Below are 60,948 nucleotides of genomic sequence, written 5' to 3'. Positions count from 1 at the left end.
GTCGGGCCGTGTGAAGGCTCCGGCTCCCCCGCGGACCTACTGGCGGCGGCGGCAGAGCGCCGCAAAGTGGCGGTATGTACCCCGCCATAGTCATTATTATAGTCCTTGGATCATACCACCCACTCTTGTCAGTATCCACCCAGTAGGCGTGTACATCCACTCTGATTGGTTCTCTTGTTTCTATCCAGATTTGATGATTTCATCATCTCAGCCTTGACCACTTAACAATTCTCAGGTGTGTTCAATTATCCACTTTGCATTTCTGTCCTTGGCATTCAGGACTTACTAATTGTATTCCCTTCTACACCTGTGTGGCTTCTGAATTTGCTTCTGCTGAGTCACTCTGACTCTCACATACAAGTTTTATTTCAATCACTGTAATAATAATAATAATAATATGTTTTATTTATAGACCGCTATTCCACGATGATCATAGCGGTGTACAGTAAAATCGTAATACATTACAAAATACAGTTGAGGAGGGAGGGGCCTCTTCCTTCAGGCAGTCCAAGATGTTGCTGGGTCTGCCTGATGGCTCCCTCTGAGGCCGAGATGACAGTTGAGGAGGGAGGGGCCTCTTCCTTCAGGCAGTCCCTGATGTTGCTGGGTCTGCCTGATGGCTCCCTCTGAGGCCAAGATGACAGTTGAGGAGGGAGGGGCCTCTTCCTTCAGGCAGTCCAAGATGTTGCTGGGTCTGCCTGATGGCTCCCTCTGAGGCCGAGATGACAGTTGAGGAGGGAGGGGCCTCTTCCTTCAGGCAGTCCCTGATGTTGCTGGGTCTGCCTGATGGCTCCCTCTGAGGCCAAGATGACAGTTGAGGAGGGAGGGGCCTCTTCCTTCAGGCAGTCCAAGATGTTGCTGGGTCTGCCTGATGGCTCCCTCTGAGGCCAAGATGTCAGTTGAGGAGGGAGGGGCCTCTTCCTTCAGGCAGTCCCTGATGTTGCTGGGTCTGCCTGATGGCTCCCTCTGAGGCCGAGATGACAGTTGAGGAGGGAGGGGCCTCTTCCTTCAGGCAGTCCAAGATGTTGCTGGGTCTGCCTGATGGCTCCCTCTGAGGCCGAGATGACAGTTGAGGAGGGAGGGGCCTCTTCCTTCAGACAGTCCCTGATGTTGCTGGGTCTGCCTGATGGCTCCCTCTGAGGCCGAGATGACAGTTGAGGAGGGAGGGGCCTCTTCCTTCAGGCAGTCCAAGATGTTGCTGGTCTGCCTGATGGCTCCCTCTGAGGCCAAGATGACAGTTGAGGAGGGAGGGGCCTCTTCCTTCAGGCAGTCCAAGATGTAGCTGGGTCTGCCTGATGGCTCCCTCTGAGGCCGAGATGACAGTTGAGGAGGGAGGGGCCTCTTCCTTCAGGCAGTCCAAGATGTAGCTGGGTCTGCCTGATGGCTCCCTCTGAGGCCGAGATGACAGTTGAGGAGGGAGGGGCCTCTTCCTTCAGGCAGTCCAAGATGTTGCTGGGTCTGCCTGATCTCTCCCTCTGAGGCCAAGATGACAGTTGAGGAGGGAGGGGCCTCTTCCTTCAGGCAGTCCAAGATGTTGCTGGTCTGCCTGATGGCTCCCTCTGAGGCCAAGATGACAGTTGAGGAGGGAGGGGCCTCTTCCTTCAGGCAGTCCCTGATGTTGCTGGGTCTGCCTGATCTCTCCCTCTGAGGCCAAGATGACAGTTGAGGAGGGAGGGGCCTCTTCCTTCAGGCAGTCCAAGATGTTGCTGGTCTGCCTGATGGCTCCCTCTGAGGCCGAGATGACAGTTGAGGAGGGAGGGGCCTCTTCCTTCAGGCAGTCCAAGATGTTGCTGGGTCTGCCTGATGGCTCCCTCTGAGGCCAAGATGACAGTTGAGGAGGGAGGGGCATCTTCCTTCAGGCAGTCCCTGATGTTGCTGGGTCTGCCTGATGGCTCCCTCTGAGGCCAAGATGACAGTTGAGGAGGGAGGGGCCTCTTCCTTCAGGCAGTCCAAGATGTTGCTGGGTCTGCCTGATGGCTCCCTCTGAGGCCAAGATGACAGTTGAGGAGGGAGGGGCATCTTCCTTCAGGCAGTCCAAGATGTTGCTGGGTCTGCCTGATGGCTCCCTCTGAGGCCAAGATGACAGTTGAGGAGGGAGGGGCCTCTTCCTTCAGACAGTCCCTGATGTTGCTGGGTCTGCCTGATGGCTCCCTCTCTGTATATCCCATGTTGCTTTTTCCTTAACAATATATACCTCTGCAGGCTTCCCACATGGAAGCATGGAACAAAATAATAACGTTTTGCACAAAAAAACTAACAGAAGAATACCTGATCAAGTCACCATTTGCGGAGCCCATAAATGACCGTCTGCCTGCCCCCCTTTACAGGAAACAATCAAGATGTATGAAGGCTGTCCAACCAAAACTTGTCCATAATGCTGGTATTTCTATGGTTTCTCTTTAACGTGAAATCTTTGTCTTTCTTTACACCGTGTGGCCTCTTCCAAGGCAGAAGTGCCGTATTTTGAGGAACACACTTCGCAGATACATTGTGTTTGTAGGGCTTCTCTCTGATGTAACATTCCTTTTCTGAATGTTGAGCTTCCTTCACAAGTTTCAGTTTTTGCCTAGAACAATTCCCATACTTAGTACATACATATGTTTTCCTCCAGTTTTCTGTTGTGAAGAAGAAAAGCAGAAAATAATGTGTGAAAAAGCATTTCAGAGTATGGGAAACAGATAAAAGCCAGAGTCTATGGAGAACCTCTGCCAAAAATATCAGGGATCATACTGTATATATCATTGGGGTTGTATAGACCGGCATAAAGTGCAGGCATAGGGGCAGAGTTGGGGTGTGGCAAAAAGCGTCTTTCAGAATCATGGAATCATAGAGTTGGAAGAGACCACAAGTGCCATCCAGTCTAACCCCCTTCTGCCATACAGGAACTTTCAATCAAAGCATCCCCAACCAATGGCCATCCAGCCTCTGTTTAAATAATAATAATAATAATTTTTATTTGTATACCACTTTTCCATAGATCAAAGCAGTTTACAGACCATATAAAAACCATTAAAAACATCTCATAAAAATAGATAAAATCCACTAATACAAATTATACAAAATCTAAACACAATCATTCAACAGGGTAAGGCAGAGAATCGATGGGAACAGGAATACACAGCTTCATTTTACAGGGGGGAAGGCTTGACAGAAGAGGAAGGTTTTGAGCCTCTTTTTAAATGTTACCAGGGAGGTCACAAGATAGAGCTCCTTGGGGAGACCATTCCAAATTTGTGGGGCCGCCACTGAATAGGCCATCTGGGATGTAGAAACATGTTTGGAAGATGGAATTTCCAACAAATTCTTCCCAGATGTCCTGAGTGTGCGGGGCGGATTATATGGGGAGATGCGGTCCCTCAAGTAACTCGGGCCCAAGCCATATAGGGCTTTATAGGTAATAACCAACACCTTGTATTGTGCTCGGAAGTGAATAGGCAGCCAGTGGAGATCTTTCAGAATAGGTGTTATATGGTCAAACCTGGATGCACCGGTGACCAATCTGGCTGCCATGTTTTGTACTAGCTGAAGCTTCTGGGCTTGGTACAAGGGTAGCCCCATGTAGAGCGCATTACAGAAATCTAGACGAGAAGTTACCAGAGCGTGTACCACAGTTTCAAGGTCCCTTTGGCCCAGGTAGGGTCACAGTTGGCGTATCAACCGAAGTTGATAGCAAGCACTTCTGACCGTCGCATCTACTTGAGATGTCAACTGCAGAGATGAGTCCAGAAGTACTCCTGAACTGCGAACTTCGTCCTTCAGGGGAAGTGTGACCCCATTCAGGACAGGTGGATAAACTTCCTTCCCCGGGCCTTGGGAACTTATCACAAGCACTTCCGTTTTCTCTGGATTCAGACTGAGTTTGTTTTCCCTCATCCAGCCCATTACCGACTCCAGGCAGACTTCTAAAGAAGGAGACGCCACTACAATTTCCGAAGAAGGAGTGTGTTCCACTGTCAAACAGCTCTTACTATCAAGAAGTTCCTCCTAATGGTGAGGTGGAATCTCTTTTCCTGGAGCTTGCATCCATTGCTCCAGGTCCTAGTCTCTGGAGCAGCAGAAAACAAGCTGGCTCCCTCCTCAATATGACATCCCTTCAAATATTTAAACAGGGCTATCATGTCACCTCTTAACCTTCTCTTCTCCAGGCTAAACATCCCCAGCTCCCCGAGTCTTTCCTCATAGGGAATAGTTTCCAGACCCTTCACCATTTTAGTCGCCCTCCTTTGGACATGCTCCAGTTTCTCAACATACTTTTTGAATTGTGGTGCCCAGAACTGGACACAATATTCCAGCTGGGGCCTGACCAAAGCGAATAGAGTGACACAGGCCCGGTACATACCGGCCTTTCAGGCATCGTCACCTGCGAGGGTTGCCTGGGGGGGTGGAGCGCCCACACACCCCGCAACCCTCGCACGTGAGGAGGATGTAACAATGGCGGCACCAGTACTTTCATTTTTTTCAATATATTTTGAGAAATTTAGGATTTTTACATGCTGACACCCCTATATCATACTACTGATTTTAATTTTGTTTCACCCTCTATAGCAGTTTTATTTGACCTGCAACAAAAATATAACAGTAGCTGTCATTATAAAACAGATGGAAACAAAGGTAGAAAGAATTGAAGAAAAAACTGAAAGAATAAATAAAAGAGTTACAGAAGTGGAAAAGAATCATGAAAAGGAACTAGATGAAAGAGCTCTACAATATTTAAAACAATGGGAAAACTGTATTAAGATTAGAGGACTAAAAGAAAAAGATGACGAAGACTTGTACGAATATTTAGTTCCAAGTCTGGCAGAATATATTGGGGCTGATCAAGAACAATTCCAATGGGAAATCAGTAAAATATTCAGAATAAACTCCAAAACAGCAAGACAGAAAAAACTCCCAAGAGACGTAGTCATATACTTTACACGGAAAAAAATTAGAGATGAGATTATACAATTGAATTATGAACAAAGATTAGAAGGAGAAGGAGAAGAATTAATTATCTACAAAGATATCCTATTAAGAATTTTGAAAAAACAGAATGAATACAGACCATTAGTAACTTTACTAAAAAATAACGATATTATTTACAGATGGGATAGACTCGAGGGAGTGATATTTAAGTTCAAAATTGAGACTTTCAGAATTAACTCAGTAATGAAAATGAAAGAGTTCATGAAGAAACATAGAAAGGACTTTGAAAAAAGAGGTGACTTAACGCAAGAAGAGAAAAAGGGGAAAGATCGTGAAGACAGCTCACCTGAAACAGAGGAAGAAGAAAGAAAAGAAGAAAAGGAAGAAAAGGAACAGGAAGAAGCGGATCACGGAAGTTAAAGAGGAAAGGTAAATTAAAAACTATTTAAAAATAAAAAATGGAAAAAATGAAAATAATGTCATGGAATATAAGAGGAATGAACTCTCCTCAAAAACGAAGGAAAGTATTTCATCATATTAAAAAACAAAATGCAAACGTGGTTTACTTGCAAAAGACACATATAAAAGAAAAAGATATACGATTTCTTAAGAATAGAAAATGTGGAAATGAATTTATCTCAGCTAACAATAAGAAAAAAATGGAGTGGTAATTTAAGTTGATTGTAGGTACCAAGCTAAAATGTTATTTAAAGACAAGGAAGGTAGATATCTAGGTCTGGAAATAATATCACAAGACGGAAAATGCATACAGTATATGCATTGGAATATATGCCCCATTAGATAGGAAAGATCAATTCTACAAAAAGCTAAATGAAGAACTAACTAGATTCAATTATGAAAAAACTCTGATTATGGGTGACTGGAACGGGGTGGTCAACCCCGAGATTGATAGAAAATCAGAAAAAAAGATTAAGAAATTACAAGGAAGGCTTCCAAAATCCTTTGAAAATTTAGTTGAAGAACAAGCTTTACTGGACATCTGGAGATTCAAATACAAGGACTCAAGAGACTTCACCTTTTTCTCAGGAAGACACAACTCTCTCTCCAGAATAGACATGTTCTATGCTACAAAACCAATGTGCAGGGATATCTTGAGAATGGATTGCGAGCCGAGAACGATATCAGATCATAGCCCGATATTATTAGTAGTGAAAACAAAGAAAACAGAACATACTTGGAGACTAAATGAGTTTCTATTGCAAAAAGAAGAAATTGTGGAAAAAGGAAAAGAAAAGTTGAAAATGTTCTTCGAAGAAAACCTGAAACCAGATATTGAAGTGACTACAGAGTGGGAAGCTTCTAAATCATATATGAGAGGTTTCTTCATACAGCAAAGTTATATATATAATCATGCAACATGAAGAAGTGCTTACAGTTCAGTACAATTATAATATTAATAGAAATAATGAACCTGCACTAATACTCAAAATTATAAAGAAGCCTCTTGTTCAACAACTTTGTTCTTGCTGTTGTTGAACCTCCACCTAATCATTGACAGGAATGGTGAGAATATTGGTTATGAGCACAGAACCCTGAACCCACAAAACCCACACATGTTGGTCCATAGTTGGCCCATTAGGCCAGGGGTCCACAACCCCCGGCCGCGGGCCACATCCGGCCCGCGGAGGCAGCAGGACTGGCCCCAGGCTGGTCCTGCCACTGCCACCGCCTCCTCTTCGGCCTCTGCGGGCTCCTCCCAGGGCCCACGCAGCCCCAGGCCTCTCCTTCTGAGGCCCCCTCCTCCTCCTTCCCGGCCTCTGAGGGCCTGGAGGTCCCTCAGAAGCTGGCAAGGAGCCAGCGAGGACGCCCGCACAGGTGTCCTCCCTCCTCCTTCCCGGCCTCTGAGGGCCTGGAGGCCCCTCAGAAGCTGGCAAGGAGCCAGCGAGGACGCCCGCACAGGTGTCCTCCCTCCTCCTTCCCGGCCTCTGAGGGTCTGGAGGCCCCTCAGAAGCCTGCAAGGAGCTGTCAAGGGTGCCTGCGCGGGTGTCCTCCCTCCTCCTTCCCAGCCTCTGAGGGCATGGAGGCACCTCAGAAGCCAGCGAGGGCGCCCATGCGGGCATCCTCCCTCCTTCCCGGCCTCTGAGGGCCTGGAGGCCCCTCAGAAGCCGGCAAGGAGCCGGTGAGGGGGCCCATGCGGGTGTCCTCCTTCCTCCTTCCCGGCCTCTGAGGAAGCCGGGAAGGGTGCCCGCGCGGGTGTCCTCCCGCCTCCTTCCCGGCCTCTAAGGGCCTCCTCAGTATTCCATGCTTTTTTGTAGTTTTTTTAGTAGTTTCCATGCATGTAACTATTATTATTATTATTTACTTGCCCTTGGTGTTCTCTGTGCAAAATCCCCTCTCAGCACCTTGTGCCTTTCTGGGTTGAGACAGTGCGCATGCTTTCTTCCTTTTTTTTCAATTGCTTTGTAGTAGTTTCCATGCTTGGAACTATTATTATTATCACTCCAGGGGCAGAGCATGAGGCCCCGTCCCCGGTGGGTGGAAGCTCCACCCCCAAGCTTCGGCCCCCCAGTTGTCTGAGGGACAGCAACCCAGCCCCCGGCTCAAAAAGGTTGCCTACCCCTGCATTAGGCAGTGAACCCAAGGGAGACCTGAAAGCCAAGGGGCAAAGTGGGTGGGTGGCAGGAGCCCAGGGTGACATTCTGGGTGAGGAACCTGCAAGGGAGAATTGTCACCGTTCATCTACACAGAGATGTGTGTGTGTGTGTTTTACTACACACTGCATGGCTCTCAAACTGAGAAAGGAACTGATACCAAGGCAGCTCTGGGTGAGCTGTTTCATTTTTAAGAAATTACTCTGGCAGCATTCATGACTTTCTTTTAGAGAAACTGGGGAGTTTATAACTTTCTTACTTGGTCTTTTTGAGATCGGTTTCAGACTCAAAGGCCAGGAATTTGGGGTGGGAGGTGGGGGGCGGTGTAGTAGTCTGGCAGCTCCTTCCCTCTGCCCCAAAGAAGAGAGGATCCGGATTAGCCCTCTGGTGCCAAGGCTGTGCCTGGGTTTGGGGAGAGAAAGGAGGAGAAATGATGCTGTTTGATGGACTCCTCCTGCCCCTCTCCTGCCCCAATGCAAAGGGAGGGGACCTGGGTACAGATGGTGCTGGAAAAGGGAGGCCTGACATATCCTTTGGGGGGAAGAGATGGAGGATAGGGAAAACCTTTGCCTTTCTCCTCATTTAGGTTTCCTGCCTTGGGGGGGGGGGGTCCCTTATGCTGCCAGGGAGAAAGAAACTACACAGAAATCAGATAATAAATAGAGAAATCCCTCCCTGAGGCCAGGAAAAAAAGGGTTCCCTTCCACTGCCATCTTTCTGGCCTCTTTGGGGGGAAGGAGAGGAGGGACAGTTCCTTCTCCTCCCCATAGAAACATTTCTCTCCCTTTATTTCCCCCTTTCCATCCTCTCTGGGGAGCAGGCCTTGGGTCCTTCTGAGCCCTTTCTTTTGGGGCTGGTCCTGCCTCCCTCTTTCCCTCCAGAGACCCTTCTTCCTCCATCCCTTGGAGAGTCCTCCCTCCTTCCTCCCCTTCTTCTTCCAACAGAGACAGACAGACAGATAGACAGGGAAAGGGAGGGAAGGAAGTGAGGGGTCTCTCTTAGTCCCAAAGGGGGATGCAGGGACAGGCTCCCCCCTCTCTCTCCATTTGGGAGACTGGAGGGACCCCTCCTCTCCTCCCTCCCCCCCCCCCACAAAGCCCCCTCCCTTTCCACCACCATCTCTTTCTCCTCCTTCTTCCTGCTCCACTTTCTGGGCCTTTCCCTCCCTCCTCCCTTTCCCACAAAGGACCTTCCCGAGTATTTCTGGCCTCTCTAGGAATCTGAGCGTTTGCTTTTTCCCTTGGACGCTCTAGGAATCTCAAGCAGCCATTCTCTCTTCCCCTTTGGAGGAGGACGCTCTAGGAATCTGAGCCTCCTCCTCTCTCTCTCTCTCTCTCTCTCTCTTCCCCTTGGAGGAGAACGCTCTAGGAATCTCAAGCAGCCACTCTCTCTTCCCCTTTGGAGGAGGACGCTCTAGGAATCTGAGCCTCCCCCCCTCTCTCCCCCTTGGAGGAGGACGCTCTAGGAATCTCAAGCAGCCACTCTCTCTTCCACTTTGGAGGAGGATGCTCTAGGAATCTGAGCCTCCTCTCTCTCTCTCTCTCTCTCTCTCCCCCTTGGAGGAGAACGCTCTAAGAATCTCAAGCAGCCACTCTCTCTTCCCCTTTGGAGGAGGACGCTCTAGGAATCTGAGCCTCCCCCCCCCTCTCCCCCTTGGAGGAGGACGCTCTAGGAATCTCAAGCAGCCACCCTCTCTTCCCCTTTGGAGGAGGACGCTCTAGGAATCTGAGCCTCCCCCCCTCTCTCCCCCTTGGAGGAGGACGCTCTAGGAATCTCAAGCAGCCACTCTCTCTTCCACTTTGGAGGAGGATGCTCTAGGAATCTGAGCCTCCTCTCTCTCTCTCTCTCTCTCTCCCCCTTGGAGGAGGACGCTCTAGGAATCTCAAGCAGCCACCCTCTCTTCCCCTTTGGAGGAGGACGCTCTAGGAATCTGAGCCTACCCCCCCTCTCCCCCTTGGAGAAGGACGCTCTAGGAATCTCAAGCAGCCACCCTCTCTTCCCCTTTGGAGGAGGACGCTCTAGGAATCTGAGCCTTTCTGCTCCCTTGGACCCTGGTTGCCATGGAGAATGAGGAAGATATGGGGGAGGGATAGGGGAAGTGTTGCCAATTTCTGGGGAATTCCCCAGAATCCAGGGAATTTAATCAGTTTCTTTCTGGGGAATTCCAGGGATTTTGGTAAAAGACTCTGGGGAATATCTTCGAGGCTTTTTGGCAACTCTGGGTGGGGTTGCCCTTGAGGGGGGCAGGGAAGGAGAGAGGAGGCCCCCCTGAACCAGGCTGCTCTGCATCTGACTCTCTGTGTCCCAGGTGCCCCCTTCCCTTGCTTTCCCTGGTATGAAAAAGGCTTCAGCTCCAGGGTCTTAGTGCTTTCCTGTTTGTGGTTGTAGCATGCTTCTGCATCCCAATCCACCCACTTCATCACAACTATCTACACATTGCTTACCTTTTCCACACAAGGCCTTACCATTAATTCTGTTGTTTTCTTCAGTGGCACTCACTACAATGATAGGGACACATTGGAAATAGTGGGGCCTTCATGTATACCTGTAACTTCACAATGTTCCAGTCAGATCTGATTCTCATCCATAGGATGTAATAGATGTCAAGTTCTGCTTTCATTCCTGTCCAGACATGGTTTTCTGCTAACTCATGAAAAGAACAACCTAGCTCCGTTTCAGAACCTATGACGCCTTGTTGTCGACATTGCTGAGTCTACCTGACCAAACAGAAGGTAAGATCCATAAAAACCACACTCAGGCAGGTAGGTTATTCCCAGTTATTGGGGCCCCTTCTGTGCCTTTCCCCCCATCAGCCCCAGGCCCTCCTCCTTCCGCCACCAAAAGGGGAGAGGGATGTTAAGGAAAAAGCAACATGGGACATACAGTGAATGAAATAAAACATGTATGTGAGAGTCAGGGTGACTCAGCAGAAGCAATTAAGAGCCACACAGGTGTAGAAGGTAATGGAATTAGCAAGTCCTAAATGCCAAGAACAGAAATGCAAAGTGGATAATTGAACACACCTGAGAATTGTTAAGTGGTCAAGGCTGAGATGATGAAATCATTAATTCTGGGTAGAAACAAGAGAACCAATGAGAGTGGATGTACACGCCCACTGGGTGGAAACTGACAAGAGTGGGTGGTATGATCCAAGGACTATAATAATGGCTATGGCGGGCTACAGACGGGCAGGGAAAGACGTCTTGGATGTGTATTCAGCTCAATACGGAGCCTCCAGACGGCCCGCCCCGGGGGCGTGCTTCAGGTGTTGGAGCTTCCACACGGGGGGCAGTGAAGACGCCCCACCTGGGTCCATTTCGGACCCGGAGCTTTCATACGGCCGCCTCGGAGGACGCTGCAAAAAGAGAAGCAGCTTCCGCACGGGCGGCGCAAACCGCGGCTTTTTTTTTTTCTTTTGCCGCATGAGAAGTGCGCAGCTGCGGCAGTCAGCCAGCAGCCGGCAAGTTCCCTTTTCCCAACTGCAAAGTGCGCATGTGCACCGTTAAAGGGCCCAGGTCCCTTTAAACTTTTTTCCCCGCCCTGCCCAAGAACAAAGGTGGCCTCCTGCCAGCTGGTGATCAGCTGGTGTTGGCATCCTTGCCCGCTTGCGCATTGCGAGTGCCACCACTGGCATCATGGATGCCTCCTCTCCTTTGTTCCCTGTGGTCTTAATGAAGCTGCAATGCACAGCCACAGCTGTCGCCGCTGCCACCGCCGTCTTCCCTGCCTCCTCTGCCCCCTCCGCCTCCATTGCCACTGCAATGGAGGTCCCATCATCCACCACCATGACAGCTGTAGACTTGGATGACAGCAGCAGTGATGATGATGATGGCACAGAACAGCGAACGGCAGCGGCTGCCATAGCGCTTCATATGGCTACTGTTGGCGGTGCCATGGCCCTGGCCAGAGTGGCACGTCTCCGCCGATGCTGGCAGGTCCCTGCATCGCACGACTTGTGGGACAACTTTGTCTCAACCATATGGTCTGACGAGCAATGGAGGCATTTCTTCCGAATGCCCCGTGCCCTCTTCCACAGGCTTGTGGGCATCCTGCGCCCAGAACTGGAGAAGGCAGACACAGTGATGAGGAAAGCCATCCCGGTGGAGAAGAGAGTGGCCATTGGTGTCTTTTCACTGGCACACAAATCCACCTATATTGTGACGGCAGCGCTGTTTGGGACTGGCGTTGCCACCGTGGGGGAGATCGTGGTGGAGTTTGCCCTGGCCATGGAGAAGCTGCTGCTGTCAAGGACCGTGTACCTGGGGAACGCACGTGAGGTAGGGACAGCCACACCACCTTCCCTTTAATCTTTGGCAGCTCTGTGATATTCTGTGTCAAGTGTCACCCCCTCACTGTACATTTGCTGCTCTTGCTATGGTGCAGTTGCGCACCTGTAACATACTTGTCATCTCAATTCCTCTGTTTCTCTCCCTTCCTTTCCCCCACAGATTATGGATGCCTTTGGTCGCCGCGGCTTTCCACAAGTGGTTGGCCTCATGGACGGGTGCCACTGCCTGATCATACCACCCTTGGGGCTGAGGAATGCCTATGTCAACAGAAAGGGCTCCTATTCTGTCATCCTGCAAGGGACATGTGACCACACAGGAAGATTCGTGGACGTGGAGCTCGGGTGGCATGGGTCAGCACACGATGCCAGGGTGGCACGGAATTCTCTCATCTACGAGGCCATGGAGGCTGGCATCTATGTGCAAGGGAACCCCAGCATCAACATCAGAGGCCAGCAGATCGGGCCCCTGATACTGGCTGACTCTGCCTACCCCATTCGGAAATGGCTCATGACACCCTTTAAGACCCCACGCACTCCCAGACAGAAGATCTTCAACAAGAAGTTGAATCGCGTCAGGGGGGCCGTGGAAAGATCGTTTGGCAGATTGAAGGCGAGATGGCGCTGTCTCACTGCCCCACTCCTGGTGGCAGAGGAGAACGTGGTGCCCATCCTGGTATCATGTGTCATTCTGCACAACATCTGTGAGACCAAGGGCAGGGTCCTGGATGAGGGCATGCGATATAGGCGCCGTTTTGTGCTGCCCGCCCCGGCACCAATCACAAGGGATGAAGAGAATGCCAAGAAGTCAGCAGGGGAGGCTGTGAGGGATGCCCTGGCAGATTTTTTCCTGACAAGGAGAATCTGAAGGATGGCTCCTGTGCCATCATCTGTGATGTCAGAGTGCATTGTTCTGTAATACCATAAGCACATGAATAAATGTATCCCATTATCCACAGTTTGAGTCTGCCTATCATTCCTGATCTGTGCTGTGGGCATGTTTTGCCACGTGCCTGAGGGGGACACACACAAACACACACATACAAAAGGTCTCCTGGCGCCTGTTTTCCTGGGTGAAAAAGATACATCAGCTCCAACTGCCAATTGCCCCTTTGACAATGTATCAATCTCCCTCAAATTCAAGCTTTCCTAATGGCCCATTTGAATGTATCAATGGGGTACTCAGAGGGCATCTATTGGGGGAAAGATTCAAACTGCTCCTCTGAAAGCTTTCATTGGCCTAGGACCACCTTGGCCTAACGGCCCAGAGCCACAGATGCCCATATATACCCGTGCGCAACTGTGAAAGACCCCAGGACGGCGATCAACATGGCAGAGCCACGCAGGAGGGTCCCGGTCCGAATCGCCTACTGGACCGATGAAGAGGTCGGGATCCTCCTGGACTCCCTGATGCCACAGGCAGCCGCGAGGAGGGTGATGGCCAGCACCAACAAGCCCAACCGGGGGCATTTCCTCGAGGCATCTCGTGCCCTCCGAAACCGAGGGTTTCAAAGAACGCTGCACCAATGTAGAGTTAAATTTAAAACTCTGAAGGCAGCGTTCTTCGAAACCCTTGAGGATTTCGGAGAGGCGCCCCCGGTTGACAGGCAGCCACCATTCTTCTCGCGGCTGAAGGACCTGTGGATCAGGGGAGATCGGCCCAGACCGGAAGATCGCCGTCCTCCAGGTAAGCCAGAGCTCTTGCCATGCCCTGTCCTCCCCTCCTTGACCCTTCCCTTGCCCTCTTCTCCTTCCTGCATGGTGCCAATGCCATCCCTCCTCTTCCCTTCTGCAGGCGTGCGGCCGAGGCGGAGGCGGAGGGAGGGAGGGCACCCTGCCAGGTCGCCCTCTCCACCATCCTCGGGGGACGAGGATGTCCCCGAGGGTGGGCCACAGCCAGGACCAGCTGCTGTGGCCCCTCCGCAGCCAGAGCAGGCTCCTCTGGCGGAAGGTAGGTCCCCAGGGTGAGGGGTGGGGGTTGCCTGCCTGCAGCCCCCACGACACTTGTGCCCTTATCTGCCATGCCAGCATGGTAACTTGGGCCTTTCCTTCCCCTTTTGCAGGGCTTCATGTCCTTGCTGCTGCCGCCGTCGCGCAGGAAGAGGAGCCTGGGCCGAGCCGCCGCCTGCCAGGACAGCCAGGGCACTTGGCCCTCGATGCCAGTGCCCTGGATCGTGTCCTCCAAGCCCGGCAGCAAGGTAAGTGTAGTGGTGAACCCAGGGAAGGGAGTGGGGGCACCCAGAAACCCTGCCTGTGGGAGTGGGTGATGGGCTCCACAGGCTGATCCTAACCATCCTCTTTCTTTTCCCCCCACAGAGAACCGGACGGAGAGGAGGTTCGCTGCTATCGAAGCAAAGGTGGACAAGCTGGCAGAGAAAGTCTCCTCCATGGAGGAGACTCTCCAGGAACTCCTCCGCCGGCTGCCCGCCCCACCGCCTCCTCCCCCTCCCTGAAGCAGCTTCCCTTCCCTGCCCCCTCTGCCATCCCCCCTTCACCACCCCCCTTCACCCTCCCCCTTCCTTTTGTATATATGTACATAGTGAAAACAATTTATTGTTATTGTTAATAAAAAAGTTTATTTTTTTAAAAAAAATTGTGTGGTTAATTATGCGCAACTGCGGCGGTGTGGCTGTGAGTGTGAATGAGATAGCTTAGGCGCAACTGTGCAGTCTAAAGCTAAGCAGGAGTGGTGTGAGGTAGCAATCTCCAAACTCTGTCCTCCCAGGCATTTGGACTTCATGTCCCAGAATCCCAGACCACAGGGCAAGGTGGCTGGGGATTCTGGGAGATGAAGTCCAAACGCCTGGGAGGACAGAGTTTGGAGATTGCTGGTTTGGGGACCAGTGAGCCAGGCATGGTGGGAGGAGAGAACAGGAAGGGTAGAATAGGGTAGATGGGCTGGGAGGGAACACATGCCCTGGGAGGCGAAATGATGTCTTTATGGGACATCATGGGACCTAGTGCCTTTTCAGTGCTCCCTGCCCCTTGATCCCAGGCCCAGGCCCCCTCTAGTTGCCCTTTGCCTTTGGGGGCGGGGTGTGGGCGGTGGGACTGCCACTGACTGACTGAAGAGGCTGGAGGATGGGCCAGCCAGAGGCTGCTGAGCCGGTTCCACCTCCATGGCAACTGCCTGCTCCTCAGCTGGAGGGACTGCTCTTGCTGGGGGCTCCTGTGGCCCTACTTCTTCCTCCACGACCCTGGGGACAGCAGCCCTGCCTCTTCCACCTCTTGCTGGGGGCTCCTGCTGCTCAACCCCTTCCTCCACGACCCTGGGGACAGCAGCCCTGCCTCTTCCACCCTGCTCCCTACGTACCCTTCTGCGTCTCGGGCCACCCTGCCCTCCCCTCATGACCTCCAGCATTTGCCCCATCAGAACAGTCTGCGCTTCCATGCTGGTGTTGAGTCGCCTCTGCTCCTGGACTGTGGTCTCATGATGTTGGTCTGACCTCTCTAGTGCTGTCTCCTGGTTCTGAACGCCCCTCAGTTGAACTTCCAGTGCCCTTTCCATGAGCTCCCTGCGGGACTGTCTGCTCCTCTCCCTTTCATCACAGGCTCGCTGCGCCTGCTGCATCAGTGCTGTCATTTTCTCTTCTGAGCAAACCTTGAGCACATCCACAGCTGCCACAGTTCTAGTAGCTGCTGACGGACGGACCCTTTTCTTCTTGGTGGCAAGGCGCTCCTCTGCTGACATGGCAGCTATGGGATTAGCTGCAGGAGGTTCTCCTTCTCCTTCTTCTTCTTGTTCTGCTTCAGTTCGTCCTCCTACTATGGGACATACAAGCAGAGAGTCATAGAAGCCTACAGTTAGCAGAGACCCTGAGGTTCATCTAGACCAACCCCATTCTGCCATGCAGGAACTCTCACTCAAAGCTGTGGCAAAGGGTGGAGCTTCAAACTAAGGGCGTTGGGAAAGGACAGATTTACATGCAAGGGAGGGGTGCCTTAGGAATGTGGGACACATGCAGGACATGACCATGCCAGGGACACTCACAATCCTACTTGCACAGCAACCTTGCAAACATACCAGCACAGTAAGCAGTGAATGAGACATGCCACAATTGCGCAGTTGAGCCATGCATTTATAAACAAAAATATAAGGTTTACCTTGCATACTCTCTTCGGTCTCACTGCCATCGCTGGCGGGTGCACTGGCCCGAGAGAGAGGTGAACGGTCACGGTAGCTGCTGGTCGTGGAAGAGGATCCAGCACGAGATGGTGGTCTCCTTCTGGAGCTCCCAGCCTCAGCAGACATTCGTCTGAGCACGGCACGGGGGTCCAGAAATCTCTGGCTGCTGGAGGAATCACCTGAGTCGGGGTGTTCCTCCTCCTCCTCCTCCTCCTGCTCCTCACCTATATGACAAGGGACAAGGGTCATCTCTGGCCTGTGCCTACCCTGGGGCCACATCTTCCCCTTGTCCCATTCCCCCCTGCCTTCCCCCCAGGGGCCCTGGCACATCTTACCCTGACGAGGCATCAAAAGGTCTTGGGCACATTCAAGCTCCGGGGTCTGCTCCTGCTCCTCCTCCACCACCACAGGCTCGGCTCTGGCTGGCTGGCCCGCCGGGACCCTCACGCGCTCCCCACTGGTGGCTAGTCTGTGGGGTCTGATGCTTCCATCACTTTTGATGAAAGCATGCAGCTCCTTGTAAAAGGGCGGGGGGGCGCCCTTTGTAGTACCTTTAGCCAGGGCATCTCTGTATTGTTTGTATTGAGATTTCAGCGACTTGCATTTTCGGCGACACTCCTCCAAGGTTCTGTTGTGGCCCTTGACTTTCATGGCTTCTTCCACTTCTCGATATGTGTCAGCATTCAGGTAGGACTGCTCCAGTTTCTGCAAAATATTTGGCTGGGACCATATAGCTATCAGGTCAGCCGTCTCAGTATGAGACCAAGACGTCCCCCTGCCTTTTTTCGGGGTGCTGGTGGATGGCTGAGCCATCCTGCCTGGTGGCAAAGGGGAGCCGCCGCACAGCTGTGCCAGGAGCAGCCGAACTGTGCCCGTTCCCAGGTGAAAATGGCGCAGGAATGTGTGTAGGGGGTCACTTTAAATTCCAAACTTTCCCTTATCACTTTCTACAACCAAAACATCCGCCGGCAAAACTTACAACTTCCCGCGATTCTAGCAACGCATGCGCACAAGTGGCTCTAGGGTTAGGGTTACGAGGCTTAAAATGCGCCGCAGCTGTGCCGCAGCTTCCACAGCTGCATGGCAGCGGACGTTGCAATTTAAGCTTGACTGCAAACCACGCATGTCCCGGACCCCGACCCATTATGCGACGCAGCTGACACGGAGCTTTTAAACCGGCAACTTATATTTGCGGCGTAGCAATTCTGACGTATCGGTGCAGGGGCTTACAGACGGAGATGCGCACGTACGTATCAAATCAAAAAGAAGCGGAAAAAAGCAGCACCTTTTTAATGCCGCTTCTTCCCGCTTGAGGCGTGCGGGGGGCGTGTTCATGACGGCATTCAGGGAAAGCCCGTCTGAAGGCTCTACCTTCATGACGTCATGAGTACATCCCTTTTTGCCCGTCTGTAACCCGCCTATGAGTCCTAATGTATTTTGTGGGTAGTAGTAGTGGGTAGTATTGGAGTAGTGAGGAGTTGTATTGGATAGTTTTGGAGCTGTATATAGTAGAATAAAGTAGATCTTTTATATAAGACTACTGAGTTGTCTGGTGTCTTGGGTGAAGATACAAGAGCCAGCTGGATCCTGAAGAAGTGGGAAGACTTCTGTGGAAGCAAGAGTGAGAAGGCTTGGAGAGTTTGTCAGGGTCTTCAGCCTATTCTCTGTAACTCTGCTGCTTTAGAGCAAAGCTTTAACCACTGGCCAAAACTGGTCAGCGCCGGTGTGTAACAAGGTGGTGAGTTCGAGCCAGAGGTGAAGAGCTACAACCCCCATCATCCCTGACAAGGGATACCCTGGCAGTGGCCGAGGGGGCATCTACACTGGGGAAATAAGGCGCTTTGACACCACTTTTCACTGCCTCCAGGGCTGCATTCGAGAGAAGCCTGGGATTTGTAGTTTTGGGAGGCAACAGCCCCCTTGGGCAGAGGAGGCTGAAGAGCTGGCGAAACTACAACTGCCAGGGATGGAGCTGCAGCACTTAAAAGTGGTGTCCAAAGGTATTAAAAGAACTGGCAAATGTAATATCAGAGCCATTGACAATCATCTTTGAAAACTCCTGGAGAACAGAAATCCCCACAGACTGGAGGAAGGCAAACATTGTCCCCATTTTCAAAAAGGGGAAAAAAGATAACATCTAGATGGCAATGCCATAATCACAAAAAGTCAACATGGGTTTCAGAGAAAGAAGTCATGCCAGACAAATCTGATCTCTTTCTTTGATAAAATTACCAGCTTGGTAGATGAAGGGAATGCTGTGAATATAGTATATCTTGATTTCAGTAAGGCCTTTGACAAGTTATCCCATGACATTCTTACAAATAAGCTTGTGAAATGAGGGTTAGACAAGGTAACTGTTAGATGGATTTGTAATTGAACTCAGCAGAACATTGAACATAAAATGCCAAAGCACAGCGAACATAGAGAGTGTGCATGGCCTTTTCCAGAGGCGTAGAGGGGTCTGGATAGAAGTTAGGCAGCACAATCTCTTGAGAAAGGTGGAAAGGAGAAACCACCTTAGGGAGAAATGAAATGTCCGGCCTGAGGTCTATTGTCCTTGTGAAAGACTAAGAAGGGCTCATCAGAGCATAGTGCTGTCAGCTCAGAGGCATGTCTGGCTGAGGTAATGGCAACAAGAAAAGACACCTTGAGTGTCAACAGTTTGAGAGAAGCTGAGCCCAGGTGTTCTCATGAGGTCTCATGAGCTGTGTGAGCACCAAGGAAAGAGACCATGCTAGAGCCAGAGAAGGCAATCGTGGATATAAGTGACTGAAGCTTTTGAAGAATCTCTTCAAGGTCGGAGAGGTGAAGAGACGAGCTGATGGGGAGCCAGGTGGTTGGTTGGCAACGATGGCGGAGAGGTATACTTTGAGAGAAGAAAAGGCCAGTCCTTGGTACCGCAGGTGGAGCAGGAACTCTAGGGCAGTAGAAAGACTCACAGAAGAAGAAGGCTCGGTCTGAGCTTCAGCAAAGGCACAGAAACACTTCCACTTGTAGGAATAAGACTGCTTAGTGGAGTTCTTTCTAGAAGCTGCCAAGACACTGAATAGTTCAGGAGAGGTCAGGGTCTGATCTTCCAAGCTGTCATGCGAAGGTCAGGATGAAGGATTTCCCTGTTGGAGTGGGACAGAAGGTCCATCCAGTTGGGAAGCCTGAGGTATTGACCCCTGGACAGGTGTAGCAGAGGGGCAAACCACGGTTGTCTCGGCCAAAAGGGGGTCAGGAGGATCGTGTTGGCCTTGTCTCTGGACATCTTTGCCACAACCCTGGCGATCAATGGTAGCGAAGGAAAGGCATAGAGGAAGTTGTGGCTCCATTCGGAAAGGAAAGCATCTCTGGGAAATCTGTGACCTTTGCCCACTCTGGAGTAGAACAGCAGACACTGAGCGTTCTCTGGAGAGGTGAAGAGGTCTATGGAGGTGTACCCCAATGGGCTGTGAGAAGGCGAAAGGCCTGAGCAGACACCATCCATTCGTGATGAAGGGCCTTGTCCCTGCCGAGGGCATCTGCCAACACATTGTCTTTGCCTGCGAGGTGAACTACTACCGGGTGGATGGACTGGTGTGGCACCATGTTCAAAATTGTTGGGCCAAGTGAAGCAGAACTGGGGAGTGTGTTCCTTCTTGTTTTTTGATGTTAACAGACGGTGGTGGTATTGGCTGTCACTACTTGGATCACTCTATGGAGGAGGTGGCACTCAAAAACACAAAAAGCTTTGATGACAGCAAGAAGTTCCATTGCATTGATATGCAGTTCTGTCTCCAGAGGAGACCACTGACCTTGAACACATAGGTAGTTGAAATGAGCACCCCAACCTGTTGTGGAAGCGTTGGTAGTGGCCATCCTGGAAGGTTCTGGGGCTTGAAAGAGCATTCCCTTCGAGATGTTGCCGGGAATAAGCCACCAGTGGACAGAGTCCCGGAAATGTTGCGGGATGGTTAATCTCTTGGATTGGTTGTCGTGGAGATGGTTGAACACTGAGAGAAACTATTCTTTAAGAGGTCTGAACTTCAGATGAGCAAGGTAGGTGACCGCCGTCGTGGAAACCAGGTAGCCGAGAAGGCACTGAATGTCCCTTGCTGTGGGGTGATTCATTGAGAGAACAGAGTGGAGATGATCCCAGAGAGATTCTGCACTCCTTGTGGGCAGGTAGGCACGCGCCATGATGGAGTCCAGAGATGTGCCTATGTGCCAACTCTGACTGGTTGAAGAAGCGACTTAGAAGGATTGATGGTTAGACCCAAGTTGGTGAGAAGAGACAGAGTGGAGTGAATGTCTTTGAACAGTTGAGTTTGGAGGATGACACCAGCAACCAGTCGTCGAGGTAAGGAATTTATTCCTTGCAATCAAAGATGGGAAATGACAACTGCCATGCATTTTGTGAAGATGCATGGAACAGTGGAAAGACCGAAGGGTAGGACGGTATATTGAAAGAGATCGCCATCGACAGCAAAACGAAGAAACTTGTGGTGCTGAGGCCTGATGGCAATATGAAAGTAAGCATCCTTCAGATCTATGGATGCAAACCAGTCTCCTCGATGGAGGAAGGGGAGAATGGACTGGAAAGTCACCATCTTGAACTTGCGAGGCGAGATGTAGAAGTTGACGCCTCTCAGATCTAGAATGGGACAAAGGCCTCCGCTCTCTTCGGCACTGTGAAGTATTGAGAAAAGTAACCCTCCAGTCTGCAGCTGGGTGGAATTTGCTGAATAGCACATTAGTCAAGAAGGGAGGAGATCTCCTCCTGGAGAAGGGGGGTGGAAGGTGTAGAACGCACCTTTGTTGTCTCTTGCCGATGTTGAGGCGGGCATCAAGAAAGCCATGGCAGAATCTAAATTAGCTGCCGCTGTGGTTACCGACATCAGTGTTGACCCTCCTGGATTGACCGGCCAGTAGATGGCAGTTAGGACATTGATGCCAAATCAGTCGACGTCGAGGCAACAAGAAGCCCAAAGGGCGATGTTGACATTGGTGTTGACGTCAAAGGTGGTGTCAACATTGATGATGAAGTTCTCCGTGAAATCTTCGGAATCCGTGGAAGTTTGGAGATTGGAATTTTGGCCAAGGGATCCGGTGGAAAGGCAGATTTTGGGGCAACTGAAAGAGAACACTCCCACAAAAAGGATTTGAGCTTCTAAGCCCTGTTACGGAGAGTCACTGGGGTGAAGGCCTTGCAATGTATGCATTTGTCAGTAACATGAATCTTGCCAAGACAAAAAGGCACTTGGAGTGTCTGTCATTAAAGATGAGCTTTCTGTTACAAGAGGAACATTTTTTGAAAAGAGAAGCGGAGGCCATAAGAGGCCTAAGAGCCAGGACCCCGTCTGGGCTAAAGAAAAGAAAGCTCGCTCTCCACACAAAAATAAAATGAAAGGGCAATGCTCAAGGGAAGAAAAAAACAAGAAAGAAAAAATAAAAGTGAAATAAAAGTCTCCCAAAGGAGAAATCTACTCAGCTGAGGAGCAATTCAAAGGAGATGTTTCTCTTGCAGTGGACAAGAGAACTGAAGGAGGAGCTAGATTGGCGGTACTGGGCATGCTCAGCGTATGGGAGTGGGCAGGGCTACTGCCAATCTACTCAGCTTTTCAGCTTCCGAATGGAGTCCCCGCGCCAAGCCCAGACCCTACTGTGTGAGGCACAGAGACCACGAAGAAGAATACATCAAACAATCTCAAAAATTTTAAAACTTAATTTTTAAATGATTGATGGATTCTATTTACTTAATATGATCCACAGGGTTAGCAACAAAAAGACTGAAAATATCTGGAGACAAATATTACATTTGGTTTCAACTTCATATATACTAAATTTTGGAAGGAAAATCTTGACCCAGATTTGGATACATGGCTCTTGAAAGCACTTGAAGTTGTAGAGATGGATGAACTTACACAAGTATTGGAGGGGAAACCAATAGAAAATATAGAAGAGTGGGAATTTTTGAAAAAAATTTGTAAAGAAAGATCGGTACAAAAACAGAGGTATAAGAAATAGCATTTATCCTTACTATTATCCTGCAATTACATATAAAAACAATACAATGTTGTTGCCTAGGTTATAAAATATAATTTATTCATATGATCACAAATACGGAAATTGTTTTGTTACGAAGAGAGTTTGTTGTTTGAGGGTTATCTCCTCTGCATAAAAACAAGGATCAACAAAAGACTGAGACCATATAATGAATACAATAGTTTATATAGAATTCATTTATTTATAATAGATCTAAGAAGAGATAGAACACAAAAAATACAGAAAGGAAGTGTATAAAGTAATAAGATTAAAATGTAAACAACTATTTTCTTACAATGGAAATTGGTATTTAAAATTGTGAATAAAATAAAAAATTAAAATATATCAAAATAAACAAATAGACCAATATGATTTTAGGCTGCATCAATAGAAGTATAGTGTCTAGATCAAGGGAAGTAATAATGCCACTCTATTCTGCTTTGATCAGGCCCCACCTGGAATACTGTGTCCAGTTCTAGGCACCACAATTCAAAAGGGACATTGAGAAACTGGAGCGTGTCCAGAGGAGGGCGACTAAAATGGTGAAGGGTTTGGAAACTGTGCCCTATGAGGAGAGACCTATGAAACTCGGTATGTTTAGCCTAGATAATAGACAGTTAAGAGGTGATATGATAGCCCTGTTTAAATATTTGAAGAGATGTCATCTTGGGAATGGAGCAAGCTTGTTTTCTGCTGCTCCAAGAGAACAGGACCCAGAAAAATGGATGCAAGCTAAAGCAAAAGAGATTCCACCTAAACATTATGAGATTCTATGATTCAAACCAAAACAAACACTCCAATGAGATGCATCACTGGATGCAGGCTCAATAGTGCAGATCTATTTTTAAAGTTATCTTTAAATTCGATGTGGATATTCTTCAGGTTCTATTTTGGCACAATGGTTGGTTTAGTGTTCTTCTTTATCTGTAATATTTGATATTAGCAGTGCTTAGTCTGTGCCTCAGTCAGCTCTTGAGGGAGAGTGGTGTAGGATAATTTTTCCCAGACGTGCTGAAGAGATAATGCTTTGCACTCATGCAAACATGAGAGCGCTTGTCTTTTTAATAAATAGGAGAACTCTTCTACTGGTTAGAGATAAACTACAAAGTTAATCTGGCTCTTCCCATCTGAGGAAGAGAACAGGTTAACTATTGCAAAGTGCACAATCCAAAGGTTGGAGCACAAGATGATAAATTAACCATGCTGGCATGCTGTATTTTTCCTGTTTTGTTTCTGCCTATAAAAAGAAAGAGACTTGCTTAGTTCCAGGGTCATTTAAACTGTCCATGCCTGATGGCCATTGAATGATTTGTCTCCTCTCTAAATTCTTTGATGCTTCTAAAGATGCAAAGTTTGAGCAAAGCATCTCCCCCACTAAAGGAATTTTTATGGTCTCTCTCCTCTGTGGAATCTCTGATTGTTCCCAAGGTCTGGCTTCTGAGCAAAACATTTCCCATACTGCTGGCGTTTTTACGGTTTTTCTCCTGTGTGGACTCTCTGGTGCCTCAAAAGATGTGACTTTTGAGAAAAGCATTTCCTACACTGCTGGCATGTATATGGTTTCTCTTCTGTGGACTCTCTGATGCTTCACAAAGGATGACAGCTGATAAAAACGATTCCCACACTGCTGACATTTGTACGGTTTCTCTCCTGTGTGCACTCTCTGATGCTTCACAACAGCTGACTTGTGAGCAAAACCTTTCCCACACTGCTGGCATGTGTATGGTTTCTCTCCTGTGTGCACTCTCTGATGGGACACAAGAGTTGACTTTTGAGCAAAACCATTCCCACATTCCTGGCATATGTATGGTTTCTCTCCTGTGTGCACTCTCTGATGAGACACAAGAGCTGACTTTTGAGCAAAAACATTTCCACACTCCTGGCATTTGTATGGTTTCTCTCCTGTGTGCACTCTCTGATGCTTCACAAGGACTGATCTGCGAGCAAAACCTTTCCCACACTGATGGCATGTGTATGATTTCTCTCCTGTGTGGACTGTCAGGTGTGTCACAAGAGCTGACTTTCGAGCAAAACCATTCCCACACTGATGACATATGTATGGTTTCTCTCCTGTGTGGACTCTCTGGTGCCTCACAAAGTCTGACGTCTGAGCAAAGCATTTCCCACATTGCTGGCATGTGTACGGTTTCTCTCCTGTGTGCACTCTCTGATGCTTCATAAGATCTGACTTGTGAGCAAAACTATTCCCACACTGTTGGCATGTGTATGGTTTCTCTCCTGTGTGGACTCTCTGATGGGACACAAGAGCTGACTTTTGAGCAAAACCATTCCCACATTCCTGGCATGTGTATGGTTTCTCTCCTGTGTGCACTCTCTGATGGGATACAAGAGCTGACTTTTGAGCAAAACCTTTTCCACACTCCTGGCATGTGTATGGTTTCTCTCCTGTGTGCACTCTCAGATGCTTCACAAGGACTGATCTGCGAGCAAAACCTTTCCCACACTGATGGCATGTGTATGATTTCTCTCCTGTGTGGACTGTCTGGTGTGTCACAAGAGCTGACTTTCGAGCAAAACCTTTCCCACACTGCTGGCATATGTATGGTTTCTCTCCTGTGTGGACTCTCTGGTGCCTCACAAAGTCTGACGTCTGAGCAAAGCATTTCCCACATTGCTGGCATGTGTATGGTTTCTCTCCTGTGTGGACTCTCTGATGCTTCATAAGATCTGACTTGCCAGCAAATCCTTTCCCACACTCCTTGCATTTGTATGGTTTCTCTCCTGTGTGAACTCTCTGATGAGACACAAGAGCTGACTTGTGAGCAAAACCATTTCCACACTCCTGGCATGTGTATGGTTTCTCTCCTGTGTGCACTCTCTGATGCTTCACAAGGACTGATCTGCGAGCAAAACCTTTCCCACACTGCTGGCATGTATATGGTTTCTCTCCTGTGTGGACTCTTTGATGGTAAACAAGGTTTGCCTTCTGCGCAAAACCTTTCGCAAACTGCTGGCATTTGTACGGTTTCTCTCCTGTGTGGTTTATCCAGTGGCTCACAAAGTCTCTGTGCACTTTCAAATGTGTCATAAGTAGTGAATTGTATGCAAAGCATTTCCCACACTTCCAGCATTTGTGTGGTTTCTTTACTGTGTGTGCTTCTTGATGGTTCACACTGTACAATTTAGAACCAAAACCTTTCACAGAAATGTCATACCTAAAGTGTTTCTTTATACCGTGGGGTCTCTTCCAAGACACAAGTGCCATGTTTTGAGGAACATATTTCTCAGATACATTGTGTTTGTAGGGCTTCTCTCTGATGTAACCTTCCTTTTCTGAATGTTGAACTTCCTTAGTAAGTTTCAGTTTTTGCCTAGAACAATTCCCATACTTAGTACATACATATGTTTTCCTCCAGTTATCTGCTGTGAAGAAGAAAAGCAGAAAATAGTAATTGTGTGAAAAAGCATTTCAGAGTATGGGAAACGGATTAAAGCCAAATAACAAATGAAGCCTCAGAACAAAAGAAGAGGTGCTATGCTCCCTCTTACACTGTAGGTCTGTAGGTTTTTCCATCCCACCATCCCCTGGTAGACACTGAACATAGAATCATGCTGGAGGACCACTAGATGCCTAGAGAGGCCATCTCTGGAGGTCTTCCAGCATGAGTCTATGGACAACCTCTGCCAAAACTATCAGGGATCACACTATATAAATCAAATACATACATATATACATACTTTTTCTTGAGTGCTTTATTATGTACCAAACAAATGTATTTTTAATGTGAAGTCAAAGGCTTTCATGGCCGGCATCCTTAGTTTTTTGTGGGTTATCCGGGGTATGTGGCCATGTTCTAGAAGTGCTTATTCCTGACATTTTGCAAGCAACTGTGGCTGGCATCTTTATATAATGCTGACATATAAGATACATATCTAGATATAGATATAGATATAGATATATAGATATATATACTGTGTGACCCTGGGTCTAAAGGAAAGTCCATGCTAATCTGTGTATTGTTCTGTTGTTGATAGCAGGGCTACCAGTCCTGAACAACAGCAAAATGAGGACTCAGCAAATGCAAATGAGAATTTACCCAGGGTCAGGGGCTTTCCCAGAAGATAATGACCACCAATTAGTAAACACAAATCCTTTTTGCATATCCTCCCACCCTGAGGCCCTGCCACCAACAACAGAATAATATACAGATTAGCATGGAATTTCCTCCAGAGCCAGAGTCACACAGTACATACGTATATATCCGGCTCCCGTATATCCCAACATTCTCTAAAGATTCCAGCCACAGATGCTGGTGAAACGCCAGGAAGAAACTCTTCTAGAACATGACCACATAGCCCAAGAAACCCACAAAAAACTAAATGTATTTTCATTTTTTTCATGATATTTTGAGAAGTTTAAGATTTTTACATGCTGACACCCCTATATCATGCTACTAGTTTTAATTTTGTTTCACCCTCTATACCAGTTTTATTTGAGCTGCAACAAAAATATAACAGTATCTGTCATGACAGACAAAAAAACTGCTCAATATGTTTGAAGAGAAGGACTTGGAGACAACCACCTGTCTCCCTGGACTGCTGCTTTCCTCTCTTGTTTGAGGCCTTTAAAGAGACATCTGCTCTCAGAGACATGGAGGAGGACTACTGAGAATGGAGGATTTTCCAGAAAAGTCTGAGGGAGGGGACCTTCCTGTCTGAGCAGGGACTGAATCCAAGTCCAGTGGGGCTTAGTGCTCAGTAAAGATGGATGCTCTGCACAGTTCAACAGATCCAAGGCAGGAGTGGAAAATAGGTATTCTTTGGGCAACACACAGTTGCCTGGCCTGGTTTTGGTGCCAAGTTTTCAAAATAGCAATAAGGGACATAGGAAATTCATGACAAACAGGTTTGACAAGTACTCTACCTAAATACCAAATGAAATTCTTGATTTTAGTTAACTTGGCCAGGCTTTTACAGAGAAATGCCTACAGATAAATTACATGATGCACACATTTCTGTCTTTATGAAGGGCCCCCATCTTAGTCCCAGCAGATCATTATGTTCTCCCTAAGTCTCCTGGTCTATGTTCCCACTCCTTGTGGGAGCTCCCTGGAGATCCTTGAATCATGCTGCCACCACCCAGTTAATTCGTATCAGATTTCCCTTAACATACACTGGGACTTGTTAAGGACTTCTATGTCTCTTTCTTGGCTAATCTATTCAAGCATCAACTGAGATAGGACATGTGTAAAGGAGTTTCGATGTAGCAGATACCTTTAAGGAAGTATTTATTGTAATTAAACCAAACAGAACAAAAAGATAGGAATCATGCAAGATCCTAAGGGCCTTGCAGGTACAATATGTGTAATTCATTCAAGCAACCAGAATAATAATAAATAAGGCCTAAACGTTCTAATCTGACACAATCTCACCTATTGATGTAATATGCTGGCCTTGATGGATTTGAAATATAGGCGCGTTACAGACCGCCTAAAAGCAGTGGTCTGCTGGCGCTGCCGGTTGCTCCGCGAGGGAGCCGCAGCGGCTAAACCATGCAGCTCCCTCATAGAGCAAAATGAAGCCCCCAAATGGCGCTTCTTCTTGCGCCCCGGATGTGACGCCGTGAGGCGCTAGTCACGCACTCGCAGTGTCACATCCGGGGTGCAACGTGCGGACGCTATGCATCTGCTACGTCAAGATGGCGGTGCCCATGTGGACAGGCACCGCCATTTTGTATGGACCCAATGCGTACTAGGGTTAGGGGCATCAGGAAGTGACGCCCCTTCCTAACCCTAGTACATCCTGGGGATGTACTATAGGCAAGTCTGTAACGCACCATAGTTATAGGTCTTAGCTTAGTATAGACTATCTGCCTGGATTATGCCTTCTTGCTGTAGGCACAACACTACAGTTTTCCTAACCAGTAAGACTAACTTGAGGGAGAGATTCCCACATCGAATTCTCACTGTAGAAACCACTAACTGCTGGAGTCTCTCTCTCTCTGCCTCTCCAACTGTCACCTGGTTTCAGAGGCCTTTTCTCTTAGAAGCTTCCGGGAGAAATCTCTCGCTCCTGCTCACTGATTGGTCAAGTGAGCCTTCCGTCAGCTGTGATGTCATTACTTATTTGCATGTGCCTCCCTCCCAGCTTACTCTTATTACCTGGCAGAAGTCTTCCAATGACTAGAGGCCCAGTCATTACACAACTATTCACTGATTATTATCACTATCTTGTGGGTTTTGGATGATACTGTACTTTGCTATATGGCCAACACGGCTACCCCTGAACTATGACAAACATTGTCAGTTCTTTCTTTTAACACCGTTGCCTGATGAAGAAACCAGAGGATCTCCAAAACCTTACAACATGTATAATGTGCATTTTGGTTGGCCCAAAAAAGTATCATTGTTTTATGGAGTGTCAATCATACTGTACTTTGTTATATAGCCAACACGGTTACTCCTGAGTATGTTTTCTGGATGTGAAGATGTCTTTTATCTGCCACAGGGGAATCCTAAAGAGAGAACCAATGGACTAGGGCTTTACTATTTGAGGTTTCTACTTGAACAAAGGTAAAACAAGGTTTTTTCCTTTTAAATTGGGACTGCATTGGCAGATTTTCTCTTAATAACACCTGAAAGTTTTCCTGATGCAAAAATAGGGAGGCTTCCTGATAAATTCAGTGTTCTCTTCCTATCAAAGAGGCTTCTCAGGAGTTAGGCAAACTGGATCTCAAAGGTGGTAGCTTTTTGTCTTGCTAATGGAATTTAAACTTTGTTTGCTGGACTGTATCTCCCAGTAGCCACATGGCTAGAAGGCGGAGCGGCCCAGTGGCATGAATACTCTTTCATAACATCTGATCTGAGGACAACAACTACAAGAACTTGACCAAATTCACGGCTATGACTAACATCATCATCATCAAAAAAGAAAATTATTTCTCGTGTATCATTTTTAACGCCTTTGCCTGATGAAGAAGCCAGTGGAGCTTAAATAGGTTGCAACATGCATAATGTGCATTTTGGCTGGCCCAATAAAGATATCATTGTTTTGTGGATTTTGGACAATGCTGCACTTTGATACATGGTCAACACAGCGATCCCTGGATATGTTTTCTATGTCATTTTAAGTCAGTAGTTCCCAACCTTTCTAATGTCGTGACCTTTTAATACAGTGTGATCAACCCCAAACATAAAAAAGCAGCGTCTCAGTTCCTAAGAACAACAGAAACTAATGTTTTCCAATGTTCTTAGACGACCCCTGTGATAGGGTCATTCAACCCCCAAAGGGGTTGCAATCCACAGATTGAGAACCCCTGTTTTAAGTTCATTGTTCAATGAAGTACAAGACACTTCCTTACCAAAAGAGGCCAAGGTCCCACTGATCTCTGCCATGATCTGCCTGTGCAGGGCTCTCTGGTCAGGATCCAACAGGGCCCACTCTTCTGGGCAGAAAGACACGGCCACCTCCTCAAAAGTCACCAGGCCCTAAAAACAGAAGAAAAAGGTTCTTGCTCATATTGGCATCAAGATGGCTGCCAGCTGTGGCAATTAGTATAAAGTGGACTCACAGGCTGATATGACTTCAAAGGCAGCTGAAGTGAGGCTGATTCTTCACCAGCATCAGCATTGTGAACAAGGTCTGATAACACAGGAGCCTCACTCCATGACTCTACAGCAGGGGTTCCCAACTTGGGAGTCGTGACACCTTCAGGGGTCGATCGACCCTTTCTCGGGGGTCGCCAGGTTGGGACTCACCCTTCCTCCTCCTCCAAGCAGCCAGGCCTCCTCTGGCCTGCCGCCACGGCCTCCTCCTCCACGCGACTGCCGCTGCCATCAGCAAGCTGCCGCCTCCCCTCCTCCTCCCCTAGCAGCCACGGCCACCACCACTATCGTGTGGGGCTGGGGCTGCCTCCACATGGCCGCCACTTCCACCACCACTATCATGTGGGGATGGAGCGGCCGCCGCCACCACCACCACCGCTATCGTGTGGGGCTGGGGTTGCTGCCTCCTCCTCCTCCTCTCTTCCTCCTTCACGCGGCCGCCACCACCATCAACACTGCTATCGTGCGGGGCTGGGGCTGCTGCCTCCTCCTCCTCCTCCTCCATGTGTCAGCCACCGCTGCCACCACTATCGCATGGAGCTGGGGCTGCTGCCTCCTCTCCTCCTCCCCCTCCTTCACGCAGCCGCCTCCACTGCCACCACCACTATTGTACAGGGCTAGGGCTGCCGCCTCCTCCGCCTCCTTTACGTGGCCGCCACCACCACCACCATCACATGAGGCTGGGGCTGCCGCCTCTGCCTCCTCCTCCTCCATTGCAGCTGCCACTGCCACCACTATCGTGCGGGGCTAGGGCTGCTTCCGCCTCCTCCTTCACGTAGCCACCGCCATTGCCGCTATCGTGCGGGGCTGGGGCTGCCGCCTCCTCCTCCTGCTTGCAGCCACTGCTGCCATTGTGCAGGGCTAAGGCCACCGCCACCTCCTCCTCTTCCCCCACGCAGCGGCTGCCGCCGCCACTGCCTTCTCCACACCCTTCTTCTCCCTCATGTAGCCACTGCCTCTGCGCAAAGTGGCGGAAGCCCTGTGTGATGGCGGTGGAGGTGGCAGCAGCAGGCCAGAGGACGCCTGGTCGGTGCTGGAGGAGGAGGGATGAGGAAGAGGAGGTGGAGGAGGTGGCAGCGGAGGCAGGTCAGAGGAGGCCTGGCCGGCACTGGAGGAGGAAGAGGAGGGGTGAGGAAGAGGAGGAAGAGAGGGAGCTTCCAGTGGCCTTTGCAGCCAGAAGTCCCACTGCTTCTTCTGACCAGCGGCCTCCCTGTTTGGTTGGGAGGGTGGGAAGGGGCGGGACTTCCAGCCGCAAAGACCACTGGGACTTGTAGGCGGCTGGATGTCCCTCCCCCTCCTGGCCTCCCAACCAATCAGGAGGGTCGCCAGGTAGGACATCCAGCCACAAGAGGGTTGTGGCCCAACAAAGGTTGGGAACACTGCTCTACAGCTTCAGTAAAAGCTTTTAAAAAAACATTACACCACAACTGAGGAACAAAATGCCTAGGGCCTTGCAATTCAGGATTTGGACCAGGCATAAGCAACTGTAGATGGGATGGGCAGGTCACACGTGGGCATTTCAGCAAGTCAGGAGGGATGATGCTGGGTCATTTCCAACTGCCAGGTTGGACAATTTTCAGCTGGTACATCTAGTTTGTTTATACCCCCCCCCCCCAGTTTTGGGGGGAGACTTGTGGAGTTTTATCTCATACCCTCCAATTTGGCAGGGACAATGCCAATTAGTCCTCTTTTGTCCACTTTTTTCAATGGATTTTAAAATGACCCACTTTCCTCCTCCCATTTCCCCCCTTTGTTCTCAGTTACTTCAACTGCTGCAAACTTGAGTTTTGGAGTTTTAACTCAGCCAGCGTGGTGTAGTGGTTTGAGTCTTGGATTAGGATTCTGGACTAGGGTTTGAATCCCCACTAAGCCATGGGAATGCACTGCATGACCTAGGGCAAATCACATTCTCTCATCCTCAGAGGAAGGCAAAGGGAAACTCCCCCAGAACAACAAGCATCCATTAGAGGTTCACCTTAGAATTGTTATAAGATGTAAACAACCTGAAGACACATAACAAGAACTCAGTGAAGGGGAAAAGAGAGAAGGGGCTAAATCTTTCCCAGTAGAGTCTGGGAAAAGCCAGCAGCTGCAGCCTCTGTAACTGGCTGCATATATACTTCTTCAGCAAAAACCTTTGCCATCTTGACCACAGTCGGCTGTTGCTTGGCCACACGTGTGGTAGTTTTCATGTGTAAAATGTTGGACGATATATTATATGTGTTACAGAGGGAGCAGGGAGTCAACTGCTGAGGGTTTGGCTGGTTTCCAGCCAATTAGAAAACAAACAGAGTTAGGTTATAAATTGTCTGTGCTGGGTATGCATATAACAGATTTTAAAATATTAAAATAAATTAATAATAAAACTATAGTCAGCCCTTGAAATATGCGGGGAATTGGTTCCAGGATCCCCCACAGATAAATAAAAATGTGTATGCTCAAGTCTGCATTTAAAATTTAAATTTACCTTAAATTGATGCAGCCAGGCTGAGAAGCACTCTCACAGTAGCGGGGAGGCTTCAGCCATAAGCTCCAGCACCAGGGAAACATTCTCCATGCTTCCTCTGCAATTTGGCTTAAAAGGGGCAGCTGACGTACTCCCAGGAAGCAGGAAGAATGGAGGCATAGGGCTTGGAGCTTGCCTCTCCTCCCTCTTGGCTTATTGAAATACCGCACTCTGCTTTCCCATAGGAATCAATCCCATCAAGGACTCTAAATGGAGAGAAGGGAGCATCAAGGGTCTGGGTCTCGGAGCTTGGCTTTGCTGCTTGTGGTCCCCTACAACCTCCCCTCCCCTCCCACACAATCGTGGGTTGGTTCGTATGGGAAAGGGAGGGTAGAGGGGAGGTTGGGGGGGACCAGCAGCAGCAAAGCCAAGCTCTGAGACCCAGACCCTTGATGCTCCCTTCTCTCCTTTTAGAGTGCTTGGTGGGATTGATTCCTACATGGCCAATAAAGTTCTTATGTTATCCAATTTGGAGCAAAATATTACCTGAAAACTGCCATTAAAAACAATTTCCCCATCCCTGCCTGAAACATCCCTGAGTGGCATTGCAGAGATCACCGTTGCCCCTGGTCCAGCTGGTTCCTTGGCAGCTCCAGAAGCTCCAGTAGCCTCCCTCTGAATGCCAGCTGCTAGACACAGAGGGAGAGGGATTTGTTCTGGACCAAGGAAAGAGGATGGGAATATCTATCAACTCCCCTTTTGGGCTCAAGAGAAAGTTCAGAGAAAAAGGAGAGCAACTCTATCTCAAGAATAAGAAGGCTGAAGACATAACAGATTCAAACCTAGAGAAGAAGCTTGTAAATTTTTACAATTTTTAAAAATCCAAAGCAAACTGAAACAAAGTTCTCCACTAGCGCCGAGAAGGATGAGATCTAGGAAAAGAGGAACCCAAGCTGCTCCAGTTCTCTTGTTCCAGGATTCCTTCTCCTTACCGGATCTGGTTGTGGTTCACTGCAAAGAGGGAAAGGCGACTGAGTCCTTGTTGGTGGGATCATTCCAGCCTCTGTGGGAGCAAGGCGAGAGGGAATCCAGTCACATCTCTTGATGTTAGAAATAGCAGTCTTAAAGACGCACTAGGAAGTACAGGCTCCCTTCAGCTAACAAAGCCTCTGACAAATAAACTCCTTTTTACAAAGTCATCTTATACCTGCCCTGCCCCCAATTTCCTCTTTGCACAGATGAAACTATTTTAGCAGCATATGCATTGGAAGGATGGCGAAAGAGGGCTGGAAAAAACAGTTTTAAGCATCTAGTTGCAGTAATATGTCTGGAGTAAACAATGCACTAACGCTTGAGCTGAGAAACAGTAGGATTCTGCTCTAGCTGATCGTACTGCAGCCATGTTTGCCTGCTCATAACACACAAGGGAAATAGCATTGTCTCTAGAGATCCTTGCTGAGCATTAAATAACAGCTAAAGAAAATGGAAGAGCAGAGAAGCCTGGCTCAACAGCTGTCCTTAAAAAATAAATGAAAAAATAAATAAATGAAAAAACAGATGTATGTGTTTAGATTCCAAAATGGAAATCACAAGAAAAGTTGGAGCTGGTCAAAGAAAACGTCATTCCTGAATTCATTTGGGAAGAAGCCTTCAGATGGGTTCTAGATGGTTCCAAACATTTTTGTTTACTTATGCAAGGCTTCTCGGACCTTATGGTTTCACTTCACATGTGTGTATTATTAGTTTTGGAGAAAAAGTATGCTAAAACATGTTGACATGCTCTTCATTTTTTGGGTGGTTCCAGAACCCCTCCCTAGTCTTCCCATGTGATTTGTGGCTCTTGTACCAAATTTTCTGTTAAAGAAGGGACGGTCTAGAGCACAATCAGTTAATTTGTAGAGGTACACCTGCATTTTCTTGGAAGTCTTGGCATGAAAAAACACTTCCAGGACTTGAAAATGCAGAGGGGGCTTGGTTGCAGTGGCTTGAGTGTTGGACTGGAACCTGGGAAAATCCAGTTCTAGCCTCCCATGAGCCCTGAAAGACACAGGGAAACCTTGGGCTTTTCCTCTCTCTGAGCCTGACCTACCTCACAAGGTTGTTGTTGTACATACAAAGGATAGGGTATGAGGGACTTGAGTCTTAAGGCGCCAAACAGACAGGTCAAAATAAAGCTGCTTCGGGTCACTTTGGAGGTATGCTGTTTAAATTATGCATGTATACTAAGAGTCCGGAAGCTGCGCCAAAGCTGTGCTCCAGTCCTTAGGACTAGATCGTGGCTTTGGTGCATCTTCTGGACTCTCAGTATGCATGCATCATTTCAACAGCATACCTCCAAAGTGACCTGAAGCAGCTTTATTTTGGCCTTTCTGTATGGGCCTAAGAGAGCAAAAGCCAGCTCTGAACAGAAACACACAGGGAACGCAAAACATAAAATCAATCTCTGCATTTGAAGATGAGCATCACTCAAGCTGTGCAACCCTTGGGTCGAGAATACATGTGAAAGGCATCTAGGAGTCCAAGTAGAGCACAAGTTGAACATGAGTCAACAGTATGTTGCAGCAGCTAAAAGACCAATTAAATTTTAGGCTGCATCAATAGATGTATACTGTCTAGATAAAGGGAAGTAATAGTGCCACTGTATTCTGCTTTGGTCAGGCCTCACCTAGAATACTGTCTCCAGTTCTGGGCACCACAGTTCAAAAAGGATGTTGAGAAACTGGAGCATGTCCAAAGGAGGGCCACAAAAATGGTGTAGGGTCCAGAAACCAAGTCTTATGAGGAACAACTTACGGAACTGGGTATGCTTAGCCTGGAGAAGAGATGGTTAAGAGATGATATGATAGCCTTGTTTAAATATTTGAAGGGATGTCATATTGTGGGTGGAGCAAGCTTGTTTTCTGCTACTACAGAGAATAGGACCCAGAACAATGGATGAAAGCTACACGAAAAGAGATTCCACCTCAACATTAGGAGGAACTTCCTGACAGTAAGGGCTGTTGAGAGGTTCCAAGAAGCCTTAGAGAGGCTCACGGTTGGAAATGACGGCGACTCTGTTGATGCCCTCACCGGTATTTGGAATATCGGTCTTTCTAGGGCTATACACAGTATCGCTCCCAAGCGCCCTTTCAGGCCTGCTTCTAAACGTAAGCCCTGGTATACGGAAGATCTCCGGGCAAGGAAGCGGGTTCTGCGACGGCTAGAGTACCGTTGGCGGAAACACCTTTGCTTAGACGACAAGGCTCTCCTAGACCAACTGTTAAAGGACTACGGAGAGGCAATACGAGCAACAAAGAACTCGTTCTATGGTGCTCGTATTGCGTCCGCTGAGTCGCGTCCGGCAGAGTTGTTCAGGGTGGTGAGGGAGCTAACTCAGCTCCCTCCCGCCCTGAACCAGATCCTTGAACCTACTAAGGCCTGCTGTGACCAATTTAATGACTTTTTTGCGGATAAAACCTCTCGCATAAGCGAAGGTCTGAACGCTGACATTATAGCAGAACCTAGGGTAGAAGTGTCCAGAGCCTCTGTGGACTATGTTAAACTGGATCAGTTTGAGTTGGTGAGTACCGAGGATGTGGACAAGATCCTCGGAAGTGTTCGGAAAACAACCTGCTCTCTTGATCCCTGTCCCTCGTGGTTAGTGGCCCAGGGGGGACCGGCGGTAACACTATTGTTACGCCGGATAATTAATACATCTTTGAGCAGGGGTAGGCAACCTGCGGCCCGCGGGCCGGATGCGGCCCCACGAGGCCTTGGGACCGGCCCCAGCCCGGTCCTGCCGCCGATTGCCGCCGGGGCCGTTGGGGGGCAATTGTCTATAGAAGCCTCAGAAACATGCATTTATATTAACATTTTTTTTAAAATCAGCAAATTTTTTCATGTGTCCTCCATTTTTTTAAAAAAGTGTCTTCCATTTGAAAATTTTGTCCTACATTTGTCCTGATTTATTTATATATTTAATTTTTTAAAAAATTATTTAATTATTTATTTTTTGGCTTCGGCCCCCCAGTTGTCTGAGGGACAGCAACCCGGCCCCCGGCTCAAAAGGGTTGCCTACCCCTGTCTTTGAGGGATGGGCAATTTCCATCGGATCTTAAATTGGCCATTGTAAAACCGATCCTAAAAAAGCCCTCCCTCGACCCCCTGGTTCATAATAATTATCGGCCTGTCTCGCTGCTACCATTTTTGGGTAAGGTGATCGAGAGGGCGGTTGCGATCCAGCTTCAGGCGGTCTTGGATGAAACGGATTATCTGGACCCATTTCAAACTGGCTTCCGGGCGGGTTACGGGGTTGAGACGGCCATGGTCGCCTTGGTCGATGATCTCCGTCTGGGCATCGACAGGGGAAGCGTGTCCCTGTTGGTGCTCTTGGACATCTCAGCGGCTTTCGATACCATAGACCATGGTATCCTTCTGGGGCGCCTGGCAGAGGTGGGGATCGGGGGCACTGCGCTCCAGTGGTTCCGGTCCTACCTCTCCGGAAGGTCCCAGATGGTGCAGCTGGGAGACGTGTGCTCTGACGAGAGGCCCCTTAAAACTGGGGTTCCTCAAGGAGCCATTCTGTCTCCCATGCTATTTAATATTTACATGAAACCGCTGGGAGAGATCATCCGGAGACATGGGGCGCGGGGTTATCAGTACGCTGATGACACCCAAATCATTTTCTCTATGTCTCCGACTGATGCAGTGACTGGGGATGGCGTCTCTCCTCTCGTGGCCTGTCTAGAGTCAGTAATGGGCTGGATGAGGGAAAACCGACTCAAATTGAATCCAGAGAAAACGGAGGTACTAGTGATAGGTTCTCCTGGTCCAGGAATGGCGGTGGTTCCACCTGTCCTGAACGGGGTCACGCTCCCTGTGAAGGACTCCGTGCGCAGTTTGGGGGTGCTTCTTGACTCGTCGCTTCACCTGACAGCTCAGGTGAATGCGACGGTCAAGAGCACCTGTTATCAGCTTCGGCTTATTCGCCAGCTGCGCCCATACCTGGCCCAGAGGGACCTAGAAACTGTTGTACATGCTCTGGTAACTTCGAGACTGGATTTCTGCAATGTACTCTACATGGGGCAACCCTTATACCAAACTCGGAAGCTGCAAATGGTGCAGAATATGGCAGCCCGGCTGGTCACTGGTGCTCCCAGGACCAGCCATATAACACCGGTTTTGAAAGACCTCCATTGGCTGCCTATCCGCTTCCGAGCTCAATATAAGGTGTTGGTGATCACCTATAAAGCCCTAAATGGCTTGGGCCCAGGATACCTAAAGGACCGCCTCCCCCCGTACATTCCGCCTCGCACCCTCAGAACGTCTGGGCAGCAATTACTGAAGGTGCCTGGAGCTAGGTTAGCCTCCACCACACGGAGGACATTCTCCACGGCTGCCCCAGCCCTTTGGAATACGCTGCCCACTGAGCTCCGCTCGACTACCACCCTGGCCCAATTCAGGAAGGACCTGAAAACCTTCCTGTTCCAACAGGCATTCCCCGACTAAAATCCTGTGGGCCTCCCTCCTCTTCCGTGGCCAAGAGGTTGGGCTATGGGGCTTTTATGCCTGTTATTTTAAATGGAGGGCTGATGTATTTGTATTTTAATCTTTTGTATTGTATGGATTGTTTTAATCTCTGTTGTAAGCCGCCCTGATCGCAGGAAGGGCGGGATATAAATAAAAATTTTATTATTATTTATTATTATTAACAGTGGAACACACTTCCTTGGATTGTAGTGGAGTCTCCCTCCTTGGAGGTCTTTAACCAGAGCCTAGATAGCCATCTGTCAGGTATGTTTTGGTTGAGAGTTCCTGCATGGCAGGAGTTGGCCCTTGTGGTCTCTTCCAACTCTATGATTCTATGAGGCTGCTGTACTTTGGTCACATTAAGAGAAGATGCAGCTTATTGGAGAAAACAATAATGCTGGGAAAGGTGGAGGGAAGACGAAAGGAAGAAAGGCCACATGATAGGAGGATGGACTCTATTATGGAGGCCACGGGTATAACTTTACAGGAACTAAGCAGGCCTGGGAGCCTGGGAGATGTCTCATCCATGGGGTCACCATGGGTCAAGATTGATTCAAGGCAGTTAACAACAACAAAGTCTTCACGTGTTGCTTTTTGGTAAGCTAAGCCATTATAGTTGTTGTTATATCAGCTCAAATTTTTTTAGCTAGATAGTCCAGTAACACAACTCAAAGTTTGCCTTTTACTGATTCTCAGAGGATTCAGATGTGCAAAGAGACCTGCAGGATTCTGGACAGAGGGTATTCATCCTTACCTTGCAAGGGGGGCCCTCCATCACACTCCTGCTGGATGGCCCTCCATTGGGGACTCTGCCTGGGGTCCAATGGAGACTTCTCAGCCACAAGGAGTTCAGAGTGGGCTTCTACCAAGAGATTCTTCACCTGAAACAACAGTCAGGATTCGGGACATGGAATTTGGAGAAGGATGAGAAAATGGCAAAGGTTTTTGGAGAAACTGACATACAAAATAAGAGCTCAGAAAGGTGGACTACAGTATGACACATATAGTAATACTTTGCAGACATTTATTGTATGTGGTGTAATGCTAAAAATGTCATGGAACCCACAGCATGAACCTCTGAAGTTCTGGAAAACCATGCTTTGACTTATAATGGAAGTCTTTCCATAGACTCGTTTATTTTTATATCTCTATGTATAATTATGTGTGTTTGTGCGTGCGCACGTAAGGAAGACTGTAAGACTCATAGACAAAAAAATTGAAAACCTACTGCTGCTTTATAGATACAGTGGACCCTTGGTATCTGCTGGGTTTAGTTTCAGGACACCTCATAGATATCAAAATCTATAGATGCGCAAGTCCCATTAAATACGATGGGCAGCAAAATGGTGTCCCTTATATAAAATGACAAAATCAAGGTTTGCTTTTTGGAATTTACATATTTTTGAATACAGTCGGTCCTTCTTATACACAGATTTTTTATACACGGATTCAAGCATACCTGGTTTGAAAATGTTCAAAAAAGTATAAACTTCAAATATCAAACCTTGATTTTTCAATTTTTTTTTATAAGGGACACCATTTTGCTATGTCATTATATTTAATGGGACTTGAGCCTACACGGATTTTGTTATACACGGGAGATCTTGGTACCAAACCCCAGTGTATTTTCAAGCCATGGACGCTTGTATCCGTGGATAAAGAGTTTCAAGCCATGGATGCTTGAATCCGTGGATAAAGAGACTGCCGACTGTATACCAAACTGTACAGTCTATGGTAACAACACTGTTGTTGGTCACTTGTTATGTTGGTTTGGAATAAAAATAAAATAAAAGGGGAAAAAAGTCAACAAAGGCAAAAGTGCTTCATCCCTTAGCGTGAGAGTAGGTTATTTGCTGAAATGAGTGGAAGCCTCCTGAACGCATCAGGGCCAGAATCTGCCACTGGAGTCATCATGGGGAAAAGTCCGGTTGAGTGGCAGTGCCAGCAGAGAAAACTGGCACTTCCTTTGAAAACATGGCAGAGAGGGAGCACCCGCCTGGTTTTGAAGCAGAACCACCCTTCTCAGAGACTTTGGTGACTGTGATTCCACTTCATCAAAGGTGGACTGTCCCCACACTCCTCCTTATCAAAGCCACATCTGGGGGCACTTCATTTCAGGAGAAACTCCTCAGTGGGCCTTTGCCCCCAAAGTCATCACAGGTCCAAGAAAGGCAGCCCACAGCCAGAACCTACTCACCTTGGCCCCAGGAGGAATTGCTCTCACCTGCTGCTCTTTTGCCTTCTTCTCTGCCTGACTCAGGAGAAAACCCTCTGCCAGGGCCACTGCCTGGGAGCAATTCTCCGCCCCACATTCCCTGACCCAGTTCTCCATTTCTGGGGGCAAGATGCTCAGGAACTGCTCCAAGACCACCAGGTCTAGGATCTCATTTTTTGTGTGTTGCTCTGGCTTCAGCCACTGACGGCAGAGATGGTGGAGTCGGCTGCAAACCTCTCGGGGCCCTTCGCCCTCTTCGTAGGAGAACTGCCTGAAGTGTTGGCACTGTGTGTCTGAGCTGACAAGGTCCTTGTCCAGGGACTTCTGGACTGTCCTCTTCCCAAATCCCCCACTGCTCTCAGCACTGATGCCATCACAGTCTTTTCCTCCTTCAGGACCAGCTGAGTCTGGTCCATCCATCTATCTTTAGTTTTTACACCAATGAAACCACAAATAGGTCAAAGTTATTCCTCCTCTGTCTGTCTCAGGACAAAGATGTCCCTAAGATGCTCTGCTGAAACATCCTGCAAAACCAATACATCATTGTGTTAGTATAAATCAGTGGTCCCCAATGCTCCCTTTTCTTTTGGGTGGCAACTCTAGCACACACACCCCAGAGCATATTTTTTGATATCAGGTCTATTCTGCATGTAGTCATGTTAGCTACATGATCACAGAATCCTATCTGACAATACTGACTCTCTCAGTTTAATAGCAGAGATGAACATTGTCCGCTACAGTCAGACACGGCTAGACAATCTTGTCAAGGGAAAACCTTTATCTTTACCTTTTCTACTGCAAATTCAAAACAACCAATTCTTGGTTGCTGCTCCCTTTGCATCCAGTCTCTTTGAGAGCAGCAACCAAGCAGCTAGCTGAGCAGTGACCAAGAAGCTTCTTGCTTATGCCTGCCTTGCAGCTAATAATAATAATAATAATAATTTATTCTATTTATATACCGCTATTCCAAATATCATAGCAGTGAACAGCAAGTAAGCTAATTAGCAAGTAAGCTAATTTGCCCCCAACAGTCTGGGTACTCATTTTAGCGACCTCGGAAGGATGCAAGCCTGAGTCAAGCTTGGGCCCTTTTTCTGGTCTTGAACTCGCAACCTTGTGGTTTTGAGTGAATGGCTGCAGTACAAGCATTTAACCACTGTGCCACCAGGGCTAAGGCCTGCTCAGTCACTGCTCCCAGGATGACAGGGCACAAATGGAGCAGCGGCTGAGAAGCTGGCTTATCAGGGACCAAGAAGCCCAAGTCAGCCTTGCAGCAAAGGTCAGTGTGGCCAAGAGGCCTATTGGTTGCTGCTCAGCCAGCTGCTCATTTACTGCTAGCAAGGTGACCAGGTGCAAGGGAGAAGTTTCTCCCTAGCAGAGGAGGGACTGTCAAGCCTTCATCAGGGTAGAGAAAGATGCAGCCTGTGCGTGTGTAAGGGGTTTACAGAGGCCACATGCTCTGGACTGGAGGCTGGTGTGGGCTGGAAAGGGAGAGATTTTAACTGCAGGAGTAGTTAACCAAGGCAAAGAACTCTTTCTAAGAACTGAGCACAGATACTACTTCCCCAGAGACATGTCTTTCCCATACAGCTTTGAGTGTTCATTCTCCCACAAAAAATGGTTTCTTCTGCTCCCTTTTCTCTCAGACTGTCTTATGAAATAGAGCAGGAACAACAGTGAAAGGGAGCTTAGGCAGGGCCCTAAATGTGAAAGCTCCCTTTTTGCCACCACGTCTCCCCCACCACCATGTACTCTAACGCCACCCTGTCCCAAAATAGTGCCACTCTGAGCCACAGAAGCAAAGCCCTATGCTGAAGCCTCGCACAAGTTTCCCAACTGCCACTACTAGCGAAAGACACCAGTAAGTGAACTCACATGGGAGGCGAAGACACCACCACATAAATTGATCAGAGACTGTGTGATGGTTCTCTGAAAAGATGTTTAATGTACTCCTCATCCCCAACATGGTCCTGAAGACCACTGGTTCTCCTTGTCTGTTCTGTATGCCAGTTCTTTGATTGAGGGCCCCTCTGCTGTCCTCTTTTCCCCTCACTGTCCCCTACTGTCCCCTTTCTACCTCGCTGCCCCCCTGGAATCTTCCAGTGCCCCCAGAGGTGAGAGAATCACTGGATAGATGATATTTACAGAGCACTATCAATGTACTTTGCTGTGTTAAGAATTATTATCTTGGTACAGGTACCCTAGAGTAGGGTTGCCATAACCTGGTTGCAACCGGGTTTTTCCCGGTTTTGGCTGCACCTGCCCGGTCACGGCACGGGTGCAGCCAAAAACCGGGAAAAGCCCGTTTGCAGCGGGGTTGCTAGGCAACCCTGGGGCCTCGCTGCCCTCCTCCTCCTCCCCCGCGCATGGCTGCGCGGAGGAAAAGGAGGGCAGCGAAGCCTGAGGCGGAGGAGGCTGCAGGGAGGCGGCGCCTCTTGGGCGCAGCCGCGCCAACCTCCCTGCCTCCCTGCAGTCTCCTCCCTCCTTCCTGGCCTCCGCTGGGGCCAGGAACGAGGCAAGGCCGCGGCGATCACCGCCGGGCTCCCTGCCTCCTTCCTGGTCCCTGCGGGGGCCAGGAACAAGGCGAGGCCCAGGCGATCGCCGCCGGGCTCCTCGCCTCGTTCCTGGCCTCCGCTGGGGCCAGGAAGGAGGCGAGGCCCTGGCGATCGCCGCCGGGCTCCTCGCCTCCTTCCTGGTCCCCACGGGGGCCAGGAACGAGGCGAGGCCGCGGCGATGGTCGGCGGCGATGGTCGGCGGCCCGCTCGCCTCCTTCCTGGTCTCCGCTGGGGCCAGGAAGGAGGCGAGGCCCTGGCGATCGCCGCTGGCTCCTCGCCTCCTTCCTGGTCCCCGCGGGGGCCAGGAACGAGGCGAGGCCGCGGCGATGGTCGGCGGCCTGCTCGCCTCCTTCCTGGTCTCCGCTGGGGCCAGGAAGGAGGCGAGGCCCTGGCGATCGCCGCTGGCTCCTCGCCTCCTTCCTGGTCCCCGCGGGGGCCAGGAACGAGGCGAGGCCGTGGCGATGGTCGGCGGCCTGCTTGCCTCCTTCCTGGTCTCCGCTGGGGCCAGGAAGGAGGCGAGGCCCTGGCGATCGCCGCCGGCTCCTCGCCGCCTTCCTGGTCCCTGCGGGGGCCAGGAATGAGGCGAGGCCCCGATCCTGGCCTCCGATCGCGGCAGGGCCCAGGCGGGGAGGGAAAGCCTCCTTAAGTGGAGGCTTTCCCTCGCCGCTTGGCCTCTGCTCCCCGTCGCGATCGCCAGGAAAATGTAGGACAGAATTTTCAAATGTAGGACACAATTTTGTGTCCTACATTTGAAAATTATGTCCTACATTTTCCCTGGTTTTGAGGTCTGGCGCTATGGCAACCCTACCCTAGAGGCACCAGATCCCGCCTTATCTTGGGAGTTAAGCAGGGTCAGCTCAGTTAGTCCTTGATGGGAGACTGCCAACAAATACCAGGCACTGCCCACACAAAAAGCAAACCTCCAATAAAGGTGAACTTAAAAGAAAAAGAGTCCTGCATTTGGCATGTTTTAGATATATACCAGCTTAAAAGTTTTCCTAATGCAAAAACATGGAGAAGTCTTAAGAAATTCAGTGTTCTCTGTCCAACAAAGAGGCTTGTAACCTGTTTAAGGGCCAAACCCAAAGAGTAGTTATCACTGGTGTCTTTTTGGATTGTAAGCCTGAGGGCAGGGAACCGTCCAATTAAAAAGATTGTATGTACAGCGCTGTGTAAATTTACAGCGCTTTATAAATAAAGGTTAATAATAATAATAATAATGGTTACTCTTCATCATGGACAGAAGTGCCTAGTGGGGTGCCAAGGCCTTGGTCCTGGGTCCATTGTGGTTCAACGTGTTTGTTAATGATCTCAGTGATGGAACAGGGGGCATACGCACTAAATCTGCAGAGGAACTGGGGCAGGGGAGAGCCCTGGGGGCGCAGGGGTTAAATGCCTGCACTGCAGCCACTCACTCACAAACTGTAAGGCTGCGAGTTCAAGGCTAGCAAAAGGGCTGAAGCTTGACTCAGGCTTGCATCCTTCCCAGGAGGTCACTAAAACGAGTCCCCAGAGTGTTGGGACTGGCAGTTAGCTTACACTTTGTAAACCGCTGAAGGAGTGCTTAAATGCACTGATAAGCGGTATAGAAGGGCACTTGCTATTCCACAGAGGACGAGGCCAGCATTCAGAGTGACTTAAACAGATGGGAGAGCTTAGAAGACCACAGACCTAACATCAAGCAACAGTGTCAGGCAGCAGCAGCTGAAAAAGCCAGTATCCCAAAAGTGGCATGTATTCTATCAGGCGAACCTTTTCCAGCTCCATCCGTTCCTCGAAGAGGACCCCAGCCCTGCAAATAAAATAACCCCCTTCCTCCTTCTCCTCCCTCCCACAAAGCCCCACTTAGGGCGCCCCCTTCCTCACCATCTCCTCCTCCTCCTGCCTCCCTTTCCCAGCTGCTGACGTTTCCCAACATTGTTTGCCTCTCTAGGAATCTGAGTCCTCTGCTCTGCTCTGCTCTTGGAGGAGGACGCTCTAGGAATCTAAGTAGCCATTCTCTCCCCGTTTGGAGAACGACGCTCTAGGAATCTGAGCCGTCTGCTCTCTCTCCCCTTTAGATGAGAACGCTCTAGGATTCTGAGCCGCTGCTCTCTCCCCTTGGAGGAGGACCTTCTAGGGCTCTGAGCCTTTGCTCTCTCTCTCTCTCTCATTCCCCTTTGGAGGACTGTGAGCCTTTCCTTTCCCTTGGACCCAGGAATAGGAATATGAGTAGTTGGCCATTTGGGAGGGAGAAGGAGGGGGAGGGGGGTGCCTTGAGTGGGTGGGAGAGGAGGAGGCGGGGGGGCTTGAGGGCAGGGAGGGAGGGAGAGAGGCGGGGCCTCCTAAGCCACGCCTTGTGTCCCTGCCCCTCTCCCCCATCAGCGCCCAAGGCCCGCTCCTTCCGCCACCAAAAGGGGAGTTGCCGAGGGGCGTCTACACTGGGGAAATAAGGCGCTTTGACACCACTTTTCACTGCCTCCAGGGCTGCATTCGAGGGAATCCTGGGATTTGTAGTTTGGGGAGGCCACAGCCCCCTTGGGCAGAGGAGGCTGAAGACCTGGCGAAACTACAACTCCCAGGGATGGAGCTGCGGCACTTAAAAGTGGTGTCGACCTGCATTATTGCTACACAATGGAGATTGGAGGAGCACCTGCTTCGGGAGGGTGAATGGGGGGCTGCAGGAGGAAGAGGAGGCCCCTGGGTTCCTGGAGCAGAAAAGAGCCCCCTTTGGCTTTGGCCGTGAGTTGTGGGCTCTGTGTCTGTAAGGTTTTTCTTGGGGGGGGGGGAGGTTGGTGACCCTGAGGGGGGGGGCTCCTCTTTGCCTTCAGGGACTCAAGTCCAGAGGGAAGGGAAGGAGGCCCCTCTTGGTCCCAGGGACCTTCTGCAGGAGGAGGCTCGGCATTAGGAAATATTAGCAGAAAGTTAATGGAACAACAACAAAAGAAGAGTCAAACTGGATTTACAACACCCCAAATATGGGAAGCACACAGAGACCCCAATCTTGTCCAGGAAAGTCCCAAGGAATCCCCTGTTTTCACCTGCTTTTAAAAAGCCCCGCTTTCTCCCCTCCTCCTCTGTTGCCCCACTTTCTCTCCTCCTCATCCTCTGTTGCCCCACTTTCTCCTCCTCCTCTGTTGCCCTACTTTCTCTCCTCCTCCTCCTCTGTTGCCCCACTTTCTCCTCCTCTGTTGCCCCACTTTCTCTCCTCCTCCTCCTCTGTTGCCCCACTTTCTCCTCCTCCTCCTCCTCTGTTGCCCCACTTTCTCTCCTCCTCCTCCGTTGCCCCACTCTCTCCCCTCCTCCTCCGTTGCCCCACTTTCTCTCCTCCTCCTCTGTTGCCCCACTTTCTCTCCTCCTCCTCCGTTGCCCCACTTTCTCTCCTCCTCCTCCTCCGTTGCCCCACTTTCTCCCCTCCTCCTCCGTTGCCCCACTTTCTCTCCTCCTCCTCTGTTGCCCCACTTTCTCCCCTCCTCCTCCTCCGTTGCCCCACTTTCTCTCCTCCTCCTCCTCCGTTGCCCCACTTTCTCCCCTCCTCCTCTGTTGCCCCACTTTCTCCCCTCCTCCTTCTCCGTTGCCCCACTTTCTCCCCTCCTCCTCTGTTGCCCCACTTTCTCTCCTCCTCCTCTGTTGCCCCACTTTCTCCCCTCCTCCTCCTCTATTGCTGCCGATTGAGTCCCAAATGCCAAAGCAGTTCTCATTCAGTTGACTCAGGGGAGGCGGAGAGAGGAGGGGCAGACTCTTTTCCTTTTCTCCTTCGTCTCAGGCAAAAGCTAACAGCTGCACCTTCTCCTTCTGTGTCTCATCTTCCTCACTGATAACCTTTGCTATCTTGGCCACAGTTTGGTGTTGGTTGGTCTCCTGAGTCCTGGATTTGGCCTGTGAAATGTTGGAGGCAATGGCAGAGATACCTACCGATGTCTTCTGCCCAGACACCTACCAACCTCCACACACTCTATTGCCCATCCTCCCCAGCGGCTGGGATGGAGAAGGACCCCTGTCTCGGATCCTAGCTAGGAGGACAGGTAGATGCCCAGGACCAGTAGCCATTGGGAGCCCTGGGCCTGACCTCTTTCCCAACCTTCAGGCTTCACCAGATATTGAGAAGAAATATAGGATTTCTGTTGTGCAGCTGGGACACTGAGAAAAGGAAATTAAATGTAGGATTGACAATATCTATCTGGAACCACAGCCAGTGATAATTGTCAATCGCAAATTAATCTACCATTTTCCAGAGAGTAAATCCCAAAGAGCGCTTTTGGTCATTAAGGCTCCATAAGGAACTTGGGAAGTTTTGGGACAATGGGCCAAATTATCTCTCTTGCCTCTCTTATTTAAAGATTCGTTTATGTCCTGCCTTTCCCCCAATAATGGCCTGTTACAGACAGCCAAAATAAAGCTGCTTCGAGTCACAGTGGAGGTATGGTGTTTCAATGATGCATGCGTCCTAAGAGTCCAGAAGTTGCACCAAAGCCACGCTCCAGCCCTAAGGACTGGAGCGTGGCTTTGGTGTGGCTTCTGGACTCTTAGGACACATGCATCACTGAAACACCATACTTCCGCTGTGACTCGAAGCAGCTTTATTTTGGCTGTCTGTAACAGGCCAATGAGACTCAAGGCAACTTAGCACTTATTAAAAACTATACAAAACCATAAATATAAAAGGAATACATAAAAAATTAATTTTAGAAACAAGTAATCTGTAAAGTTATGAAAAAATAATATTCATTGAAAGACTGAATATTCATTGAAAGAAGAATATTCATTGAAAGAAAAAATAATATTCATTGAAAGGAAAGGCCAGAGCCTTTCCTTTCCTCCCTAAGTCTTTGGGGGAGGGATATTCCACCAGCAGAGGAGGACTCTCTCTTGCTGTTGCCTGGCGTCTTAAGGAGAGGAGGGGCTGGTGAGAGCAGCCTTCCCCTCATAACCAGCTTGCTGGCCCTTGAGGACGCCAGAGCCTTTCCTTTCCTCCCTAAGTCTTCGGGGGAGGGATATTCCACCTGCGGAGGAGGACTCTCTCTTGCTGCTGCCTGGCAAACCCATGCTAGCAATACGGCAGAGGATGATTGGGGTATCTCCTCTCTGCCATCATTGCTGTACTGCGGGGGGAGGGGGAGGGTATGGATGTGGGGAGTGTTTTGGTTGGGGAGGCAGAGGGTAATTCCCTTGGTACGAGCGGGGCTCCTATTGGGGTAGTATGGGGCAGGGGGAGGTATGGCGGTAGGCCAGTGGACCAGCGTTACAGGGGAAGGCGAGATCGATGCTTAATATCTATCCCTCCTTCCTGTCCCTCTTCTAACCAAAGAGATCTGAGGGTCATTCCAACCGTACCACAAACCCTGTCTCTGCTCCTGTGCAATGCCAGGTCCATTAAGAACAAGACCCACATCATTCATGACCTGCTGGAGGATAACAACTGTGACCTGGCTTGCATTACTGAGACCTGGCTGGGGCCTGAAGGGGAAGCTATGTGGGCTCAGGCCCTACCTGCTGGGTACTCAGTGAAGGACCAGACCAGGTTAGGTGGGTGGGGGGGGGGGGGTTGCCTTGATTTATAAGAACACCTTGTCTCTATCTAGGAACCATGTTCGACAAACTTCCTATATTGAGTGTATTTACTTGACCCTGAAGGCCAGAGACAGTCTAGGGATCCTGTTGGTCTACCGGCCACCCCGTGCGCTAACAGACTCCCTTACCGAGCTGACACAGTTGGTCTCGGAGCTGGTGTTGGAGTCCCCCAGGCTTTTGGTCCTGGGGGACCTCAACATCCCCTTCGTGGTCAACCATATTCCATCAGGTGCGGCTCGGGAGTTCATGGATACCATGACAGCCATGGGCCTGTCTCAACTGGTCACAGGGCCTACGCATTCTGCGGGTAATACACTGGATATGGTCTTTTGTACGGACATGGAGATTCCGTGGGCGGAAATAACCAACATTTCCGCCCTGTCATGGATGGACCATTTCCTGGTAGAGGCAAAAATCAAGGCATCCACCCAGATCCCCCCCGGGGGTGGCAGACCTATTAGGATGGTCCACCCTCGAAGGCTGATGGAACCCAAAAGGTTCCAAGAAGCCCTAGAGGGCTATATGGTTGGAAATGACGGCGATTCTGTTGACGCCCTGACTAACATCTGGGACACTGATCTCTCCAGGGCTATACACAGTATCGCTCCCAAGCGTTCTCTCAGGCCTGCTTCCAAAAAACAGCCCTGGTATACGGAAGATCTCCGGGCAAGGAAGCAGGTGTTGCGACGTCTAGAGCGTGACTGGCGTAGACATCAGCGCTTAGCCGACAAGTCTCTCCTAGACCTTCTTTTGGAGGACTATGGAGAGGCGATAGATGCAGCAAAGAATTCGTTCTACGCTGCACATATCGCGTCCGCGGAGTCGCGTCCAGCAGAGCTGTTCGGGGTAGTGAGGGAGCTTACTCGGCTCCCTCCTGCCCCAAACCCTATCTTGGAACCATCTAAGGCCTGCTGTGACCAATTTAACAACTTCTTCACGGATAAAATCTCTCGGATAAGGGCTGATCTTGATGCTAGTATTAGCGCAGATACCAGAGTAGAGGTCTCCAGATCGTCCGTGGACTCGATTGTACTGGATCATTTTGAGTCTGTTAGTACCGAGGAAGTGGACAAGATCCTTAGAAGTGTTAGGAAAACAACTTGCTCCCTCGATCCCTGTCCCTCGTGGCTAGCGGCTCAGGGGAGAACGGTAGTAACTTCCATGTTACACCGTATAATTAATACATCACTGAGGGATGGGCAATTTTCATCTAGCTTAAAATTGGCCACTGTAAAACCATTGCTAAAAAAGCCCTCCCTTGACCCCCTGATGCATAATAATTATCGGCCAGTATCGCTACTGCCATTTTTAGGGAAGGTGATCGAGAAGGCGGTTGCAATCCAGCTTCAATCGATCTTGGCTGAGACGAATTATCTAGACCCATTTCAAACTGGCTTTCGGGCAGGCTACGGGGTTGAGACTGCCATGGTCTCCTTGGTCGATGATCTTCGTCTAGGCATGGACAGGGGTAGCGTGTCCCTGTTAGTGCTTTTGGACCTCTCAGCGGCTTTCAATACCATTGACCATGGTATCCTTCTGGAGCGCCTGGCAGAGGTGGGAATCGGGGGCACTGCACTCCAGTGGTTCCGTTCCTACCTCTCAGGTAGGTTCCAGATGGTGCAGTTGGGGGACGTGCGCTCCGATAAGAGGGCCCTTACATCTGGTGTCCCTCAAGGAGCCATTTTGTCCCCCATGCTTTTTAACATTTACATGAAACCGCTGGGAGAGATCATCCGGAGGCACGGGGCGCGGGGTTATCAGTACGCCGATGACACCCAAATAGTCTTCTCTATGTCTCCGACTGATTCAGTGACCAAGGATGGCATCTCTCCTCTCGTTGCCTGTCTGGAGTCGGTAATGGGCTGGATGAGGGAAAACAGACTCAGTTTGAATCCAGAGAAAACGGAAGTGTTCGTGATAGGTTCTCTGGGCTTGGGGATGGCGGTGTTTCCACCTGTCCTGAACGGGATCACGCTTCCCGTGAAGGACTCTGTTCGCAGTCTGGGGGTGCTCCTTGACTTGTCGCGCCACCTTACATCGCAGATGGATGCGACGGTCAGGAGCACCTGTTATCAGCTGCGGTTGATACGCCAGCTGCGTCCCTACCTGGGCCGGGGGGACCTTGAAATGGTAGTACATCCTCTGGTAACCTCTCTTTTGGATTTCTGCAATGCGCTCTACATGGGGCAACCCTTGTACCATACCCGGAAGCTGCAATTGGTGCAGAATATGGCGGCAAGACTGGTCACTGGTACTTCCAGGGCCAGTCACATAACACCGGTCCTTAAAGACCTTCATTGGCTGCCTATTCGCTTCCGGGCGCAATACAAGGTGTTGGTTATTACCTATAAAGCCCTAAATGGCTTGGGCCCAGGGTACTTGGAGGACCGCCTCTCTCCATACAATCCGCCTCGCACACTCAAGTCAGCCGGGAAGCAATTGTTAAGGGTTCCAGAAGCTAGATATACTACCACCACTCAGAGGGCCTTTTCTACCTTGGCCCCCAAGCTCTGGAACTCCCTTCCCGGCGAGCTCCGCTCGGCCACCTCGCTGGACCAATTCAAACAGGGGTTAAAGACATACCTGTTCCAGCAGGCTTACCCCTAAACCCTGAAGTACTCCCCCCTCCCCTCTCAGCAGCATTTGTAGCTAGCTTGAGATTTTTTAGATTGTAGTAATGTAGATGTATGATATGAGTTAATTTTATGATGGTTTTTATGATTGTTGATGATGTTATATTGTTGTGTTTTAATATGCTGTTAACCGCCTTGATCTCCGGAAAGGCGGTATATAAATAAAATTTTGTTATTATTATTATTATTACATACAAAGTAAGACAGGATGCTATTGAAAGTCCACCACAGTCAACCTCTGAAGGCATAAGAACATTTTTGCTTGCTGACTGAGGGACAGCAAGAAGGAGCCATCCTAGTCTCCCAAGGGAGGGAATTCAAAAGGCTGGGAGCAGCCACTGAGAAGGCTCTCTCTCTCTCTCATTTCCACCAAAGAAGCCTGAGAAGGCAGTGGGATAGATCTAATGTGACCATGAAGGGAGATAGAGGAGGAGGGAATAACTGCCATAACATGAGTGTTGGTTTTTTTTCCCTTCAGCTCCACACGTAGTTTGAAGAATTGGCTGTGTAACTTCCCCCAAAGGAAGTGGGATCACCTGGATCCAGGCCAGAGGGCTCCCTACAAGGAGGTCAGGATGGAGGATGGTGGGAAGGAGGCCTCTCTGGGTAAGGATCCCTTTTGCCTTTCTTGGAGAGATGCTGAAGGAGTGAATTCATATTCTTGTCACCTCTTACTCAAGTCTTGGGAATGCAGGGGTAGGTGCCAAGCCATGCCCCCTGGGCCACCCCATGCTAGACCTGAACTTGTCTGAAACTGCTTTTTTAAATATAAAACTTTGATTTTGCATAGTTTGAAGTTTGTGGAGTTATAACTGATGCAAGTGCAGTGCCTCAGTCTCTCCAGCATCAGAGGGAGAGAGGGACAGGCCAGCTCCATCAAGGCTAGCCAAGAGTATTATTATTATTACTATTATTACTACTATTATTATGGTTTATTTCTATAGCACTGTAAATGTACACATTCATCATCATCCTGGCCTCAGAGGGAGAGAAGAACCACTGAACATAATCCCCTCCCCACCGCCATTTCTTCTTTTGTGTCATGTCTTTTTAGATTGTAAACCTGAGGGCAGGGAACCTGTAAGCCTCTCTGAGAGCCTTTGTGGCTGAAGAGTGGGGTATAAATACTCCAATTAGATAAATAGAGTATCCTGAGTTTTTTCTCCTGTTTCTACCACAAGCTCATGTTGCACCAGCCCACTGCACTCGCCTTAATACAGATACCAGATATTCTTATACAATCAAGGAAGCCCCTGTTAAGGAAAAAGCAACATGGGATATACAGTGAAAGAAATAAAACATGTATGTGAGAGTCAGGATGACTCAGCAAAAGCAATTAGAAGCCACACAGGTGTAAATGGTAATGTAATTAACAAGTCCTAAATGCCAAGGACAGAAATGCAAAGTGGATAATTGAACACACCTGAGAATTGTTAAGTGGACAAGGTGAGATGATGAAATCATTAATTATGGGATGAACCAAGAGGACCAATGAAAATGGTTGTACACGCCCACTGGGTGGAAACTGACAAGAGTGGGTGGTGTTTTCCAAGGGCTATAATAATTGCTATGAATCCCAATGTATTTTGTGGGTAGTAGTAGTTAGTAATGAGGAGTTGTGTTGGATAGTTTTGGAGCTGTATATAGTAGAATAAAGTAGATCTTTTATATAAGACTACTGAGTTGTCTGGTGTCTTGGGTGAAGAGACAAGAGCCAGCAGGATCCTGAAGAAGTGGGAAGACTTCTGTGGAAGCAAGAGTGAGAAGGCTTGGAGAGTTTGTCAGGGTCTTCAGCCTATTCTCTGTAACTCTGCTGCTTTAGAGCAAAGCTTTAACCACTGGCCAAAACTGGTCAGCGCCGGTGCGTAACAAGGTGGTGAGTTCGAGCCAGAGGTGAAGAGCTACAACTCCCATCATCCCTGACATCCCCAATTAGATAAATAGAGTATCCTGAGTTTTTTCTCCTGTTTCTACCACAAGCTCATGTTGCACCAGCCCACTGCACTCGCCTTAATACAGATACCAGATATTCTTATACAATCAAGGAAGCCCCAGCCCTAAATATGCAAGACCTGATAGAGTGAGTTATTTTATTTATTTACCGGATTTATATCCTGCCTTTCTCCCAAAATGGAAATACCCATAAATTGAAGTTGATTTGATGGCAGTTAACAATGTTTTAACTTTGGCCACCATGGCAACATCCTATAGAATCCCGGGATTTGTAGTTGGGGGACACTGGAGATCACTGGTTCAGAATTCTTTTTTATTTTTTGTAATTATAATTAAAAACACATAATTAAATGTAAAAATAAAATATTATACATCTTTTCAACACTACTACAAAGTGCTCAAAGACTTGTGGAGGCTTTTTTCTTATAAAAACATACTCTATGAACTTATTCCATAAGTACAATAAGTACTAGGCTAAGAGACTGTAAACCCCAACCGATAGACAAAGTGAAGGGAAATGTTTGACATATAAAATGAAAGTAAGGTAAAGTATTTAACAATTCCATAGATACAAATGGGAGGGATAACAGTACAAGCCCATTACAAATGAGAAATAGGTTAAAATGACCAAACGCGTTTTGACACTAAGTCTTCTTCAGTGGTCAAAGGATGCTGGAAAGATAAATAGTAATATCAGTGGTTTATAAATATATATATATATATATATATATATGACCATATTGTAGATAAATCAATTGCAAATATACCTGTTGTAATAGCATAGGAGGAATAACAATGTGTGTAGGCACATCCGGGAAAGGTAAGTAATTAGTTGTCCAATATAAACCTAAGAAAGGTACATATCAAGAAAATATATATAAGCAATTTCTGAATTTTAGTAAAGGGAATTTTTAAAGGAGATATTATAGATATGATCTTACTTACTGTAACCTGGATGTACCACAGCAGAATAAGTCCCAATTAGTTGTTAAAAGTGGGGAACTTTATACCACTCTGTCAATAAAAAATCTAGCACACCTGTATAACACAGCCTGAAGCCATTTATCATGGGATGCTATCCTGTAAGTATTTATATCATTCTGGATTATGTTTGCTTTCTCTGTTTCTTCAGAAACAGGCTTTCTTTCCATTCCAGTCCATAGGTAAACCCAGCCAGGGAGGATTTTGTATTTCTAACTAACCAAGGAGGATCCCAACAGAAGATTTCTTGGCTTCAACCTAGGGCAGCCTTGTGAATGAGAGACCTCCAAGGCACCATGTTATGAACAGGCTCAACCTGTTATGCTTTTATCTATTGATATTGGTGTTTGATTTTATTGCTTTTGTTTGTTGTTACCCGCCTCGATCCAATACAGGGAGAGGCAGGATACAAATAAATATTATTATTATGGTTATTATTATTATTATTATTATTAACCAGGTCTTGCAAGCTCAGCATTTTGGCCTCCTTCAGCCAATCCACCTCTATAGTGCACTCTTTCTGTTTTCCTGCTGCCTTCCACTTTACTCACCATCATCATCTTTTGCACTGAGTCATGTAATCTCACTATGTGCCCAAAGCTTCCATTGACTTCCAGTATAACTTCAGGCTTGATTTTCTCTCAGATCCATTGAATGATCTTTTTGGCGGTTAATGGACAACTGTACAAATGTATGCACATGTAAAACACCTCCATTTGTACTTTCTGCAGGTGTGCATAGGTCCAAGATGGTCTCCAAAGAAAGGAGAGAGGAGAACCTACACTGAATTGCTTTTCCATGGAAGAAACATGAGGAAAGATGACCTTGGAACAGGTTAACATTCATTCCCTCCTTCTCTGTGATAGAGCCATTGCGTGTTTGACAGTCTGGACTGCAATGAGTGGTTAAATATTGCCCTCTGTCCTTCAGTGGCTCAGTTGACCCATGCTTTCTGCTCTCTTGTCTTTGCTTCCCCTCCCAGCCAATCACAGCCAGGGCTAGTGAGACTGTCCTTCCTGCCAATGGTGTCCTTCAGACCTCATACTTTTATTGTCAAGGATGAGAAGAGGCTCTTGTGATCTTCTCTGTCTCATGTGCTAAAAGAACTTGACCATACAGGCTGAAAATTAAAAGAAGAAGAAGAAGAAGTGGTGATTGAGTGAGGCTGCTCTAGACTTACACCAGTTACTAAGGCAATTAGTAAGACTTATGTGGAAGAGTTTCCACATGTTAAACCAAGTCTCCTTCACATGAAAAATCTAGATCATTGGGGACCCAGATTGTAGCATTGTCTCTCCCCTCATGACTTTTTCTTCCAGATCCAGGGAGTTAAGGAAAAGAGATAGGAGGAATATTTGAACATTTCCTACTTTTACTGATAGACCGAAGTGATCAAATAATATTTGGGGTGCACCACATGTTTTCCTCCACTTTTCTGTTGCAGGTCACTTTTGGGGATGTTGCTGTGTACTTCACAGAGGAGAAATGGCAACTGTTGGATTGGAACCGAAGATCTTTGTACCAGGAGGTCATGATGGAAAACTATGAGAATGTGTCTTTGGGTAAGGAACTTTGCTCATTGCCCTTCTTATGGAGAGCCCTTCCATACTGCATTGTGATAGCACCATAGCACCACTTTAATTGTCATGGCAACATCTTGTGAAGACCTGGGATTTTTTTTGTTTAAAGAGGCACTAAAGCTCTTTGAGTGAGGATTCTAAATATCTTTTCCAGTCCTAGGCTTTCATAGGACTGTTATGGCTATAATCATGGCCAGATGGTGGGGTGAAGAAGGGAGAATCAGTGGGGTGGAGAGGTGGATGAGATGGGAGGGTTTTGAAAATGAAGTTGGGGGATCTTCGTGGGGAGCAGGAGAAAGGAGGTATGAGCTGGGACTACTGGCAGGAGTCTACTGTATTCATGTTGTGGGGGTAGTGATATTCTGTGGGAGTGATCCTCCCTTTACCCCTGAGAATGGGGAGAGCAGCCTAAATAAACCAACTGGCATGCATTTAGCCTGCTTTGGAATAGGAAATGAGAGGTGGACAGGAAGAAAATTAGGCTCCCTCATGGCACTGACTGCTATAATGCTGAATCTGAACTAAAGGCTTGTCACACATGAAGGTTTTTTATAAAGTGGTTCAGTTGTGCAAATGAAGAAAGGAGTGATAAGAAATGTTTTCAAAGCAGTATGTTCCTGTTTTCTTTCATAACAGGAGTGCCATAAGACATGAGGTTGTGATGATGTCCTTAGTCTTGTCTGTCCTTTTTCTTATTTATAGGAGACATTTTGATTCATCAGAGAATCAATATAGGAGAGAAACCATATAAATGCCAGCAGTATGGGAAATGTTTGGTTCACACATCTGCCCTTGTGAGTCATAGGAGAGTCAACACAGGAGAGAAACCTTATAAATGCCAGCATTGTGGAAAATGTTTCACTCAGAAGTCAATCCTTGTGACTCACCAGAGAATCCACACTGGAGAAAAACCATGCAAATGCCAGCAGTGCAGAAATTTTACTGGAAAGTTATACCTTTTGAGGCATCAGAGAGTTCACACTGGAGAGAAACCATATAAATGTCAGTAATGTGGGAAATGTTTTGTCTGTAAGTCATACCTTATAAGGCATCAGAGAGGCCATACTGGAGATAAACCATACAGATGCCAGGATTGTGGAAAATGTTTTACTCAGAAGTCAATCCTTGTGACTCACCAGGGAATCCACACTGAAGAAAAATCATACAAATGCCAGAAGTGTGGAAAATATTTTATTTATGAGTCATACCTTATGAGCCATCAGATAACACATACAGGACATCAGATAACACACACAGGAGAGAAACCATACTCATACCAGCAGTGTGGGAAATATTTTTATATTATTCTAGTTTCCTTTTAATTTCTATTCTTAATTTATTATAATTTTGTTCCTCTAATTTTTGTATTTTTTTGGTGATATTTATTCCTAAACATCTAATTGTATGTTTTAATTTGATATCTTGGAGCCAGAAGCGAGAGCCCCTCGGGGCTCGCCCCCCCCCCCCGCCTCACCGGGTAAGTGAAAAAACGATAAGAGTAGTGGTATTTCACCGGCGGCCCGACGGGCGGGCCTCCCACTTATTCTACGCCTCTCATGTCTCTTCACAGGGCCAGACTAGAGTCAAGCTCAACAGGGTCTTCTTTCCCCGCTGATTCCGCCAAGCCCGTTCCCTTGGCTGTGGTTTCGCTAGATAGTAGGTAGGGACAGTGGGAATCTCGTTCATCCATTCATGCGCGTCACTAATTAGATGACGAGGCATTTGGCTAGTAGGAAGAACTGCTCGGGGCAGTTCTCTGTTTTGAGTTTTCCAGAGGTTGACCAAGCCTCGAGCGGCCCATCCGCTTTGTTTATGGTCAAGTCAATTGTGACAGCTGCATGTTCCTGTTTTTCGCTATGGTTGTATTAGCGTACTACAGGGAGGTAATCATTACGAGATTCGAGTCCACAGTCCCAAATAAATATTCTCTAACATATTTATTACAAAAAGAAAACACATATCACAACCAGTTCACACACAGTTTAAAATGACAAGCATGTTCCCCCTATTGCAAGTTACCCATTTTCCCACATCTGCAACATCTTTCCTGAATACTGGATTGTTCTTCTTACAAATATTTCTGCTAGTTGAGTAGCCCTATAGCCAGTTATACCCAAATGTTTAAGTATCTCAAAATTTCCCTTCGGCCATTTGCCTCTGGCTCCACACACGAACCCATAAAAAATCACTTTATCTACCTCAAATTGCTTAATCACTATCTCCTTTAGATTTTCATAATAGCATACTTTTTCTTTGGCAGCTTTCTCTAACGTGTCCGTTTCGTTTTCCCATCTCACTGTCATATCATTGACAACCGCTTCCTTGTTTTTTTACAAAAACCAAGTCGGGTTTTCTAAGAATATTCTTATTATTTCTGATAAGAGGTTCTCTATATACAGTCCAATTTTTTGTTTTCGCCTCGTTTGCAAGCAAATCGGCCAATTTATTGTGCCTCCATATGCGTCCTTGTTGTACGGCTGGGCACTGTCCGAGAATGTGGGGGAGCGATTCTGTGTTAGCTTCGCATTTTCTGCAGTTCCTAACTGCCTCTTCCTGTTCTCTTTCTAAAAATTCCCTGGTGGGATAAACGTTTGACCTTAACTTTAGGGCTGTAATATATTCTCTATTTTTCAAGTCTTTCTTATCTCTGATCCAGTGATTGCTTATTTTATCGTTGATGAATATTGTTACCCCTATCCCTTGGCAGGGGTACTCCTTCCACTTTTCGACCATTTTCTTTTTATTATCAGGAACCTTAATTTCAGTTATATTCTTTACATTCTCCGGTACTGAATCCTCAGAGCCACCGGCCATCAGCCAATATTTCCGGATTTCTTCCTTAACACCCTTTTTAAATACAATCTTTTTAGCAACTTCATCCATAGATAATGCTATTTTCTGCACCAATTTACATCTACCTTCAGTCACCACTCTCTCCAACCTAGTTATTCCTAGACCTCCGTCTCTGTTTTTTAGCGTAAACAAACTCTGTGCACGTGGAAGATGGTAGGTGCAGCCACTTCTTCACTTTAATTCTAATCTTATCGTCTAATTTCTTTAACATAAATCTGGAGGTTTCTGCATATTCATTCTTATATATTAACCTTGGGATCATATATTTCTGCAGGATTTCTATTCTCTGCACTGGTTTAAGGGCTGCCTTTTCTATCCTTTTCATCCATTCCTCAACAGTACCCATATCATCTTCTTTACAGATTCCCACCCATGGGTTGCACTTTATGCCTAAATATTTGGCTTCTTCACCAGGTTGGATCCACTCTATATACTCCTCCCCCAACTTCCATTTTTTAACATTATTAACAACAAAAGAATCTTTAGTGGGCTTCAGAAAGAAACCCCTAGTTTTGGCTGTTTGAATCTTCAAATCAGATTTCTCACTGAATTCCTGCAAGTGTGCTTATTGACCAATCTTCTTCCTCCAGATTCTTTACTTTTCCTTCCAATTTTATTATTAATGGATCAATAGCCAAGTTGAATAACCATGGCGACATTGGATCTCCCTGTTTTACCCCTTTCTCTACATTAATTTTTGGAGTTTTCCCATTTTTCACTACAAATTCGGTTGTCGCTTCTTTATAAGAACTCATTATCATCTCTATTAAATGTTGATCCATTCCTTTCTTCTCCAGCACCCACCTAATGTGGTCATGCGAGACGGTGTCAAAGGCCTTGGCAATGTTGATAAAGACCACACCTAACTTTTTCTTATCCTCTTTCACATTCTTAATGATCTTTTTGAGGAGCCACAGGTTTTCAGCGCAACCATTAGACTCAATAAAACCTTTCTGTCTATCATTAATAGGACATGCTTCCTTTAATCTAGCAGTTAATATTCTGGAGAATAGTCTAAGTACAATTGAGCTAATAGTCAATGGTCTCCAGTTGTTAATATCTTTTCTCTTTTCTAAGTCAGTCGTTTTAGGTATTAGAATTGATCAGCTTACTTTCATTATCTCCGGGACTTCACCTATTATTAGCCATGCATTAAACAGCTCAACCAGATTCTGTTTACAGCCTTCCCTAGTTAATTCTCTAACCGTAATATTGTCTGGACCAGCTGCCGTTTTCTTCTTAATTTTCCTAATATTTTCTTCAACTTCCTCTAACGTAATTAACTTCTCAAATATCTTGTTACTCACCCTATGCCCACCCTCAAAACTCTCCAATCCCTTAAATCCCCCAACTGATTCCCATTTGGACTTATAATTTTCATACACTTCTTTAACACTAAGTTCGCATTCTATTTTAGCTTCTCCATCCAGTACATATCTCGCTACTGCTGCTTTATCTTTATTATACATCTGCTGGATTCTTTTATAAGTCCATTTCTTGATCGCCCTTTTCTTCATCCAATTTTTATTCCCTTTCCTTTTCCTTACTTTAGCCTTCTAGGTTTTTATCATCTTTCTTTTCCCATTTTCTTTAGCTTTGATACTCTCTAACGTTTCCTCAGTTATTTTCGCCAATATTTTTGTCGCCTTCTTTTTATCCTTTAACCATACTTCCATTACCTGTTTAATAGATTTATTAACAAAAAAACCTTCCTCAATCCATTCTTTTGCCTTTCTTCTAAATTCCTCCTCCAGGCCCACAACTCTCACTCCAACTCCCCCACCAACAGGTGGGGGAGGTGGAGTGTGGGCAGAGGCACCCAGCAGGAGGTCATCCTTATCTTCCTTCTCCTTATTTCTTTTGGACTCAATTACCCTCCTTTTATCACTTATTTGTTTAGCTGTTTTGGTTTTCAACTCGCTCTCTATTAACTTATTGATGTTTCTATGTCCCTCATATTTAAGCCATAACAATTCTAGTTGTTCTACCTCCTCTTCGGACCAACAACTTTTATGTTTACCTCGATTGTTCTCTCTAGTCCTATTGATGACCTTTTCATCTTCCTTTTCGATCCTTTCCTTATTCCTCTGATCTGGATGTTTATGCCTTTTGTGTTGTGACAAGCCAATCTGAATACCAAATTTGACCCCACACTGTCTACATTCCATACCACCCTCCAAATTGGCTACTGCACTCTTGCTTTTACATTTAGCCATATGGACCAGGGTCGAATGGACCCTTTCATCCCTCCTGTCACATTTATTACATTCATAGATAACCATATTAAGGGGAATCATGGAGGAAAAAAGGTTATCTAATGCCGTTGGCTTTCCTACAATATCATTACGAAAAGGACAAGCTGGCTTCTCCTCTCCCAATTTTATAATCACATTCTCTTCCTGAGTTCCGCTATTAATACCAACTTGGTTATTCAAAACAATCCTTTTTTCCTGATCTCCCACCCTCCTATCCTGCTACTCCAGGAGTACTCTCAAGTCATTTGGTGTGTCCATGCTGATGTCTAATTGACCCATCGGATCATGCAGGCGCTCCATATCGGTTGGTTTTGTCATAGGTTCGGTTTCATTATTGGGTCTCTGAGTCAAGTCATCATCATCATGCCTTGTACTCTCCGTCAATTCCAGATTGTTGTTGCTCTCGGAACTTCCCCCATCCTTATTGTTCCGGGCATGACTAGACACAGCTGTCATCTCGAGCCCATCATTTTCCATACTCTGGATCCTCGGGGGTTTCTTTTCCTACAGGAACAACCCTTACCGGATTCTCTCCTGTGGAATTTACTCCCCTGCAGGTCTCCAGGATCGTCATTGTGGCTATGGTCTGCGTTTGACAGGCCACTGATCTTTTCCTTTCATCCAGTCTCGTTAAGACTCTTGTTGCTGTTGTCAAGGTTGTACCAGCCCTTATCTCAAGGTAACTCGGTACGCCCAAACTTTTCCTGAGAAGGAAGTATGGGCAATCTAAATGGCACAACGTGCCAACCATGCTTGCCAGGTTAAAGAGAGTCATAGTTACTCTCGCCGTTTACCCGTGCTTCATTGAATTTCTTCACTTTGACATTCAGAGCACTGGGCAGAAATCACATCGCGTCAACACCCGCCGTGGGCCTTCGCGATGCTTTGTTTTAATTAAACAGTCGGATTCCCCTGGT

The 60,948-nt window shown here is 47.9% G+C and overlaps 3 protein-coding genes and 1 pseudogene across 7 annotated transcripts; 2 read left to right on the top strand and 2 right to left on the bottom strand.

Annotated features, from left to right (window-relative positions):
• The first annotated feature begins 13,090 nt into the window (after positions 1–13,090).
• LOC149320341 (uncharacterized) lies at positions 13,091–14,327 on the top strand. 2 transcript variants are annotated; one of them, XM_089502220.1, is made up of 4 exons: positions 13,091–13,489; positions 13,598–13,753; positions 13,866–14,000; positions 14,119–14,327. In XM_089502220.1, exons 1-4 carry the CDS (start codon positions 13,132–13,134, stop codon positions 14,253–14,255), a joined length of 786 nt encoding a protein of 261 aa, XP_089358346.1. In that variant the 5' UTR covers positions 13,091–13,131; the 3' UTR covers positions 14,256–14,327. The 2 variants fall into 2 exon arrangements, with proteins under 2 accessions (XP_089358346.1, XP_089358338.1); XM_089502212.1 differs by having other exon boundaries at positions 13,091–13,753.
• A 78-nt stretch (positions 14,328–14,405) lies between these two features.
• On the bottom strand, positions 14,406–17,196 carry LOC149320340 (uncharacterized). Of its 2 annotated transcripts, XM_089501385.1 has the most exons (3): positions 16,264–17,196; positions 15,907–16,152; positions 14,406–15,567 (listed from the first exon to the last, which is right to left on the bottom strand). In XM_089501385.1, exons 1-3 carry the CDS (start codon positions 16,739–16,741, stop codon positions 14,771–14,773), a joined length of 1,521 nt encoding a protein of 506 aa, XP_089357511.1. In that variant the 5' UTR covers positions 16,742–17,196; the 3' UTR covers positions 14,406–14,770. The 2 variants fall into 2 exon arrangements, with proteins under 2 accessions (XP_089357511.1, XP_089357503.1); XM_089501377.1 differs by having other exon boundaries at positions 15,907–17,196.
• A 4,908-nt stretch (positions 17,197–22,104) lies between these two features.
• Positions 22,105–44,013, bottom strand: LOC149320339 (uncharacterized; annotated as a pseudogene). Its single transcript, XR_016278158.1, has 6 exons — positions 43,979–44,013; positions 39,654–40,195; positions 38,211–38,337; positions 32,941–33,011; positions 29,259–29,385; positions 22,105–25,321 (listed from the first exon to the last, which is right to left on the bottom strand). The product of XR_016278158.1 is annotated as an uncharacterized LOC149320339 (transcript).
• Positions 44,014–44,579: 566 nt separating this feature from the next.
• Positions 44,580–56,290, top strand: LOC149320338 (zinc finger protein 431-like). Of its 2 annotated transcripts, none has more exons than XM_089502542.1 (5): positions 44,580–44,947; positions 50,888–51,015; positions 54,075–54,177; positions 54,788–54,905; positions 55,626–56,290. In XM_089502542.1, the coding sequence occupies exons 3-5, from the start codon at positions 54,163–54,165 to the stop codon at positions 55,931–55,933; spliced, it is 441 nt and encodes a 146-aa protein (XP_089358668.1). In that variant the 5' UTR covers positions 44,580–44,947; positions 50,888–51,015; positions 54,075–54,162; the 3' UTR covers positions 55,934–56,290. The 2 variants fall into 2 exon arrangements, with proteins under 2 accessions (XP_089358668.1, XP_089358677.1); XM_089502551.1 differs by lacking the exon at positions 44,580–44,947 and adding an exon at positions 46,975–47,279.
• The last annotated feature ends 4,658 nt before the right edge of the window (positions 56,291–60,948 follow it).

The sequence above is a fragment of the Sceloporus occidentalis genome, unplaced genomic scaffold (assembly GCF_023333645.1).
Source record: "Sceloporus occidentalis isolate IW3139 unplaced genomic scaffold, rSceOcc1.0.p SCAF_1, whole genome shotgun sequence".
In the NCBI taxonomy this organism is placed as follows: domain Eukaryota; kingdom Metazoa; phylum Chordata; class Lepidosauria; order Squamata; family Phrynosomatidae; genus Sceloporus; species Sceloporus occidentalis.
The sequence above is the reverse complement of the archived record's forward strand: the minus strand, read 5'-3'. Positions and strand labels throughout refer to the sequence as shown.

Coding starts and splice junctions, on each gene's coding strand:
- LOC149320341 (XM_089502212.1), top strand. CDS start 13,132: ATGGCAGAGCCACGCAGGAGGGTCCCGGTCCGAATCGCCTACTGGACC. Junction 13,754..13,865: donor GCAGGCTCCTCTGGCGGAAG/GTAGGTCCCCAG, acceptor CCCCTTTTGCAG/GGCTTCATGTCCTTGCTGCT. Junction 14,001..14,118: donor CCTCCAAGCCCGGCAGCAAG/GTAAGTGTAGTG, acceptor TTCCCCCCACAG/AGAACCGGACGGAGAGGAGG.
- LOC149320338 (XM_089502542.1), top strand. Junction 54,906..55,625: donor CTATGAGAATGTGTCTTTGG/GTAAGGAACTTT, acceptor TCTTATTTATAG/GAGACATTTTGATTCATCAG.
- LOC149320340 (XM_089501377.1), bottom strand. CDS start 16,741: ATGGCTCAGCCATCCACCAGCACCCCGAAAAAAGGCAGGGGGACGTCT. Junction 15,568..15,906: donor GACCGAAGAGAGTATGCAAG/GTAAACCTTATA, acceptor TATGTCCCATAG/TAGGAGGACGAACTGAAGCA.